This window comes from Schistocerca serialis, chromosome 6, assembly GCF_023864345.2.
Source record: "Schistocerca serialis cubense isolate TAMUIC-IGC-003099 chromosome 6, iqSchSeri2.2, whole genome shotgun sequence".
Lineage (NCBI taxonomy): Eukaryota > Metazoa > Arthropoda > Insecta > Orthoptera > Acrididae > Schistocerca > Schistocerca serialis.
The window spans coordinates 493052525-493124613 of record NC_064643.1 but is presented as its reverse complement, the minus strand read 5'-3'; positions in this window follow the sequence as shown (position 1 = coordinate 493124613).

Genomic DNA, 72089 nt, shown 5'->3' with positions numbered 1-72089 from the left:
AGTGCTTAGTGAGACATTTGGGAACTACCTTCTAAGCAGCTTGCAGAGCGATCAGAGCAGGCTGATGGGTCAGTAATTTTGTGGGAGGGAGTGGTCCCTCCGTACCTTCCTGAACATCAGGACCTTGGCCTCCTTCCACTAGTCAGGGAAATGTTGGTGCTGTAAGATGGCATTCGTGTTAGGTACTCCATAGCTTTTTCCATGAACTCCAGGCGGAAACTGTTTTGAGTGCCATGGGGACCGCTAGCCTTTCTAACTGTGGTATGCCTGATGACCCATGTGATTTCATGGGTGATAGTGCGTCTTATTAAGTCGCGCGTGGACTGGGTAACAAGTCGTGTGACCTCCAGGTCCGTTTCAAGTGTGAAAGCTGAGTCGGAATGAACCAGATTCGGTGAGAGTGACGATGCTGGTGTCCTACCCATCAGCCTTCTCTTCAAAAAAATGGTTCAAATGGCTCTGAGCAATATGCGACTTAACTTCTGAGGTCATCTGTCCCCTAGAACGTAGAACTACTTAAACCTAACTAACCTAAGGACATCACCCACATCCATGCCCGAGGCAGGATTCGAACCTCCGACCGTAGCGGTCGCGCGGTTCCAGACTGTAGCGCCTAGACCTTCTCTTCCGTGGAGTTTGTTGGTCCGTTGGTGTGTGGTGTTTCTCTTTAGTGAAGTGGCAGACTAGTGGCCACACACCGGATTACATGGCATCTAACCCTGCGAATATGTTGTCCCAGTGAGCGGTTTTAAATGTTTGTATATTTCCCTGTATGATACCCTGGATCCTGTTAATGTTTGTACAATGGGCGGCTGGTGCGCTGCCTCTATCAGCTCAGGCGGTTCCTCATTGAGATCAGCCCCTGGTTTTCCGGGGGCAGGGCCGCTGAGCGTTGTTGTGACGCGAGTACTGAATGGTGTCTGATACTGCGCTCTGAACACCGTCGAAGAGGCCTTCGACAGCTTCGTCAGTTTGTGCGGTTTGCGTAATCTCGTGAGTCTCTGGGACACGACTATCAAGAGTTTCCGTGAACAGAGCCCTCTTCGCGCGCTTGTAGTTAGGTATCCTGCGTGGTGCGTGGTTCACTGTGCTGCAGTGTCTCTTCCGTGTGAAATATTAAGGGGTGTCGTTTGAGGCCAGAGCATTTATAACCTCCAACGTGTGGCTAGAGTTTAGTTTCGTTCACGATTCCTATTCCCTTCTCCTCCATGAGCGCAGCTTGTTCAGCCCTTTTGTTTCTGATTCCGTCTGCATTCGAGAACAGGATCTGTATCAGTTTATCGTTGTTTGCGTGTCGGGGCGATCGTGGTATATTATCCATGAGGGCCGCTTGGGTGACAGCCACGCGCTGTGCCTTGTGTGATGAAGTTTAAAATCCTCAGGAGGATCTTAACTCACGTGTGAGTAGAGAATAATGTCTCCACTGCTCCACCGATTGCTGTGAGCATGTTTCTTACGTCGGCCGCTGTGTTGGCCGTAGCATTGGTGTCCGCTGGTTCTTGTGTTGACGTTCTATATGGGCTGGCTTGAGAGTTTGTGTTTTGTCTCTCATTTGTGGCCGCCTGTGTTTTTGGTGTGGTGAGCAGTGAGTAATGTGAGTTGTGGTTTGGCTGTCTCTTTCACAGTGAGCATGAGTTGGCCTGTTTCGCTGTTGATATCTTTGTTGTGCTGTGGAAGCTTCTGTTCAAAAAATGTTCAAATGTGTGTCAAATCTTATGTGAGTTAACTGCTAAGGTTATCAGTCCCTAAGCTTACACACTACCTAACCTATATTATCCTAAGGACAAACACACACACACCGATGGCCGAGGGAGGATTTGAACCTCTTCCGGGAAGCTTCGGCCTTTCAGTTTTTGGGTTATTTTCCTACCTTTTAGTTGCCATTGTAATGGTGGTGTCATTGTCTGGCGCGGTTGGAATCGACTCAGTATTGTTTGGAGCGAGTGGTGTTTGTACTGCCACAGGGGTTGCGTCAGACGTTGTGTGTGTTTCTTGTGGTTCTGTTGCGGGGTGTTTATTTTTTGGAGCTCTGGGCGTCCTCGACCCTTCCACTTAAGATTCCGCTGCTCACACCGAACTCGTGCGCTGCCTTGGGGGGTGGGGGTGGGGGGGAAGGAGGAGAGGAGGAGGAGGAGAAGGTGGCTTTGTGCTGTTCTAATGGTCCCTTGATTTTCTGTGACTTTTCCGCGCCACAGAGCTTCTTTGTATGTATGTCACCCTACGTAGTTCGACTCAGGGGCACTACCACAGGTGGCATATTTTATAGCTGTTCCTGGTTTGCAGTGTTGGGCTGTGTGGTTGCCAGCGCACTTGCGGCATCGTTGTGCCAGGAGGCATGGTCAAACCGCTGGCAACGATGGCATTGTTGGAGACACGCCATGGTGTGTATATCTCTACCACTACGACCACATGGTGCATGAGCATCTACTTCAGAAAACAACTGGAGTGAACAGTGTCAGCTAACCTCATAATGTAGTTTGGTTGTGGCCTGCGTGTGAAGAAACCATGCATTCGGCTCACGCACATGTCGAGGGCTTGTGAAGAAGGGTAGGGGATTTGTGTTGACGCTTCCCGCGCGCTCTGGACCGGTAGGGATGACTACGACATTAGGTATCCTGCTTTTATCTCTCTGTCAGCTATACTAATGATTTCAGAAATTCGTAACTCCACCTTTCAGGGCTCTTTTTGCTGGCTCAGCGCCTGAATACTTAAAGTTGTGTTGAACTTAGCCTTTCTTACGAGGCTCTGCTTTGTCAATAGTATGACGGTGTCTCTTGGCTCTCACTATGCCATTATGCTTCGCTCGCAGATATGGGCGCACTGTCGTTCCCCCGTGTTACGATAGCTCCTGTGTTTGCCGCAAGTCGCTGAGAATTTTCCCCTAACTGGAGGTCTATTGGTCAATGGCACAGGTGATTTGGCTTCCGGGAGCTGCCAAGGTAGAACTTAGACGAATTTTTAGTGTTCGCTGAGGATACTATCTTGATGGGAGAAATTCAAAATCTGGCCAAGTTACTATCATGAGGTTTGTGGTTAGATAGCAATAAGATACCGGGCACATACCATGAAATTTAAATAACAGTTAGTTGACAGATAAAGTTCAATGCAGACGTTGTGGACTTCGTAGCTTCCTTCGTATTTCGCATGTTGTTACATGTTTGTTTTACGTTGAGTTTTTCACTCTCTTGTAGCACTTTTAACAATTTGTTAGTCAATTGGTTCCCAACCTGGAAACATGAGGGGTAAAATGAAATTTTATGATGGGAAAAAACTAAACCATTCGACTCTGTTTCAGTCTAACTTTTCTCAATTGGTAGCATTAATGAGGTGGAGGCTACAGGTTCCTCACATAGTCTACCCCCCTACACATACATGTTGTGCCTTGTCCCGCTGATGTTAGAAGTGAGGCATATACATAATAAATGCTAAATATATTAAGAAAATGTCATCTCCAAGTTGTAGATAGTACCTGCAGTAGACCAGAAATTGGTTCATTACTCTCTTCGAAAAAGTTAAATGAATTAATTGACAGCATAGCACAGTAATAACTACATAAGGGTTACTATAGTGCTGTACACGGTATTATTATTATTATTATTATCTTCACTTTCTCAGACGTTAAGTCCGGTTAAAAATTGAGTGACGCGGACCTTGATCAAGCGTCACTTCCTTTTAACTGTACAGTATGTGTTATATTGCATATAGGAACTTTCGGGTAATTGAACATGTATCAATAATTACGGATTTCTGTAGCTGTATATATATGTTTGGATGTAGGTGTATTGCATTGATGTACTGGTGGTTGATAGTATAATTGGTATGATGTCAACTTTATCCTGATGCCACATGTCTTTGACTTCCTCAGCCAGTTGGATGTATTTTTCAATTTTCTCTCCTGTTTTCTTTTGTATATTTGTTGTATTGGGTATGGATATTTCGATTAGTTGTGTTAATTTCTTCTTTTTATTGGTGAGTATGATGTCAGGTTTGTTATGTGGCGTTGTTTTATCTGTTATAATGGTTCTGTTCCAGTATAATTTGTATTCATCATTCTCCAGTACATTTTGTGGTGTATACTTGTATGTAGGAACGTGTTGTTTTAAAAGTTTATGTTGTAAGGCAAGCTGTTGATGTATTATTTTTGCGACATTGTCATGTCTTCTGGGGTATTCTGTATTTGCTAGTATTGTACATCCGCTTGTGATGTGATCTACTGTTTCTATTTGTTGTTTACAAAGTCTGCATTTATCCGTTGTGGTATTGGGATCTTTAACAATATGCTTGCTGTAATACCTGGTGTTCATTGTTTGATCCTGTATCGCAATTATGAATCCTTCTGTCTCACTGTATATATTGCCTTTTCTTAGCCATGTGTTGGATGCGTCTTGATCGATGTGTGGCTGCGTTAGATGATACGGGTGCTTGCCATGTAGTGTTTTCTTTTTCCAATTTACTTTCTTCGTATCTGTTGATGTTATGTGATCTAAAGGGTTGTAGAAGTGGTTATGAAATTGCAGTGGTGTAGCCGATGTATTTATATGAGTGATTGCCTTGTGTATTTCGCTAGTTTCTGCTCGTTCTAGAAAGAATTTTCTTAAATTGTCTACCTGTCCATAATGTAGGTTTTTTATGTCGATAAATCCCCTTCCTCCTTCCTTTCTGCTTAATGTGAATCTTTCTGTTGCTGAATGTATGTGATGTGTTCTATATTTGTGGTATTGTGATCGTGTAAGTGTATTGAGTGCTTCTAGGTCTGTGTTACTCCATTTCACTACTCCAAATGAGTAGGTCAATATTGGTATGGCCTAGGTATTTATAGCTTCTGTCTTGTTTCTTGCTGTCAATTCTGTTTTCAGTATTTTTGTTAGTCTTTGTCTATATTTTTCTTTTAGCTCTTCTTTGATATTTGTATTATCTATTCCTATTTTTTGTCTGTATCCTAGATATTTATAGGCATCTGTTTTTTCCATCGCTTCTATGCAGTCGCTGTGGTTATCCAATATGTAATCTTCTTGTTCAGTATGTTTTCCCTTGACTATGCTATTTTTCTTACATTTGTCTGTTCCAAAAGCCATACTTATATCATTGCTGAATCCTTCTGTTATCTTTAGTAATTGGTTGAGTTGTTGATTTGTTGCTGCCAGTAGTTTTAGATCATCCATGTATAGCAAATGTGTGATTTTGTGTGGGTATGTTCCAGTAATATTGTATCCATAATTTGTATTATTTAGCATGTTGGATAGTGGGTTCAGAGCAAGGCAGAACCAGAAAGGACTTAATGAGTCTCCTTGGTATATTCCACGCTTAATCTGTATTGGCTGTGATGTGATATTATTTGAATTTGTTTGGATATTAAGTGTGGTTTTCCAATTTTTCATTACTATATTTAGGAACTGTATCAATTTAGGATCTACTTTGTATATTTCCAGTATCTGTAGTAACCATGAGTGGGGTACACTATCAAAAGCTTTTTGGTAATCAATGTATGCGTAGTGTAGCGACCTTTGTTTAGTTTTAGCTTGATATGTCACCTCTGCATCTATTATCAGTTGCTCTTTACATCCTCGTGCTCCTTTGCAACAGCCTTTTTGTTCTTCATTTATAATTTTGTTCTGTGTTGTATGTGTCATTAATTTCTGTTTAATGACTGAAGTTAATATTTTGTATATTGTTGGTAGGCATGTTATGGGGCGATATTTAGCTGGGTTCGCTGTGTCTGCTTGATCTTTAGGTTTCAGATATGTTGTTCCGTGTGTAAGTGTATCAGGGAATGTGTATGGGTCTGCAATGTAACTGTTAAATAATTTAGTTAGATGTGAATGTGTTGAGGTGAACTTCTTTAACCAGAAATTTGCTATTTTATCATTTCCAGGGCTTTCCAATTGTGAGTAGAGTTAATTGCTTGGGTGACTTCATGTTGCAAAATTATCACTTCAGGCATTTGTGGTATCATCTTGTATGTGTATGTTTCTGCTTGTATCCACCGTGCATGCCTGTTATGTTGTACCGGGATTGACCATATGTTGCTCCAGAAGTGTTCCACGTCTGTTATGTTTGGTGGATTGTTTATTTTAATGTGTGTGTTATCTATTGTCTGGTAAAATTTCTTTTGGTTTGTGTTGAATGTTTGGTTTTGTTTCCTTCTATTTTCACTTTTTTTGTATCTTCTGAGTCGTTTGGCTAATGCTTGTAATTTCTGCTTCTTTTCGTCTAATTATTATTATTATATTTCAATTAGTTGTGTTAATTTCTTCTTTTTATTGGTGAGTATGATGTCAGGTTTGTTATGTGGTATTCTTTTATTTGTTATAATCGTTCTGTTCCAGTATAATTTGTATTCATCATTCTCCAGTTCATTTTGTGGTGTGTACTTGTATGTGGGAACGTGTTGTTTTATTAGTTTATGTTTTCTGGCAAGTTGCTGATGTATTATTTTTGCTACTTTTTCATCTCTTCTGGGGTATTCTGTATTTGCTAGTATTGTACATCCGCTTGTGATGTGATCTACTGTTTCTATTTGTTGTTTGCAAAGTCTGCATTTATCTGTTGTGGTATTGGGATCTTTAATAATATGCTTGCTGTAATATCTGGTGTTTATTGTTTGATTCTGAATTGCAATCATGAATCCTTCCATCTCACTGTATATATTGCCTTTTCTTAGCCATGTGTTGGCTGCGTCTTGATCTGTGTGTGGCTGTGTTAGATGATACGGCTGCTTGCCATGTAGTGTTTTCTTATTCCAATTTACTTTCTTTGTATCTGTTGATGTTATGTGATCTAAAGGTTTGTAGAAGTGGTTATGAAATTGCAATGGTGTAGCTGATGTATTTATGTGTAATTGCTTTGTGTATTTTGCTAGTTTCTGCTCGTGCTAGAAAGAATTTTCTTAAATTGTCTACCTGTCCATAATGTAGGTTTTTTTATATCTATAAATCCCCTACCACCTTCCTTTCTGCTTAATGTGAATCTTTCTGTTGCTGAATGTATGTGATGTATTCTATATTTGTGGCATTGTGATCGTGTAAGTGTATTGAGTGCTTCTAGGTCTGTGTCACTCCATTTCACTACTCCAAATGAGTAGGTCAATACTGGTATAGCATAAATATTTATAGCTTTTGTCTTGTTTCTTGCTGTCAATTCTGTTTTCAGTATTTTTGTTAGTCTTTGTCTATATTTTTCTTTTAGTTCTTCTTTAATATTTGTATTATCTATTCCTATTTTTTGTCTGTATCCTAGATATTTATAGGCATCTGTTTTTTCCATCGCTTCTATACAGTCGCTGTGGTTATCCAATATATAATCTTCTTGTTTCGTGTGTTTTCCCTTGACTATGCTATTTTTCTTACATTTGTCTGTTCCAAAAGCCATATTTATATCATTGCTGAATACTTCTGTTATCTTTAGTAATTGGTTGAGTTGTTGATTTGTTGCTGCCAGTAGTTTCAGATCATCCATGTATAGCAAATGTGTGATTTTGTGTGGGTATGTTCCAGTAATATTGTATCCATAATTTGTATTATTTAGCATGTTGGATAGTGGGTTCAGAGCAAGACAGAACCAGAAAGGACTTAATGAGTCTCCTTGGTATATTCCACACTTAATCTGTATTGGCTGTGATGTGATGTTATCTGAATTTGTTTGGATATTAAGTGTGGTTTTCCAGTTTTTCATTACTATGTTTAGAAACTGTATCAATTTAGGATCTACTTTGTATATTTCCAATATCTGTAGTAACCATGAGTGGGGTACACTATCAAAAGCTTTTTGGTAATCAATGTATGCGTAGTGTAGGGATCTTTGTCTAGTTTTAGCTTGATATGTCACCTCTGTATCTATTATCAGTTGCTCTTTACATCCTCGTGCTCCTTTGCAACAGCCTTTTTGTTCTTCATTTATAATTTTGTTCTGTGTTGTATGTGTCATTAATTTCTGTTTAATGACTGAAGTTAATATTTTGTATATTGTTGGTAGGCATGTTATGGGGCGATATTTAGCTGGGTTTGCTGTGTCTGCTTGATCTTTAGGTTTCAGATAGGTTATTCCATGTGCAAGTGTATCAGGGAATGTGTATGGGTCTGCAATGTAACTGTTAAATAATTTAGTTAGATGTGAATGTGTTGAGGTGAAATTCTTTAGCCAGTAATTTGCTATTTTATCATTTCCAGGGGCTTTCCAATTGTGTGTAGAATTAATTGCTTGGGTGACTTCATGTTGCAAAATTTTCACTTCAGGCATTTGTGGTATCATCTTGTATGTGTGTGTTTCTGCTTGTATCCACCGTGCATGCCTGTTACGTTGTACCGGGTTTGACCATATGTTGCTCCAGAAGTGTTCCATGTCTGTTATGTTTGGTGGATTGTCTATTTTAATGTGTGTGTTATCTATTGTTTGGTAAAATCTCTTTTGGTTTGTGTTGAATGTTTGGTTTTGTTTCCTTCTATTTTCACTTTTTTTGTATCTTCTAAGTTGTTTGGCCAATGCTTGTAATTTCTGCTTTTTTTCATCTAATTGCTCTATTGCTTCTTGTTGTGAGATTTTACCTAACCTTTTTCGTTTTTTGTCTGATATTTTACTTCTTATACATTGTGTTAGCTGTCCGATGTCTTTTCTCAGTTTTTCTATTCTGATCTGTAGCCTGTGTTGCCATGCTGGTTTTGTGGGTTTCTTCTGTGTGTTGGTTTGTTCTGATCTCTACTTTGTGAGTATATTTAGTGTAGTTAGTGCTCCTACATAAACCAGTAGTTGTAACTCTTCCATAGTTGTATTTTCATTTATTTTGTTGTGTATAATTGTGTTGATAGTTTTTATTGTTGTTTCGACTTGTGGGTTATTTTGCGGTCTATGCAAGAATGGTCTAATGTCTGTTTTTGTGTCTTTGTATTCTATATATGTCAGCTGAAATTTCTCTTCTATATCTAACACGTGTGTCTCTTCGTGTTCTATTTGTGCTTGTTCTGGTGGCTGTCTTAAGATTTCGTTTTCCTCTGATTGTTTAATTGGTGCGTGTTGTTCTTCGTTTGTTTGCTCTGGGATGTTTGAGTCCTTTACTGTATTTTCTTCTTCTTCTGACTGCACATTATTTTGTTCTAGTATTTGTTGTTTGATGTTTTCTAATTCTGACTGGGGTATCCTGTTATTTTTTATTATTACACGGATCTGATCAGCTAGTCTTTGTTCTGTTAAAAATTTTAATTCCGGGTATCTGGTAATAAATGTTGTGTATACTTGTGGTCTGTATCCAGTTGTGTTGGTTCCTAGGTTTGTTGCTTGGTAATAACAGAACATGAGGTGTCGATTAACTTCATCTGACCATCTCATCCTCTGTCTTTGTTTTCCTTCTAGGGTGGTTGCAGGAAGCATATCCTGCAAAACAACTCTATTTGGATTTAAATCGTTTTCCAGTTGGCTAGCAGTGTCGTTACCATTGTGGGCGGGCATAGGGTTCAAGCGTCGTCCCCGACCATGACGGCGCTTGTCCAAGGCTTCTTTAGTTCTGTTCTGAACCAAGTAATCACACTAAAAGGGGGGTTAGCCCTCTTAGTGGTTTGTTCTTTTCGTCGCCTTTTACGACTGGCAGAACATACCGGAGGCCTGTTCTTTTGCCGGGCCTCCACGGGATTTATTATTATTATTATTATTATCATTATCATTATTATTACTATGAGTGGCTGTGGTCACACACAAAGCATTAACAGCCTGAAGTCTTCCTATTTCTGCCAGTTCAGAAGCAAGGAGTGCAGTAGTGATTTACACATTTTAACTTGGTTTATTTTAAATGGGATTGCACTGTGAAGATGAAACAAGTGCAGCAAAAGGGATAAGTAATGCAGGGGAAGTATGTTTCGTAACGTCTGCCTCACAGTGGATAGTTAGCTTTCTTGTCCGAGAAGGAGATGCAGGTAGCACTTGCGATGCACCACGAATTCCTTTGTCATTCATTCTAACACCTCCCTGCCCCCCACTCGTCCCACACACGATCTACATATCATTCATCTTTCATCATTTTAAAAATAAAAATATGCTATAGTTGGCGTGTGTGCGTTTGGGAGGGGGGGGGGGGGGGAAGGGGGCAACAGATTGCAGGGATGGGAAAGGGGTTGGGATACCTGCTAATTTATGATTGCACTTAGGGGAAATGGTCGAAGAAAAGTTGGGAACCACTGTGTTAGCCTGATGGGTTGTTTTGATTTTGTCTTGAGCCAAACGTGGTCATAGACTTGATTGTGAGCTTTCAGCCACTGACTGCACTTATTAAAAACACTGAAGTACTTTGGGCTCTCCTCTCCCTCCCCCCCCCCCCTCTCTCTCGTTATTTTTGCCGTTCTTCAGTTTCTTAATTTAACCAAGACCGCTGCCGAGTGATCTATATAACCTGAGTACAAAATCTAGGCCCCCCCTCCCCTGCCATTGCCCCTCTGGGAGCAGTCACTTCCCTTTTCCAGCACCTTCTGTCAAATCGATTTCATTTCTTAACCTTCAGCTGCTAAGATAAGTTCACCTCTGAACGGGTGTACGAGATACAGATCGGGTCTACAGAGAGATATCTTCGTGTCAATTATTATAGATTAATCGTGTCTATACAATGCAGTGCTGTTTATTTTTCAATGAGATTTCTAACTCACACTAACTGATTGAGGTAGTGCCTACTTTCAGTAAACTAATTTAATTTTGCTTTTAATTTACTCTGTCTGTTTCCAATAAAACAGATTGATAAGGCACGTTAATTACGGTCCACCCGCTGGTAGAGGTAATGTGTTCGCTTTGAGATAAAGCGGCTAGTTTCAGTGACAGGCCAACGTAGCTGCACTTGGTGGCACGCGGCTTCCTGGATCCGAGGAGGCGCGCTGGAACATGATCTGATACTCCCGGCAGATTAACGAAGAAATGTATGTTCTGGCCAGCCTGGATGTGGCTTTTAGGTCTTCCACATCCGAATAAGTGAGTACTAGGCTGGTACCCGCACCTCGCCTCAGTTTTACGATTCACCAATATTTAGAAAACGTTCGCACATTGTTGCATGGGTTAACATTAGACAGACATAGATGGGATACACTAATTCTGTTCTGAGACGAAGGAGAGGCGATATGAGTGGTATCCGGCCACCTTCTACCATAACACTACCACGTCCTATAACTGACAACCGACCCCACGAAAATATGGTGTAACTGCAAGTACGAAACTACAAAGAAAGAACACAAATCATTTAAAAATTCTCAGTGATACGTTTTTTCCACTCCTTGTCTTCCTCTACATAGTTTTCCGTTTGTGTTTTCTTCTCCTGCTGTCTAAATTATTCTCTGATATCTTAACGCATATCCAAGTATAACCCTTAATATACGTACTCCAGGTGCAGTGGATAGTCACTCTAGGAATCCAGTATTTTCATCTTGACAATGAAGACCACATTACAGGTGTTCATGTTTCATTCATTATACAGGATAAGTCTTTCATCATGATAGGCACAAATGTAGTTTGATGGGAATCAGTGATTCAGCCATCAGCGTGCTGACTTGCGAGAGTGGCAGGTGAAATGGGTGGAGATCGAATCCTCACACTGTAATGCGGACCACTGATCTGACGTGTCAGCTGGTCTGAGGTAGGCTTTGGGGCGATTTTCTTCATATGTCTCCGCAGACACCGTACAGGTTACCATGCCTGCTTCGGAAACATTTAAAGTACAAGATGCACAGAATAAAGTTCACTCCAATCACAGATAATTGGAGCGCACTCCTTTCTTGTAGTAGGATATTAGACGTCTGTAGCGATTGGAATGACATACGGCAAAAGAACTGATACAAGATAATTGACAGAATTTGCTGTGGTGGACTGTCCATTTCCGACATTTCCACAAGCTCAGTATGTTTCATACAGCAAAGATGGTCAGTTTACAGCTAGCGCACTTCTTTCTTGTCGTGGGATTTTAGAAGTCTGAAGAGATTCGAATATCATACGGCAACAGAATTAATACAAAGTCGTTGACAAAACTAAGTGCTGTTGACTGTCGTTTCCTACATTTTCACAAGCATCACAAACGCGAAAGAAAAATAAGACGAGAAGATGAGTATATTTATTTAATATCTTTTGTACAGCAGGGATGACCAGTCTACAGGTAATAAAACGGTGAACATTTCACTTAGATTACATCAAGGTCAGAGAAACATCCCAAAATCCGGTACCGGATTGTAAGGCGTAGCCAAGAGCAGATATAGACCCAGATCACAATTTAGTTGTGATGAAGAGTTGACTGAAGGTTAAGAAATTAAGAAAAATCAATACGCAAAGAAGTGGGATACGGAAGTACTAAGGAATGAAGAGATATGCTTGAAGTTCTCTAAGGCTATAGATGCAGCAACACGGAATAGCTGAATAGGCAGTACAGTTCAAGAGGAATGGACATCTCTAAAGAGGGCAGTCACAAAAGTTGGAAAGAGAAACATAGGTGCAAAGCAGATAACTGCGACAAAACCATAGGTAGCAGATGATATACTTCAGTTCATTGATGAAAGAAGAAAGTACAAAAGTGTTCAGGGAAACTCAAGAATACAGAAATACAGTGCAAGTCACTGAGTACTGAAATGAATAGGAAGTGCAGGGAAACTAAAACGAAATGGCTGGTCGAAAAATGTGAACAAATCAAAAAAGGAACGATTTTTGGAAGGACTGACTCACCGTATATGAAAGTCAAAATAACCTTCGGTGATATTAAAAGTAAGGTTAGTATCATGAAGAGTGCAACGGGAATTCCACTGTTAAGCTCAGAGAGCAGATAGGTGGAAAGAGTCCAGTGAAGCCCTCAAAGAGGGGTAAGAATTGTCTAATGTGATGTAAGAAAAAACATGAGTCGATACAGAAGATATAGGGATTCCACTATTAGCATCAGAATTTAGAACAGTTTTGGAAAACTTGGGATCAGATAAGGCAGGAGGGATGGATAACATTCCATCAGAATTTCTAAATCATTGGGCGAAATGCCAACAGAAACGACTATTCACGGTGGTGTGTAGATTGTATTAGTCTGGCAATATACAATCTGACGTCCGGAAAAATATTACGCACAAAATTCCGAAGGCTACAAAAGCTGACAAGCGCGAGAACTGTCGCACAATCAGCTCAACAGCTCTTGCATCCAACTTGCTCATAAGAAATATATACAGAGGAATGGAAAAGAAAATTCTTGATGCGTTAGATGACGATCAGTTTGGCTTTCGGAAAGGTAAAGGAACCAGAAAGGTTTTACTGAAATAGCCGTTGATAATGGAAGCAAGACTATAGGAGAATCAAGACACGTTCAGAGGATTTGTCGACCTGGAAAAAAAGAGTTCGACAATGTCAAATGGTGCAAGATGTTCGAAATTCTGGGGAAAACAGGGTAAGCTATAGGGAGAGGCGGGTAATATACAGTAAGTACAAAAGCAAAGAGGGAATAATAAGGGTGGGAAACCAAGAACGAAGTATTCAATCTGTACATCGAGATGGAATGATGGAAATAAAAGAAAGATTCAGGAGTGAATTAAAATTCAGGGTGGAAGGGTGTCAATGATACGATTTGCTGATGACAAAGCTATCCTCAGTTGCAGTGAAGAGGGATTAAACGATCTTCTGAATGGAATGGACAGTCTAATGAGCAGTGAATATGGATTGAGAATAAATCAAAGAAATATGAAAGTAATGAAAAGTAGCAGAAATGATAACGGCGACGAACAACATCAAGATTGAAGCTCAAAAGTATATAAAGCTAAGGAATTGTGCTATCTAGGCAGCAAAAGAACCAAAGACGGATGGAGCAAGGAGGACATCAAAAGCTTACTAAATTGCATTTCTGGTCAAGAAAAGTCCGCTAGTATCAAATGTAGGCCGTAATTTGAGGAAGAAATTTCTGAGAATGTACTTTTGGAGCACAGCATTGCACGGTAGTGAAACACGGAGTGTGGGAAAACCGGAACAGAAGAAAGTTGAAGTACTTTAGATGTGGTTTTGCAGACGTATGTTGAAAATTAAGTGGACTTAAGAGGTAAGGAATGAGGAGGTTCTCCACAGAATCGGAGAGGAATTGAACATAGAATAACTTCCATGGTACTAAACGGATCTGTAGAGGGTAAAAGCTGCAGAGGAAGACAAAGATTGGAATACGTCCAGCGAATAATTGTGGACATGAGTTGCAATTGCTGCCGGCCGGAGTAGTCGAGCGGTTCTGGGCGCTACAGTCTGGAAACACGCGACCGCTACGGTCGCAGGTTCGAATCCTGCCTCGGGCACGGATGTGTGTGATGTCCTTAGGTTAGTTAGGTTTAAGTAGTTCTGAGTTCTAGGGGACTGTTGACCATAGTGCTCAGAGCCAAGTTGCAATTGCTACTCTGAGAGGAAGAGGTTGGCACAGGAGAGAAATTAGTGGATGAAACCAGTCAGAAGACCGATGTCTCAAAATAAAATAAAATAACAACAAGCCTTTCTCCTTTAACAAAAATTTGACTGTATATCAGCCCAATACATTTCTAGAAATAAAACACAAACGACCAAAGAATCGTTATGGAGTTACAGTGTTATCCTTAATAGCGGAATGTTTCTTTAGGTAACAAGTACCCTGGTTTTGTTCTCTTTATTTACGATCCCACGCTATTTTCAACATTGGCAACGCAACCTTGAGTCCAGCCACAACACTTTCTACCTGCAGCTGCACCGTTACATTACTCGTCCATTGTTCCACCTTCTCCCATTCTCTCCCTCAGCGGGTGTAGCACTCTGGATGCAGTCATTGCTTCGCGGACGGAATTAACGCGTACCATTTGCGTTCCTGTGCGGATTCCTAGGCATTTACGTCACTTACTTGAATGCGCATCTAGTGGCCAGCCCTTTACTTGCCGTTCCAAGCATTCATCTGCACCTGTTATTTCATCACCCACCAGCTAGGCAGAGCGTGAAAGCCTCAAAGTACACGGGTTTACAAAACTTGAGGAAGAAAAAATTTTTCGCTTGAATTGTCACTACCACGTAACATACGCCGATGAAATATAGGCCATACAGCACGTATATAGCATTGCTACAGCATAGTACAGAAGGTATCTGAAAGAAATACACAATGAAACGAACAGAAGTGATTCTTTTATTCAATGAAAATAATTATATTAGGTCATGGCGGTTTGTAATGGTCCCCTGGACACTTCTAGAGGTGACGCAGGGTTCTTAAAGTGGCGTGTGGTTACCACAGACTGCAGTGCATCCTCTGAAACTTGCTCCCATGCTGGCCACGAGGTTGGTAAGGATCTGTTGTGGTAGGGCCTTCAGTTCCTGCACCATCATGGTTGTCAACTGCTACACAGTTGTCGGTGCATGCGAACATGCTGCAGTACGTGTCTCCATCGCATCTCAACGATCTTGAGGTGAATTAAGTCAGGAGAACAACCATTCGCCGAAAATCCTCTCGTTCCAAGAGTTGTTCCACCTGCGCTGCTAAATGTGGTCGCGCATTGTCATCCATAGAAACGAAGTCGGGGCCGAATGTACAAGGGGAAGGATCTCAGTGTCTCACTAACGTTGACCTGTGAGTTTGTGGCAGCCGTGACGCCGATACGCATGAATCGGCCAGAACTTTCCACAGCCGGCTCAAGTTAGATGCGTCAGGTACCCGCCGGCGCGCACACTTATCGATAGGCAAAATTCTGACAACAGTGGGGCGCGCACGGGCACGGGTCAGCAAAAAGCGACGACCAGTGCCTGCTGAGTCACCGTATAGTGCAGAAGCGCTTTTCCGTAGTCTCTTTCCGCAAGCCGCGGACCACGTGGGTCGATCCCAACGCGAACTTCCCTCCGACGCGCGCGGAAGCTTGTTCGGCTCTCTCCAGTCGTTTTCATTTTCGTTTCGTCGCGTCCGCGAAGTCCACGGCGTCCCACGATCATGAACAACGGTCGCTTTGTTCCAATCACGCTTCCGTTGTCCTCCCGCCTTGCCACTGAGGAGTGTATACCTATAGGACAGTGTTCGAGTAGAACTACTGTGTAAACATCATTACCGTGATCGCTAGTTAATAGACATTTTAAACATTTCATTTCTCAGTTGTTCATTTAGTCTTTTGTCTAGAATAAATATACCTAAAGTTAACATAGACTTCATTAATTCCTGTCAACACAGCGTCGTCATAGCGTTTGCCCTGAACGCAGTGCGTGGGTAAAGCCAGCTCACAACACGCCTGGCACGACTGACATGTTAGCGGCTATACTAACTAGTTTTTGCTTCACTGGTGAGCCCAACTTGATATCAACTCGCATGCTTCCGATCTGGAATCAAGTCTGTCACGTTCAAAGAGCTGCGATGGTGCCAAGAGCGTAAAAACTGGACCAACGGGGAATGGGGTCGCGTGCTCTTCTCGGATGAGTGATTCTGGACGTAACCTTATACACCGAGTGCTATGATGTAATGCACCCAGGAATATTGTCGAACATCATTATTTTCGTAGTCTAGGTCTTGAGGTTTTGGGGAACATAATGTTGCATGGGCGTACTGACTTCCCAAACTTTGAGACGGTACACTCTCTAGATAACGTTATTGCGACACTGCGTCCCTTACATATGTGCGTCTTCCATAGGCGTATTCGGCCCTGGCTTCATTTTTATGGTTGACAATACGAGGCCTCACCGAACATCACAACTGGAGCAGCTCTCGGAATGACAGGATATTCGGCGAATGGACTGGCCTGCTCGTTCACCGACTTCAGTCCCATCGAGCACATGTGGGATGCGTTGAGAACGTCTGCGTACACCAACGACTATCGAGAAGTTGTCCCCAGTGCTTTTGGATGAATCTAACGCACAGCCACAATAATTCCTTAGCAGCCTTGTAGCCAGCAAAAGGGCACCTTGCACAACGCTCAGTGCTGTCCTTGGTGACCAGGCGCAGTGTTCAGAACTTTTATAATGTCCAGGCGACCATCATAAATCGCTGTTGCTTTAGTTTAATAGTAGTCTTTGAATAAAAGTGTCATTTCTGTTCGTCTCATTCCATAATTGTTTCAGTTACCATCTATATCGTGCTGCATTTTACTGTACTGTACTATACCGTAGCCGTTCTTTCTATGTATGGCCCAAGTTTCATCGAGCTATGTTAGCTAAAAGCGAACGTTGCTTTCGTCCTTCAGTTTTGCACACCAGTGTGTCATACGACTAGCAGTACTGAATCCACAGCTCCGTGAAGTGCACGTCCGAATATTGGTGCTGTAGATGGACGTAATAATATTACTTCAAGTGCATTACGATATAAAAGATAGATAATGGAAGCCCTTCATAGCTCCTGGCAAGCTTTGGGTTAATCTTATGGACTCAAAGTTCGTAAGACTACGGAGCGATTGTTAACAAAAAATGAAACTTTGATTACTATTTGTAGAAATGATGAAGCTGGCGGTGGCCTTGTTCCTATGACGCGTCTGTTAATTTCTGTCGGTAATAAAAGAGAGCACATGAGATTACAGTCAGTTTCAAATAATAACAACTTTTCTTTTATTACACTGGACAAAACTGTTGTTATGGGTACACATCCTGTTCTAAATCGAGTGAGGTAGCCTAATACAAGCATGCTGGACTCCCATTTTGGAGAACAGAGGCGTCACAAAAAATGTTGAACGAACACATGAAAAAAGAATGATTCGGAAGTGTAACAGTGATATTAAGGGAATATGAATGAGGATCTCTTGTTGAAGAGATACGTTTCCTTCGCGAAACCTTGGGAGGTAAATTTACAATACCAGTATCAGAGGATGACTGCACGACAGTTCTGCTGCCTCTGTCGTGTATCTCATGTACCGATCAAGAGAAGAAAAAAAGGGGAGAGAGAGAGAGAGAGAGAGAGAGAGAGAGAGAGAGAGATTGTGGGCTGTGTCGAGGTATGCAGACAGCCACCTTTCCAACGTTCCATTAACAACTGTGAATGGATACAAAATTGTAAATAATAGTGATAATAGGTGTTTAACCGACATACGCGGTGTAATGACTCGTGGGCAACATACATTGAATAGCCAAAACATTAGCATCACTGCCTACCAAAAGAACGAATTCCACTTGGTGGCCATGTGCGCAGGGGATGCCGCAATAAACACGTATAAGCAGAGCAGTGCAGCAGAGATGAATGAAGAATCATTCCAGCGACTATAAGGGCTGCATATGGGAGAATCCGCTGACATAAGTGACTTTAATAAAGAGAAGTTCCCTATAGTCCGATGCTAGGGTACGAGCATTAAAACGGCGGCCATGGTTGGCTCATCACTTCCTACTGTCGTGAGCAACAATGGAAAGTGAAAGTACAATGAAATTCAGACCTTTAGCTGCTGACAGGCGTTGATAAACATCAACGGGGACAGTTGAAAATGTGTGCTACGACCGGGACTCGATCCCAGGATCTCCTGCTTACATGGGAGGCGCTCTAGCTGTCTGAGCCATTGAGGACATAGAGGATGTCCGAAAGAACAGATACAATCTTCATACTCATATACAATGGAAAGTGGGTGAAGGACGTTCAAACAACGAGTAGGCAGAAAGGACGTGCACGCGTAGGAGAAGGTGGAAGATGGAGGCTTGCCCGCTCGGTAAAGTAGGTTAGGAGACGACCTGTGATAGACTTGATGAAAGATTACAATGCTACTGCGGGCACAAGTGTTTCAGAGCACTCAATTCATCGCTCAGTGTTGAATATGGGGCTCCGCGGCACATGTTCCAATGTTGACCCAGCATCGTCATCACCGATTGCAGTGGAAAAAGATTACCAAGATTGGATCGTGGATGCATGGAACGTGTCACATGGTCGAATGAATCACTTTTGTTGCTACATTAGATCAAAGATAGAGTCCAGATACGCCGCCATCCAGGCGTAACGCTTCTCGGAATGTGCACATCGCTACAGATGCAAGCCAGTGCTGTGTGGGAAATCCACCTGTCTTTCCATGGAACTTTTGGTAATAACTGAAGGCATCATGAAGGCTGTGAATGATGTAAACGTTATTGTGGATCATCTCTATCTCTTGATGCTTGATGTCTTCCGACGATGGAGTCTTCCAGAAAAATAACTGTTCGTTTGTGTTGGGAGCCAATGTTGATGGCTAGACACCTAGTTTTCCTTATCTGAACCCAATATACTCATTTGGGACGCTATCTAAAGCCAGTCCACTCCCACAATCCATCTGTCCGAAGTGCAGGTGATTTACATAGCCTGTGCTAGACATGTGGTTCCACTTACCTATGAAATCGTACCACAGAATTATCAATGGTCGCGCTGCGGTAGCACATTCCAAAGGCGGGAAAACATGCTATTAAGCAGGTGGTTATAGTGTTTTAGCCCATCAGTGTACGTTGATGCACAGATAACTTCAGCTGAATGTGGCGTTAATTCCGTAGCTAAGATCACTGCCGATTTTTACTACCCTACTGTTCTCCAGTGTAGCTAGGGCATTGTATCCCAAGTCCTTAACGTTGATAAGATCCAAGACCTCTGTCTCGCTATAGTTATCTCGTGATTGTTGGACAGTAGTTAACTTTTTACCCGCCATCGGTCTTTCGACTAGTTCATGATGATCCGATCAACTCTACATAACAATAACACCCATCACCGTCTGTAATCCGTTTTAAATATCATAGTCACTTTCTGTCTATTATTTTCCCTTTGGTGCTGCGTCCAGCAGTTGCAGCTGAAGTTTTCCCATTTACCTGTCCCTTCTTCTGGAAAGCCTCCCGTAACCACTCTACTTCAGGTACTTATTTTAGTACTTCATAATTTCGTCCTTTATATGTCCACTTAATTTTTGACATTCATTAAAAGCACCATATTTCTAATTCAAAGAGTTTCTTCCTCTCCGGGTTCCTGATGGTTCATGTTTCACTTCTCTAGATGTGCACTTCCAGGAACTTCTTCCTTAATCCCATATTGCACCATTCGGTCACTTTAACATGACCACCTATCAAAAACCTGAATAACAGCCTTCTGCAAGACGTACTGCTTCGGGACGTGCAAGAAGAGAGACAGTAAGGTTCTGGAAGGTACAGACAGGGATGTGGAGCCTGACCGACCCCTGTGCCCAGGTCAGCTGCGCTATGATTTGCGGTCGAGGATCCTCGGCACGTATAGTCAGAGGGAAGTGATCCCACACACTCTCAGTTGGGTTTAAATCCGTGGAGCTTGGTGGCCATGGAAAAACAGTAAACGCATGGTGGTGCCCATCGAACCGCGCACGTACGCTGCGAGCTGTGTGCAGGTTGCATTGTATCCCTGGTAGAAATCTTCTTGTCAATGAAAAACAAACTACAGGTAGGGTTGGATATACCACTCAAGGATACATGCGTACTTCTGTTGATCCATAGTGCTTTCTAGAATCACGAGATGACCCAGGGAATGCCAAGAACACAACCCCTGTTCATTACGCTCAGAAGATTGTTGCAGGGTGTTTGCTTTCAGACTTTTCACGCCGTACACGTCAACGGTCATCTGTCCGGTGGAGCATGTAGTATGGCTCAGCTGAAAGGCACCTGTCGCCACTTACTGTGTATCCAGCGTCGGTACCGGCTGGTAAATTCCACCCTTCGTTGTTGATGAACAGCAGTCAGCTTGTGTGTATCAACTAGGCACCTGCTGTAGACGCCCATACGCAGCAACGTTCGTAGAAGAGATCATGTTGGTAGCTCATTGGTTCATCCAAGTAGTCAGATCCTTAAGAGTTTCGACTATTCGCCCTCAGTCGTCGTTCACCCCTGGCATCCATGACTAGTTGTGAGATAGAGTTTCTTCTTCGCCGGATTTGGATAGTGCCATTTTGCCACGCCCGGTTAACTTTAACCACGGCGCCTTAAAAACTTAGCCGTTTTGGAAACGCTTCCACCGTTGGTCCGAAAGCCGCTGATCATGCCGTTTAGGACACCAGATAAATTGCTCCATTTCCACATTACGACAACGACTGCACTATTTTCCGCGCCCCCCTCCTTCCCCCTTTCCAATACGGTTCGTACAAGCTGTTCGGAAATTCCCGTTACAAACTTCTAGGACTTGTAGAGGGGGTTGAGCACATGTTATTTTCACCAGTAACCCCTGTTCATTAACTTGCCGTATCCTTTCTTCGACATTTTCAATTCAGATGTGTAAGTGTCCACGTCTGCTGTGGGAAAAAGAGAAGAATCAGATTTGCTTGTCTTGGTACGCAATAAGGTAGACATGTACTACGGAAACCCATCACCTGATGTGGGGTCGTATGAAAACTTTGATTTTATATCAGTGTAACAGCTCATGCGTCCAAGTTGCTGACAAGAATAATGTACAGAAGAATGGAAAAGAAAATAGAGGATGTGATACATGACGATCAGTTTGGCTTTCGGAAAGGTAAAGGCACCAGAGAGGCAATTCTGACATTGTGGTTGATAATGGAAACAAGACTAAAAAAATCAAGACACGTTCACAAGATTTGTCGACCTGGTAAAAGCGTTCGACAACGTAAAATGGTGCAAGATGTTTGAAATTCTGGGAAAAAATAGGGGTAATCTATAGGGAGAGACGGGTAATACACAGTATGTACAAGAGCCAAGAGGAAATATTAAGCCTGGCCGACCAAGAACTCAGTGCTCGGATTAAAAAGGGTGTAGGGCAGGGACGTAGTCTTTCACGACTACTATTCAATCTGTACATGGAAGAAGCAAAGATGGAAATAAAATAAAGATTCAGGAGTGGAATTAAAATTCAAGGTGAAAGGATATCAACGATATGATTCGCCGATGACATTGCTTCGTGAAAGTGAGGAAGAATTACATGATCTGTTAAATGGGATGTACAGTCTAATGAGTGCAGAATATATATTGAGAGTAAATGGAAGAAAGACGAAAGAAATGAGAAGTAGCAGAAATGAGAACAGCGAGGAGTTTAGCATTATGAATGATGGCCACGCAGTAGGAATTTTACTACCTAGGCAGCAAAATAACCAATGACGGGCAGAGCAAGGGGGACCTCAAAAGCATACCAGCACAGACGAAAAGGGCATTCCTGACCAAGGGAAGTCTACTAGTATCGGACATAGGCCTTGATTTGAAGAAAAAATTTCGAGTACGTGGGCGGGCCACATCAAACCAGTCAGAAGACTGATGACTTAATTAATAATAGAGACAAATGAAGACCTGCTGGGACGAGTTCTGGCGCTGCACTAGAAACTGAAGAGACCCACATTGCATATTATCAAACGTTATTCATATAGTTCATTTAACAAACGAAGGGCAATTCAGCATAACGCTAAATCAAGTTAACGTGTTACACTGCCTAGTGCCATAAGCGTCGCATTGTGTACTTGTAAATTCATTTAAGAGAAACGTATAGATTGAGTCATTTTATAACGAACATTACGGTGGACGGAATGTCGTAAAACAGCCTACACGTTTCGATTTGTGGCAATTTCCTGATTTTCATAAGTAATTTACGTTAATGCTAAAGAAACAAGAGTGATTTAGACTACGGAAATGTCTAGTATGACAGAAAAAGGATTGCCGTGAAATTTTGTGGAAAATCGGGAAGATTGTCGTGCCGCCATGTTTAGCTCTCTCATACGTATGTTGACAACGCATCTGTGCTTAACACGATACTGCATTTTAAAGTCAATATAGCAGCATTCCGTACAGAATGGGATAATAATAATAATTAATCAACGAAAATCATCATTACCGATCACCTTTAATGCAAAAATAGAGGAAAACTGTAATATTGGCTCTCACCTTTAACTTTTAACAACAGAGTAATCATTAAAGACATCCGCAAACGCTTGCCAATATCGCAAACAGCGCACGATTTCATCTCCAAAATCAGTATAACTGTGGATATTCGCACAAGTTTCCATCATAAACCTCATCCGCGTTGGCATCCGTAGATAAGATACTTATGGGATCCGTGCCCATGCGGGTACCGTTTGCATTGGGTTGGTACATAAGTTGGTAGCGTGTTTCATAAACACAACGGATACACATAACAGTGGCTGTAGTCATCAATAACTAACTCTCCTTCACTACTTACTGCAGTCCGCCAATACTGTGGTAACGGTTTGATGCCGTAACTGTTGAAATCACGTGGTTTTGAAGCGAAGTACTTGTCGAGCCATATTCGGAGCGCATTTTCATCCGGGAAGGAAGTTATTTGAAGGTTGTTCGATAGAGAGAGGAAAAGGTGAAAACCTGATTGCCAAAGATCATATGAATAAGGTGGGTGTGGAATGACGTCCCAACCAAACTCCTCTACAGCGGTTTCTTGTCAGTCTAACAGAATGCGGACGGACTTTATCGTGCAGTAGCGTCACTTCACGTAGTGTACCTGGTCTTTGTTCTTGGACTGTGTCTGCAAAACGTCCCAGATGTATGTCAGCAGCGATGGTTACACCTGGGGGAAGCAACTTGTAGTTCACCACACCGTCATTGCTGCACCAGATGCATAACTTCACGTTTTGTGGATGAACGCAGGTGTTTGTGCGGTGAGTTGCTACTTTCTTTGGGTTCAGCCATTCATTTTTTTTCCTTGTGTTAGTATCAACACACTATTTCTCGTCACCAATAACGGTACAGGATAGATATGGTGGGTGTTGTTAACGGGCGAATTGACGACGAGCAATCAGAGATGCACATATCTTTGATTTTTGTGATTTTGGCTTAGACCATGCAGTCAGTACCCCCCATGAACCATGGACCTTGCCGTTGGTGGGGAGGCTTGCGTGCCTCAGCGATACAGATAGCCGTACCGTAGGTGCAACCACAACGGAGGGGTATCTGTTGAGAGGCCAGACAAACGTGTGGTTCCTGAAGAGGGGCAGCAGCCTTTTCAGTAGTTGCAAGGGCAACAGTCTGGATGATTGACTGATCTGGCCTTGTAACAATAACCAAAACGGCCTTGCTGTGCTGGTACTGCGAACGGCTGAAAGCAAGGGGAAACTACAGCCGTAATTTTTCCCGAGGGCATGCAGCTTTACTGTATGATTACATGATGATGGCGTCCTCTTGGGTAAAATATTCCGGAGGTAAAATAGTCCCCCATTCGGATCTCCGGGCGGGGACTACTCAAGAGGATGTCGTTATCAGGAGAAAGAAAACTGGCGTTCTACGGATCGGAGCGTGGAATGTCAGATCTCTTAATCGGGCAGGTAGGTTAGAAAATTTAAAAAGGGAAATGGATAGGTTGAAGTTAGATATAGTGGGAATTAGTGAAGTTCGGTGGCAGGAGGAACAAGACTTCTGGTCAGGTGACTACAGGGTTATAAACACAAAATCAAATAGGGGTAATGCAGGAGTAGGTTTAATAATGAATAGGACAATAGGAATGCGGGTAAGCTACTACAAACAGCATAGTGAACGCAATATTGTGGCCAAGATAGATACGAAGCCCACGCCTACTACAGTAGTACAAGTTTATATGCCAACTAGCTCTGCAGATGACGAAGAAATTGAAGAAATGTATGATGAAATAAAAGAAATTATTCAGATTGTGAAGGGAGACGAAAATTTAATAGTCATGGGTGACTGGAATTCGAGGGTAGGAAAAGGGAGAGAAGGAAACATAGTAGGTGAATATGGATTGGGGGACAGAAATGAAAGAGGAAGCCGCCTGGTCGAATTTTGCACAGAGCACAACATAATCATAACTAACACTTGGTTTAAGAATCATGAAAGAAGGTTGTATACATGGAAGAACCCTGGAGATACTAAAAGGTATCAGATAGATTATATAATGGTAAGACAGAGATTTAGGAACCAGGTTTTAAATTGTAAGACATTTCCAGGGGCAGATGTGGACTCTGACCGCAATCTATTGGTTATGACCTGTAGATTAAAACTGAAGAAACTGCAAAAAGGTGGGAATTTAAGGAGATGGGACCTGGATAAACTAAAAGAACCAGAGGTTGTACAGAGATTCAGGGAGAGCATAAGGGAGCAATTGACAGGAATGGGGGAAATAAATACAGTAGAAAAAGAATGGGTAGCTTTGAGGGATGAAGTAGTGAAGGCAGCAGAGGATCAAGTAGGTAAAAAGACGAGGGCTAGTAGAAATCCTTGGGTAACAGAAGAAATATTGAATTTAATTGATGAAAGGAGAAAATATAAAAATGCAGTAAGGGAAAGAGGCAAAAAGGAATACAAACGTCTCAAAAATGATTTCGACAGGAAGTGCAAAATGGCTAAGCAGGGATGGCTAGAGGACAAATGTAAGGATGTAGAGGCTTATCTCACTAGGGGTAAGATAGATACCGCCTACAGGAAAATTAAAGAGACCTTTGGAGATAAGAGAACGACTTGTATGAATATCAAGAGCTCAGATGGAAACCCAGTTCTAAGCAAAGAAGGGAAAGCAGAAAGGTGGAAGGAGTATATAGAGGGTCTATACAAGGGCGATGTACTTGAGGACAATATTATGGAAATGGAAGAGGGTGTAGATGAAGATGAAATGGGAGATATGATACTGCGTGAAGAGTTTGACAGAGCACTGAAAGACCTGAGTCGAAACAAGGCCCCCGGAGTAGACAATATTCCATTGGAACTACTGACGGCAGTGGGAGAGCCAGTCCTGACAAAACTCTACCATCTGGTGAGCAAGATGTATGAAACAGGCGAAATACCCTCAGACTTCAAGAAGAATATAATAATTCCAATCCCAAAGAAAGCAGGTGTTGACAGATGTGAAAATTACCGAACTATCAGCTTAATAAGTCACAGCTGCAAAATACTAACACGAATTCTTTACAGACGAATGGAAAAACTAGTAGAATCCAACCTCGGGGAAGATCAGTTTGGATTCCGTAGAAACACTGGAACACGTGAGGCAATACTGACCTTACGACTTATCTTAGAAGAAAGATTAAGGAAAGGCAAACCTACGTTTCTAGCATTTGTAGACTTAGAGAAAGCTTTTGACAATGTTGACTGGAATTCTCTCTTTCAAATTCTAAAGGTGGCAGGGGTAAAATACAGGGAGCGAAAGGCTATTTACAATTTGTACAGAAACCAGATGGCAGTTATAAGAGTCGAGGGACATGAAAGGGAAGCAGTGGTTGGGAAGGGAGTAAGACAGGGTTGTAGCCTCTCCCCGATGTTGTTCAATCTGTATATTGAGCAAGCAGTAAAGGAAACAAAAGAAAAATTCGGATTAGGTATTAAAATTCATGGAGAAGAAATAAAAACTTTGAGGTTCGCTGATGACATTGTAATTCTGTCAGAGACAGCAAAGGACTTGGAAGAGCAGTTGAATGGAATGGACAGTGTCTTGAAAGGAGGATATAAGATGAACATCAACAAAAGCAAAACAAGGATAATGGAATGTAGTCTAATTAAGTCGGGTGATGCTGAGGGAATTAGATTAGGAAATGAGGCACTTAAAGTAGTAAAGGAGTTTTGCTATTTGGGAGCAAAATAACTGATGATGGTTGAAGTAGAGAGGATATAAAATGTAGGCTGGCAATGGCAAGGAAAGCGTTTCTGAGGAAGAGAAATTTGTTAACATCCAGTATAGAGTTAAGTGTCAGGAAGTCATTTCTGAAAGTATTCGTATGGAGTGTAGCCATGTATGGAAGTGAAACATGGACGATAAATAGTTTGGACAAGAAGAGAATAGAAGCTTTCGAAATGTGGTGCTACAGAAGAATGCTGAAGATTAGATGGGTAGATCACATAACTAATGAGGAAGTATTGAATAGGATTGGGGAGAAGAGAAGTTTGTGGCACAACTTGTCCAGAAGAAGGGATCGGTTGGTAGGACATGTTCTGAGGCATCAAGGGATCACCAATTTAGTATTGGAGGGCAGCGTGGAGGGTAAAAATCGTAGAGGGAGACCAAGAGATGAATACACTATGCAGATTCAGAAGGATGTAGGTTGCAGTAGGTACTGGGAGATGAAAAAGCTTGCACAGGATAGAGTAGCATGGAGAGCTGCATCAAACCAGTCTCAGGACTGAAGACCACAACAACAACATGCAGTCAGTACCCAAATACCCGATTTTCGAACTTTCCCCATTGCATGCAAACGTCGCACGGTGGTGGAATGATCACAGTTCATCACATCTACCAGATCTCGAGTAAACAGACGTAGGTCTTCATCAAACTATGAGCGTCTTGCTGTACGTGGAAAGTCATTAACGTAAGAACGACCCTCCTTAAAACGAGAAAAACATCTTCTTGCTGTGCTCTGTTCAACGGCATTGCCCTCATACACGGCGCAAATGTTTCTGGAAGCTTCCGCCCAATGTAAAAATGTAAAATCAAAATGCAACAGTGAACTACAAATAAAAATGACAGTCGATAAATAAACCCATAGCAACGAGAATACTAACATTCAAAACGAAAACGCAAAGGAGGTGATCCCCCGTGATACCCAAAACAGATCAGATTGTTGTAGAAGCAACGAAAAAATCATGCCAAATTCAAACTAACACAAAATCCGCAAGATTGGCGATGTTTTACAAAGCTCGAAATCAGCCCGATTTCAGTGCGAGATGCATATAACAGTTTCTGCAACGAAACTTTGTCTCTAAACACGGCAGAGAATCGAAAAATATTCTGGTCGTATGGAAAGTATGCTAGCAGCGGGACACAATTATTTCTCTACGCGATACCATTGGAAATACTGTCGATGACAGTGCTGCTAAACCGGAATTACTAAATATAGCCTTCAGAAACTTCTTCACCGAAGAAGACGAAGTAAGTATTCCAGAATTCGAATAAAGAACAGCAGCCAAAAAGCGTAACCTGGAAGTAGATGTTCTCGGAGTAGTGAAACAACTTAAATCACTCAATAAAAGGAAGTCTTCCTGTCCAGATTCTATACCAATTCTGAGTATGGTGATACAATAGCTCCAAACTTAACAATCATATACAACCTCTCGCACGATGAAAGATCACACCAATATTCAAGAAAAGAAGTAGGAATAATCCTCTACATTACAGGCCAGCGTCATTAACGTAAATACGCAGCAGCATTTCGGAACACATATTATGTTCGATCATTATGAGGGAACAGTCCATCGACGCACAGTCAACGCTATTTAAAAACATTGTGCTTGTGAAATAGATCTAGCACTTTACTCTCACGAAATATTGAGTGCTATCGGCGAGGGATTTCAGACTGATTCCGTATTTCTGGATTTTCAGGAGGATTTTGACAGCGTACCTCACAATCGGCTTGTAGTAAAATTGCGTGCTTAGGGAATATCGTCTCAGGTTATGTGACTGGATTCGTGATTTGCTGTCTGAGATCCGACAATTTGTAGTAATTGAAGGTAAGTCGTCGAGTAAAACAGAAGTGATTCGTGGAAGTGTTATAGGTCCTCTGCTGTTCCTTATCTGTATGAACGATTTATGGGTCAATCTGAGCAGGCGTATTAGGTTGTTTCCAGATGATGCTGCATATTATCGTCCAGTAAATGCATCAGAAAATCAAAACTAGTCACAAAGCGATTTAAATGAGATATCTATAAGGGGAGAAAAGTGACAATTCTCCCTAAATAATGAGAATGTGACTTCATCTACATTAGTGCTAAAATAAATCTGTTAAACTTCGGTTACATGATAAGTGGATGGAACACACAGAAAGTGTTGTGTGGAAGGCGAATTAAATACTGCGCTTTATCGGCAGCAGGACCCTTAGAAGATGCAGCAGATCTGTTAAAGAGGCTACCTACACTGCACTTGTCCGTCCTCTTGTGCAATACAGCTGCGCGGTGTTGGATCTTTACAAATAGGATTAACGGAGTGCACCGAGAAACTTCAAAGAATGGCAGCACGTTTTCTATAATCAAGAAATATGGAGGAGAGCGTCACGGACATGATACGGTATTCGGGAGCGACATATTAAAACAAAGCCGTTTATCGTTGCGACAGGATCCACTTTCTCCTCCGAATGCGAAAATATTTTGTTGACGCCGACCTCCGTAGGAAGAAACGATCATAATAATAATAAGATAAGGCATATCAAGGTATATGCGAAAATGTATAGGTGTTCGTTTTTCTGCGCGCTACGTGAGAATGGAATAATAGAGAATTAGTGTGAAGGTGATTCGATGAATCCTCTGCCAGTTACTTAAGCATGATTTGCAGAATAGCGATCTAGATGAACTTACGAACAAACCAAATGATATCATCGCAGACCTCTACCTATGCGCTTTATTAACTCCGACGAAATATCATCGACTCTGCTGTGTCGTCCGAACAACACACAGCCAGCGAAAAAGTACCACAGGCACAAAGATGCGAGCTGGTCCAGTGCCACAGAGACTCGCCACTGGGGTGAGTTCCACCAGCGCCGTGGGCGGCGCTGAGTATGGAGATAACTACTTCGCCTCGATCAGTTGCCTGCCGAGCACAATCCGCCAATGGCCGTGCGACAAGGGACAGAAGCCTACCCGGGAGATAGAAGAGCAGCTCTCGCCCACTTGTTTATAGATCATCGTCCATGGCTGACTTTAGACGGGGAACGTCGTTTAGTGAACTCTTAGAAGTGAACAGACAGTTTTTGTAAATTGCCTTTGCTATGTACTGTGAAGTTTACCTATGATTTGCATTTTTAACTTTACGCAGCGTAATGAATAGCCCATTAAATTTCAGGCATGAAGCCGCGTAAATAAAATAATTTAATGGAATTTACCTACGATTATTTGCATTTAGCCATTGAGGGCCTCTTTTTGTGTTGCATTATCTGCAGTGTTGTGGACTTCATTAATCAACAAGTCGCATAGATACGTAAACCTTATTAACCCATTTGTGTGACATTGTTACTGATTTGTTGGAGTGTTTATAATATAATAAAAAAGGATATATAACAATAAATGTTTAGGTATATGTAAATAATGACATTAATTTTTCGGCTAATTGGGCAAGTACAATAAGCTGAGCTATGCCCGTAAATGGGTAAAAAAATATTTTATAACAGCTTCAGATTAACTAAATAGTGTTTATCTTGTTATAGATTTATGCTTACCAATTTATAATACTAGTCCGATCGCCGTATCCATTTACATAATCTTGACCGTGTCCATCATTCCTTTTGTATTCGGATCTTCGTAGTAGCTCCGAAGTACACAGGTGGGATTCTTGGATTTTTATATATTACAGCACTACTTGGACTAATTTTTCACTGATTTTTCACTGATGAAATACGACTGTATTATTTCTGCAACACACATCAAAAATAAAAAATACAAGCTTTTTACTTATTGTCACAACCAAAGTGGCTATCGCAGCTTACGCTCTAAAATAACGTGCGTCAGTCTTCGTTCATTAACAGAGAGCGAGTCTTTCCTCTGCGAGTCTTTCCTCTTACCAAGGAACAGGAGAAACACCTTATGTTTTTTAACTGTTGAAAATCAAAAACACATGACGGTAGGCGCAGGCTCTACGCTGGGCTACCGCTTCACCTTTTCTCTTTGCCTTTAAGGAAACGAAAACATACAAGCAAGAAGTGAAAACGGTACGTCACAAATGTCCCCCTACTGTATACTGTCTGAAATAAGTCCCTTTATTTAAGGAGACAGTATACAGTAGCCTTATTTACATTGGGGTTCATAGTTTGGTCACTTGGTGCACGTCAGTGGAGTTTTAATACCCTTATGCTACTACAAGTTTATCTACAGAACTTAATTTCTTTGTCCACTGCAAATTCATACACACAAATACATTCACATATATTTATTTTACATACTTGCGCCTCCATGTTGTGCTACCGTCTTAGTTTGTCATTTAGCATTACATTAGTTAATCTATATGGTCTGAACAGGTTAAAAATTTTAGATTCCTTAAACTGTCTTTCCATTCTGTTTTAAAAATTGTTTTTCTCATTTTCGGTTAATTGGCAGTTCCGAGAAAGTGTTCCTTCGGCACACGCTATCTCATTGTTCGCTGTACATATCGCCAGCAACAGCTCATGGTTTAATTCTCCCGTCGCAGTGACGCAGGCTCCACGTGAGCAGCAGCACTGCCGGTGAATCTATTATGTCGCTCCGAGCTTATGAAGTCGGTGTTGTGTATGCCCTCCAGTCCGGAGACTGGATACGACGGATTCAGCTCCATCTTTCAACCCGAAGAACACTGATATCTCATCTCGCACCTGGAAGAAGTTTTCTGCCTGTGAAATTGAAGGTAAGGTGCGCACTGCAGGATTTGGCATTGTCTTCCTTTGTCCATTGTAGTTTGGTGGTCCTCACACATCAATTAGTGGTTATACGGTTTTCCTCTCATTTCTCCGTCGCCCAAGCATCGCACTCACTGTATTCACTTCGCTAGACTGTACCGTTTACTCTTATCACGGCTCAGCCGTTATTTTCACTATTAGCGGGCCTTATTGTTTTTGTATCACTTCACACATTCGAGTATTTTTCTCGTCCGTCGCGTTGCACTTCACATACATACATAAATGGCTTTTCTTTAAAAATAAAATTCAACATAAAATTGACAATCGTACACACAAAAACATAGACATTGACAATAATAAAGTTGACAAATAATTGTGCAATTCACATTCACACTTCATATACTGACTTTGACAGAGACCATTTTACACACCAATATATAGGCCTAAATTATAAGGAATCTGGCATTTATACTGAGTATTTGCATTGCTTTTCTCGTCTTCCAGAACCGACCACCTGCGCATTTTTACCTTCAGAACTACACATAGAAAATACGTTCCAGCACTACTCACTACTTAGAAAAAAAAGGATTTGCTAGGGTCTGTTTCAGAGATCAAGCTACTTCTAGGAATGCTACTAATAGTGCGTCGTTAGTGTACTTATTCTATCCTCGGCATTTGATAAATCTTCACACTATTTAAAATATTTACAAATGCAGCGAGTATGAGGAATGTTTTATCCCTTGACAATCCTGACTTCTTCACTGCTTGTCAATTGTCGTAATATTTCACATTCGTATACACATTTCAAGCCCTATTTCTGCTCCATTCATGCGACGACTTATACATGTTTACCTTCGTAACGTGTGACTGGTAATTTTACTGAATTTTTGTATTGCGTAATTCCACACATAATTCAATCCCGCTATAGAAGAAGATGTTTATGTTAAAGTACTGCTTTAACTTCTGCGTGCGTCAAGAACTCAGTACGAATTGTATAACACATTTTCATTCGTATTCACTTAATAGTTGCTCAGGCTGTAACAGTTAGTAGCTAATGAAGTAGTTTTCATACTAAGTTGTTTTTCTTTCTGATGTATGTGAAGCAAATTAATATGCACGGGTGTACGTTAAATGTACCGTGTATCTATGTTACTATTGACTTCACTGTCTCTTCTTCACTCTTCACTGCTTCTTCAACATGTTCGTTTTCACAATTACTTACCATACACGTATCATCAAACTTCGCTTTCCACACTCATACATTCATTCATTCTAAGACTTAATACTATATAATCTGTTCCCCTTTTACGTCCCTTTCGTGGCCCATTAATAGGTATTCCTGTAACATTCATCTTCATATTCAACGCCGTATACCCATATAATTATCCATAAAAAATATTCCATATAAATCTTCATTTATACCCATATATTACCCGTAGGGTTCTCACACTGGCACCATCGTCCTATTTATTTCTTCCCACAAATATAAATAAACTCATATTACTCTAAAACACTATCATTCTCTTCCTAGTTTCACGCCATGTATGATATGTCACCACAAACGTATATTAACTAATTAATACCTCCAGTTGAATGTAAAACCATTCACATTCTCTCTGCTTCCTAGTATTATCCAGCATTGAAATTCATTTATTTCTACAAATTTCTTTTTAAACATACAGTACTTACGTCAGTTATTTTGTTTAAGTTCATACAATTACGGTGTGTGTACTGGTTGGCTTTCGTATTTACTTAGCTTCTTTCCCGCATGTTGTACGATTAATGTCCACAGTTTCATTTTGCTTCTTATACTTTCCGTATAAGATAGCATTTAATTAATAGCAACTAACATTGAGTTCTGTAAAAGCAGATTTGTAGGTATACATTCTCCCTATACATTAAACTCATTACTTATAATATTGTCTGTGAGGAATTGTAGTTCTATAAGTGCAAAACTGATCCTTTCACTAAATCTTGTGTGATATGCTATTTTATAGTTTATGTCTGTTACACGCACTTTTCTTTATGTATATTTCATTCTATCTTTCTCGTCGTCACTTACTTGCGTGGCGTGTGTAAGTAGCTTAGTTCTGTGCCTATAGCTTTCTTTTAGGTGTACATATTATTACTTCTCTTTCAAACTTGTCTTAATCCTGTTGTATATACTCAGATCGGTCATTTCCTGTGTATATTCTTTTCTACTTTTAATCCTTTTACTTATTTCTAACCATGTGCATTCAATAGCCTATGTTAAGTTCGCAAATTTAGCGCTCGTATTCTACGCTGCTTACAGTTTACTTGCGTCGATGCGCTACTTTTCTTAAAACTACATATGCTTAACCTAACGATATACTCTTAAAATTAGTGCTCTTTACAATATAGTCTCCGGCTTGGGAATAAATGTCCCTATTCATTTTGTTAGCGTAACTGATTTACGTTATAGTAATCAGCTGATAGGTACTCTATTTCGTATCGCTTCTGTTTTGTCCAGTTCGTTGCGCGCCGTGGATTCCAATTCGTTTAAATTCTAAAATCGTTTCCGTAGCTGTGCGCAGTGTGTCTTTGCACATCTCGCCTGCAGCCGTGTGATACTGAAATTATCTTTGCATTTTGCATACTCTTCCCCTACGATCAGCTGTTAGGCGCTTCACATATAGTTATTAATGTGCACTTAGCTTTAGGCACGGCTGCAATTCTAAATACATTTCACCGATAGTTGCACTCGCTTAAACGTCGCGTGCTGTGAATTCCTTCCTTTTCCATCACTCTTATCCTAGTTTTGCGCCTGATGTAGTATAACAACGTCATCTAATGGTTTTCACTCGTTCACTATTGTGTATAGTTCTATTTGTTCTTGTTATATATTCCGTGTTTCCTTAAGAAATATCAAAAGTCATCCTTTGCTTCTATAGGTATTTAAGTCTTAAGAAAGTACAATATCAAAATACAAGGAAAATTTCTATTCGCTAGGTTGCATGTAATTTATTGCATGTTAGACAGTGTAATAAAATTGAACATTCCTTATTGGCTAAACAAGATAGCAGAAGAGGCAGATGGTACCGGAAATGTAAGTATTGTAGCACCTAGCTGGAGAGCAACCGAGCGCCAGTCGGTTTATTTGTCAAAAGGCGACAAACCTACTAACTACATATGTTTTATTCGTGCAACAGATAGGGAAAGAACGAGACCTGAATTTTCACTTAATAAATTTCCGCAAATCTGTATGTGGATACGTGTCTTTTATTTTACCATTTTTTATATTTCCTGTCAAGTATCACAGAGGATGTAGCTTATCACCCGTGATACATGGACCAACACAAAAATTGCCATTTTTTATTCAGTGCTTTTAACTTCGATGATTTTGGATAAGTTCTTAGTAGTACCTACAATCATACATGCGTCTCAATGTTTCAAAATTTTCTTCCACTGTGCCTTTTAACTTCTCACTCATATTTTGAACTGCAGTATGTACTTGTTCGTTAATTTTCCTATCCACCTCTGTGGAGATTTGCGAAATCTGCTGTGTGAACTTTGTATAAAGATTATTGAGTTCTGTGCGCAATTTTTTTACTGCGCCTGATGTGTGTGTCATGTTTGCATTTACCTTTCCGATCTCGGACTTTACTGTGGTCATGTCTGCTTGTATTGTTTCTAAACTGGACACTTTTGAATATACTGTGTTCAAATTGGTATCTAATCCCGACACTCTTTTTAATTTATGTATGTTTTCATTTCGTTCATATCTGTTTGTATTGTTTCTGTTAAGGCTCGAAATAAGGCTTGCATATCTTCCTTACTCACTTGTGGCCTACGGCTGTCATCATCTGCGTCTGTACTACATGTACTATTTTCATTTAAAATATTTCTTTGGCTTGAGGTATGATTAATTTCGTCTACTGTAGTCAACGTATTGCCTGTAATGAAATGTTCGGTATCCACGTGCGTCGAATGCAACTATGACATGTTTTGCCCGGCATCCAAATAATCACCACTTGACGGTTCCAAAACACTCATTGTTACGTTTTGCAAATGCAAGTACTGCAATGGCATTTTGATTTTGAAACAACATTTTCTTATTGTTTTGTCCACCCATTATAGAAATCTTTGAGTCTCTGAGGAAGTTATCCTGGCATTGGACTCCAGAATGAAAGTTATCCTGGCATGGGACGCAAGAATGAAAGTTAAACCATTGTGCAGACTATATTAAATGATTGAGAATGTAGTAAAATTTAATAACAACTTAAAAAAAGAAGAAGCAGACACAAATTATAGTTATTGATTGAATACTGTCACCAACTAACACTTGGGTTAAGAGAATAATGGACAAGGATCCTGGGTGGCAGAAGTGAGTCACATACTCTGGCCGTAAAAAGTGAATAACGCAATCTGAATTGATCTGACGCTGGGCAGACTTTGACTAATCAAATCTACTGAAGTTTATATAGGTGCAGCTGAGAGCAAGTGGCGATTGAAATCTGTAGGCTCTGAAAAGGCTGGAGCAGCAGTAAGTTACCCTGTTTGCTTCATGCAGCGATGGAAATTGTAGCTGGCGAGAAGTGAACTGTGGTGGCGAAACGTGGAGGCGACACCTATGAATCGACTGCCGCCACGAAAGAAGTCAAAAAATTTCATGGTCCAACCATCATTCAAATGTATCGCTATTTACTCTCTACCAGAGCCCTAAAATCACCCTAGATTTCAGTGTGTGACCCACCCGTTTGCTGGTCGTACCTAGGGCCAATTTGGCTCACTTACATGACAGAACGCACAAGGGCACCAAACGTCGAGACTGGAAATCCAAAAACGAATAAGTGTGCCCTTGTCAAACGAGTAGTCCGAGACGTTTGAAGTCACACTGTTGGTACAGTAAGAACTTCACCACAGGCTCCCCAGTCTAACCACTCGCAAGTGAAGTCAGTCTTAGGACAGGTCCCAGGTACCAACCACACATGCCAGAGCTTCAACTAGAAGAAGCTTCCAGACTGAAGTCCTGAACCCGAGTACCACGTACCTCTCCAGATATAAAAAAAAAAAAATCCGTTTTTTCCGCAAAGTGCACGAACGACACCACCTTCTCCCCGTCTTCAGCCAATCAAGGGCTTTAGAGGTGCTAAATCTCCCCTCCTACACGAAAGCACAACCTCATGCCGAACCAGCCTAAGAGTTAAGAAACCTGCATCTCTGGAAAAAAGAAAGAAACGGCCAGTTACTGGCTTTTTTTAAGTTTTCGTGGCGGGAGAAGATGTTTTTCCCTGAAGTCGCGTCACTTCCCATGGCAACAAGCGAACAGATACAATCTTAAAGATCTTAATCTAAATCACCTGTGCCTTGAAGCATGTTAGTCCTAGCTGTGAGGTGTAATAAAGATTCTATCTCTAAACGTTTCTCAGACGCTGAAGTTTCTTATACAACTGAGGCAGCTGATGGAAGTGAGCCACAGGCCTATTTGCAGTATTAGCGAACATGAAAACTTGTGAATTTTTATTGTGTGTGGCTCTGCACACAATGCCTGGTAGATGCGTCCCTTCCTTCCTTTCCTTGCCATTGCCAGTCTACATTTCATATCCTCTCTACTTCGACCATCATCAGTTATTTTGCTCCCCAAATAGCAAAACTCCTTTACTACTTTGTCTCATTTCCTAATCTAATTCCCTCACCATCACCCAACTTAATTCGACTGCATTCCCTTATCCTCGTTTTGCTTTTCTTTATGTTCATTTTATATCCTCCTTTCAAGACGCTATCCATTCCGTTCAACTGCTCTTCCAAGTCCTTTGCTGTCGCTGACAGAATTACAATCTCATCGGCAAACCTCAAAGTTTTTATTTCTTCTGCATTGGTTTTAATATCTACTTCGAATTTTTCTTTTGTTTCCTTCACTGCTTGCTCAACATACAGATTGAATAACATCGGGGAAAGGCTACAACTCTGTCTCACTCCCTTCCCAACCACTGCTTCCCTTTCATGTCCCTCGACTCTTATAACTGCCATCTGGTTTCTGTACAAATTGTAAATAGCTTTTTGCTCCCTGTATTTTACCCCTCCACCTTCAGAATTTGAGAGTATTCCAGTCAACATTGTCAAAAGCTTTCTCCAAGTCTGCAGTTGCTTTCCTTAATCTATTTTCTAAGATAAGTTGTAGGGTCAGTATTGCCTCCCGTCTTCCAATATTTCTACGGAATCCAAACTGATCTTCCCCGAGGTTGGCTTCTACCAGTTTTTCCATTCGTCGGTAAAGAATTCGCGTTAGTATTTTGCAGCAGTGGCTTATTAAACTGATAGTTCGGTAATTTTTAAATCTGTCAACACATGCTTTCTTTGGCATTGGAATTATTATGTTCTTCTTGAAGTCTGAGGGTATTTCGTCTGTCTCATACATCTTATTCACCTGATGGTAGAGTTTTGTCAGGATTGGCTCTCCCAAGGCTGTCAGTACTTCTAATGGAAAATTGTCTACTCCCGGGGCCTTGTTTCGATTTAGGTCTTTCAGTGCTCTATCAACCTCTTCACGCAGTATCATATCTCCAGTTTCATCTTCATCTACATCCTGTTGCATTTCCATAATATTGCCCTCAAATACATCGCCCTTGTATGGGCCCTCTATATACTCCTTCCATCTTTCTGCTTTCCCTTCTTTGCTTAGAACTAAGCCTACCGTAAAAACAGTGGCAACTCGGCCTACACAACTGCAGGCCCTTACTAAAGCGGCGACGAGGGTATACAAAAGACTCCTATCCGTACGGCGATAACCAAAGAGAGTTGTGACACTTTTAATGGGACTCGTATACCGTCGCAGCGCAGACATGTTCAGCAGCCTACGGCAACGAATCCGCCTTGTGGTTCGGCTGCCACGCGCTACCTCCGCTGCCGCACGTTGGGAGGATTTTCTCGGATGGCTGGGCCCTGGCGCACGCACGCACGCCACTTGTTGAGTCCAGGTGTGCTCCTACGACCGCGGCGGGCGCTGCTTCCGCCTAATGAACGCCCTCCAGCTCTGAAAATAAAAAACAGGAGGAAAGCAAAAAGAAATACAAAGCCCCGCTGCTTTCCGTCCGCGCCGGGCCGGCGCCGTTAATTCGCGGATGTAGATTGCTTTCGGTTTCTTGTTCCGAAATTAGTTACGGCCGATACGGGCCGGCTTCGCTCCGTAATCGGCGAGCTGTGCTCCCGTCCTGCAGTTAGCGGCCTAATTTATTGGCAGGGTTCTGCAGCAGCTGCCGCGAGCGCGCCTCTGCTGTGCCGTGCTGGTGCCGGGTTTCCGTAAATTTCGGTACACTCCTGTGGCTCACACGTGAGGCCGTCGACTGAGGTTGGGTTCAAATCCCAGATCTCTCACCCGTGTGCTGATTATCATCAATAATCCAAAATAAAAGAAAAAACTTTCTGCAGTGTTGGGAAGTGCTCGAGCTACTGTCGAGGAATGAGGTATAACTTCTTTGGATTTACTGTTCCGACAACTATTCCACCGTGAGTTTACTGAAGCCTCTCCCTTCCACGGGTTCGAATATACGCATTTTGTTTTACTTTCTTAATTATTTGCTGCATATATTCCTGCATCTCTCTTCTTCTACAGTTTTTACCCTCTACAGCTAACTCTAGTGCGACAGAAGTTATTCCCTGATGTGTTAACGGATGTCCAACTATTCAGTCCCTTCTTCTTGCCACTGTTTTTCACATATTCCTTTCCTCTCCGATTCTGCGCAGAACTTCCTCGTTCCTTACTTTATCAGTCCACCTAATTTTCAATATTCATCTGTACCACCACAATAGCTTCAATTCTCTTCTATTTCGGTTTTCCTACAGTCCATAATTAACAACAATATAATGCTGTGCTCCACATGTACATTCCCTAAAATTTCTTCCTCAAATTAAGGCCCTTATTTGATACTAGAAGACCTTTCTTGGCCAGAAAGTACTAGTCTGCTCTCCATGTCCTCCTTTCTCCGACTGCTATGGGCAATTTTGATGCCTAATTAGCAGAGTCCCTTAACTTTATCTACTTCGTGCCCACCAAGCTTAATGTTACATTTCTCGATGTTCTGATTTCTGCTACTTTTCATTACTCGCTTCATTCTTCGATTTATTCTCAGTCCATATTCTGTACTCACTAGACAGTGCATTCCCTTCAGCATATCCTGTAAATCTTCTTCACTTTTACTGACGACAGCAATGTCATTAACGACTCTTATGATTAATATCTTTTCATATTGAGTTTTAATTTCTCTCTTGTACCTTTCTTTTATTCCCATCATTGCTTCTTCGATGTATAGACTGTATATACCTGTCTTACACCCTTTTTATCCAAGCCCTTTCTTCTTGATCTTCCACTCTCCTTATTCCCTCTCGACTCGTGTACATGTTGTGGTGGTGGTGGTTAGTGTTTAACGTCCCGTCGACAACGAGGTCATTAGAGGCGGAGCGCAAGCTCGGGTTAGGGAGGGATTGGGAAGGAAATCGGCCGTGCCCTTTCAAAGGAACCATCCCGGCATTTGCCTGAAACGATTTAGGGAAATCACGGAAAACCTAAATCAGGATGGCCGGAGACGGGATTGAACCGTCGTCCTCCCGAATGCGAGTCCGGTGTGCTAAACACTGCGCCACCTCGCTCGGTGTACATGTTGTGTATTAACCGTCTCTCCCTGTAGCTTACCCTATTTTCCTCAGAATTTCGAACATCTTGCACCTTCTGCCATTGTCGAACACTTTTTCCAATCGGTCTCATGATATTTTGATCTTGCGTCCGTTATCAACCACAACGTCTTTGGTGCCTTTACCATTTCTAAAGCCAAACTGATCATCATCTAGTACATCCTCAATTTTCTTTCTCATTCATATGGATATTACTCTTGTCAGCAACTTGGATATGTGAGTTATTAAGCTTATTCTGCAATAATTCTCGCTCTTAAGAGCAGTTGCAGTCTACAAAACTGTGTGGACGATATTTTTGTGGAAGTCGGATGGTATATCGCTAAATCTTACACTCTACATACCAACGTGAATAGTCGTTTTGGTGCCACTGCTCCCAGTTATTTTAGATATTCTTATGGAAATTTATCTATCTCTTCTGGCTCATTTGATCTTACCAAAGCACTTTTAAAATCTGATTCTGGTATGTTGGCCGCCAAGTTCGCACCTACTTCGGGACGCCCGACGACGTCATTGGCACATATCTCGCCTCCATCGTCACACATCGACCGGTTCGTTTTGGAATACAGCTACATATGCACCGAACTCCCCAGGACCAGGAAGACGACCACGGAAACACCTACCGCCTTCTCCGACCGTCCCCACCCCGAAATCACGTCGAAAGGCGTCTCAGAAAGGTTTCATTGCCTTGGAAAACGATCCATCAAACATACCACACCATTGGCACTACCCAGATGTGGTACCTATTCGTCAACGGCTAATATACGACAAGACAGAAACTATACCGCATGGCGCTGGTGGACTCACCCCTGTGCCTGAGGTGCTGAAATATGAGCTGTCCATCAAACATAACATACCACACCACTGGCACCACCCAGATGTGGTACCTTCTCGTCAACGGCTAATATACGACAAGACAGAAACTACACCGCATGGCACTGGTGGACTCACCGCTGTGCCTGAAGTGCTGAAATGTCGACGATAAGCATTTACACTGTTTAGAAAGAGAGGCAGCATCAGCTGTCTGGACCATTCTACAGAAGATCGTGGCTTTCTACTTCCGAGTACCCCTATATCCCGTCTCTCCTACTATACTGATATATCCTAATGCAACCTACTTTCCAGCTTGTAAGTGGCATGCTATCACATGGATCAGTGCCATGACTATTAACTAACTCTTCCAGGACGACGTTGTCGATCCTGAGGGCTTATGGACACGTCTTGCAAGTATAACACTATACCTGTCCCCGATATCGACACTGTGAGGCCACTTTCGCGAACGACTTGCAGATTATTTTCGCCAACCGGCACAGGAGCTGCAATCTCAATGAAACGTGCCAACCAAGAGGACCCCCTCCAACAGTAACACGGACATTGTTCTGACAGAGGGACGACGAGGAGAATGGTGCAGTGTCTTCCTAGTTTCCTTAACTTGTTTCTCTACATCTTCTAAACATTTATTCGCGGGTGGCTTTGCATCTGCAGCCTTATTTGTTTTTCTCTTGCATGTGCTCTGCTGTTGTAGCTATTTGCTGACGATTCAAAAGAAGGAAAAGAAAAGAATGGAAAAACCATACAATAACAACTTCTTTTTCAATACAGAAGGTAAAGTAGTCGTCAAGGTCCCTCTGTAAAAGCATTCCACCTTAATCTTGAGTAATCGTTAGCTTACCTCTATCTCGCTGAGTCATCCACTTGTCTGGGCTCTTTGACGACAAAGACTGATATCAATTACATCAGCTTGTTCGTTTGAATCAGTACCTTGCGTATTGTATATTAAACCGTGGACCCAGAAACGACGGAGAGGCTTTGTCCTGCCGTAGCCCGAGTGGTTCACAACCCAACAACAGGCCACAGCAGTCCACCCACCCCACATCCCACCGCCGCACCACACCGAACCCAGGGTTATTGTGCGGTTCGGCCCCCAATGGACCCTCCCCCCGCCCCCTCCCCGCCCTCCCCACCCCCACCCCCCCCCCCACACACACACATACACATACAACCGGGAACGTGTCATACCTGACGTGTGTAACCCAAATCTTTTCGTGGTAGAGTAATTATGGTGTACGCTCACGTGGAGACAGTGTTTGCAATCGCCGACATAGTGTAACTGAGTCGTAATAAGGGGAACCAGCCCGCATTCGCCGAGGTAGGTGGAAGACCGCCTTGAAAACCGTCCAAAGTCTGACCATCACACCGGACCTCGAGACTAATCCGCCGGGCCGATTCGAGACGGGAACCGGCAAGCCTTCCCGCTCGGGAAGCAGCGTGTTAGACCACGCGGCTAGCCGGGTGGCCAATCAGAACCTTATTAAATAGTATTGACCAGTTTCGAATATCTGCTCATTTTCAAGTGCACAGATGTGTGTGAACACACCACACTCGTAAGAATATAACAAATACCACACGCCATGTGTCTTCGTGCATGAAAGGCGAATTTTGATGCGTACTTTTAACGATGATGTTACCACATCGAAATATGACCTGAAAATGAGGACTCGCTAGAAACTGGCTAATTCCTGTTTAGTAAAGTACTCAATGATACTAAACAACTAGGTTCAAGTGATGTCGTTGTTTGAACTTGTTGAGGCTGTGGTGCTCTCCCAAAAGAAGTCATCCAGAATATAATGTGAAGGACTGGAAGATGGATCAGCCCGTGGTCATTGTTTTGTGTGGTTCCTGGAATATAGAGGTGACCCTTGCCCCCCACCCAGTCCTACTCTGACACGATGACATGTTACAAATCATCTCAGTCAGCTAGCTTAACTTAAATTAAGGGCATTTATGATGTTGCTGTTTGGAGATAGTGATACAAATAACACTAATTACAGGATGATATACAGCGGCTTCAGTCGAAAAAATTTTTTTGTCAATTGACCATCGTTTTGATTGCACTAGGGCAATCTTAATCAGAATAAAAAGTTACATGGAACACATCTCCAAACAGCAACATCATAAATGACCTTAATTTAAGTTAAGCTAGCTGACAGATGATTTGTAACGTCTGAGCGAAAGTGCTCTTGTCAAACAGAATTGTCATAGGAATGGAAACTAAAATGTGTAAGATGATTGTCAACTAGATAAAATACTCCATGGAATATAATGACAGTTGCAAGGTTGCTTAGGGACAAGAGCGACATAACAAAGCCAAAGAAACTGCTCGTGTACAGATCGACCGGTTCCCTTCAACGTGATGAAGTACGGCTTCTTCCAAACCGGGTGTGCGCGTATCATTGGAACAGCACTGTGACGCCTGCTGATTGTGAAGGTATCCTTTCTAGAAGCCGTCGCGAAATTGTGGCGAAAGGAGTATGCGATGGAGTGCGACATTGTGGAGAACCATCTTGATAAAGGCGAGGAGCAGGACTTCCATTTCCGTAACATTCGCCATTCAGAAGGGTCATGCTGGTGTGTTTTACAAACGTGTACTCATTCATGTTACTGTAACACCAACAGACTCGTGAATGAGGCCCGCTCTTTCCGATAGGTAGGATGGAGGTCATATGACATCAGCCGATCCGACGTCCACCATTACTATCCTGCTGCATAACTACCTAGCAAACATGTTTCCAAACGGGTGTAGCGCGGAAACGGTACGTTTACGCCTATGGGTTCCTGCTCGAAATATTATGTACTCTCTTCCCTCTACAAGTACTAGAAGTTTGTAACGGGAATTTCCGAACAACCTGCAAGTGATGAAATTGCCCATGAAATTGCCTTTCGTGACTTATTTCATGCATGGCCCTTTCTTTTGCCAGATACGAGGGCTATCCACAAAGTACATTACGTTTTCGTTTGTGTCCATTAGGGGCGGGGCTAGCGCAGCCATGTTGGTGTCATGGCAGTCCGCCGCTCAGTCGGCATCCTGCCGTGCTAGTGAGAGGTTCGTGCTGTACCCCGTTGAGTTACTGTGACAGTTTGAAATGTCAGCGTTAATTGAAAATGAAAATGCCGCGAAGTGTGAAGTGCGTGCTGTAATAAGGTTTCTGACTGCAAAAAACTGTACACCGATAGAAATCTATCGGCATTTTTGTGAAGTGTATGGGGACAACATAATCACTGAAGGTGGAGTGCGTCAATGGGTCATAAAATTTAAAAATGGCCGAACTAACGTTCACGACGAAGAGCGAAGTGGAAGACCCAGCATAGTGACTGCAGAACTTGTCGAAAAAGTCGATGCCGCGGTCCGTGAAAATCGTAATTTCAAAATAACGGAACACTCTATGAGTTTTCCACAAATTTCACGAAGTTTGTTGCACGAAATCATTACCGAAAAGCTTGGTTCCCACAAGTTTTGTGCAAGATGGATACCAAAAATCTTGACAGAGATTCACAAAAATCAGCGAATGGCTGCAGCGTTAACGTTTTTGGACGCTTACGAGAAAGATGGCGACTCATTACTCGATCGCATCGTTACTGGTGACGAAACATGGGTTAAGCATGTGAACTGCGCGACAAAATTGCAGTCAATGCAGTGGGGGCACACAAATTCCCCCCAAAAACCCAAGAAATGCATGCAGACAATGTCGGCAAGGAAGGTGATGGCGACTGTCTTTTTGAGACAGAAAAGGTGTGATTTTTGTGGATTTTCTGGAAAGATGCACTACAATAAACTCTCAAAGGTATTACCAAACTCTGCACAACCTCAGAAGAGCAATAAAAACAAGCGCAGGGGAAAGTTGGGTTCAAAGATCTTGCTGATTCACGACAACGCCCGGGCCCACACGGCAAATGCCACTCGTGAAGTTCTCGAATCTTTTAAGTAGGAGTTGTTTTCTCATCCGCCGTACGGTCCCGACCTGGCACTGAGCGACTTCCACTTATTCCCAGCAATGAAGAAGTGGTTGGCTATGCAGCGTTTCGATGACGACGCACAGCTTCAAGAAGAGGTAACCACGTGGTTGAAGGCGCAGGCGGCCGAATTTTACGACGAAGGAATTTCCAAGCTCTTTCATCGCTACGATAAGTGCCTTAATTTAAATGACAACATGTGGAAAAGTAGTATTTAAGTGTGGCTTTCAACTGTATATAATAAAAAAAATTCCAATACTTTATTTTTAATTCCAAAACGTAATGTACTTTGTGGATAGCCCTCGTATTAGTAATTATCGCAATTTTTTTCCCCCGTGCCCTCGAGAAATAGCATTCGTCGGTTTGTCGGCGCCGTTGTCAGTCAATTGACTGTGGCAGGAAATTATCTCTCGCACGCAGAACACTAGAGCAAGTCGGCCAATGTTGCTGCCGCACGCTGTCGTTAACGCAGAACGCGGCCGAATAGTATGTTCCGAGCGCAGCCCGTCCACCGCTGGAGCCGTTGCGTGACAAGGCGCTCTTCAGAGCCACATCGACGTCGTAAAACGCCGCCGGGTCTCCTCGTGGCGAAATGACCAGCACCGAAATGACGGTGGTACCGCGGTGTCATGCCTCGGTAATTTTCACATTCTGCGTTTTCACGGCAGGACATTATCTCTGAGCTGCGGACGATTCCGAGAAGGACGAACATAGCGAATGAGTCCCCACTACCGTCTTATGGAGGAAAAAATTTTCCCTTTTCCTCGTATCCTTCTCTTAATGGAAACTGTGCTTTTTTTCAGACGTTCACTTCTTATGTCGCCTTGTAGTCTTACAAGCAGTATATGTGGCCTGCTCATATAGCAGAACACAACAGCCAGATTCTGTTCGAATCTGGTTGCCGTTTTGAAGAACACAATAGATAGCCTGAGTGTGGCTTTAATTGGTATTCTATTTCGTCTAGAATAACGCATGACTTGACATCCAGGTTCTCTTTGAAACGTCAACATACAAACGGATAAAGTATGAATGTAGACAGAAAAATGGTCACAAGAGTTAAATACAAGTGGCACAGCTGACTTCTGATTTTTAACGACGTCTGCGCTGGCACAGGCGTTATTCAAGAAAGAAGCCTGTAGACCGGTCCTTGGGGATTTATTCAACACGATTCGGTCAGGATATCTTCACCCTTTTCCACAGTTCCTGAACTGCCGTGGTTAAGACACTGTATGGGTCATCTACAGATTGTTTACAGTGCGCATTAAACACCGAAAGAAAACTTGGAAAAGATGTACTGTATGCTGTAACGCGTGGGTGCTACAGAGAATAAATTTCTGTCATAGTGGCATTGGTTCAAGTCTTGAGTTTTTTCTCAAAAATTTTCATCGGTAGTTGACATTATCATTTCTTATTATCAATCATTTTATTACTTACCCAAAGGAGCGCAGATTTTCAGACAGAAATTTCCTCCCGTTAACTATGAGGGACTCTACGGAGAGTACAGGAGATTCCGAGACAAAGTTACAATTTCAGCTAGGGCGTGCTGTACATAGACGCTGTTGAATGAATCCTTCCCACTCTTTATTATTCTTTTCTTACTATGTTTTCTCTTCGGGAAGCGCTTAGGCATTATAAGTCTTCAAAAATTCGTGTATTATGTTATTTGTTTGCGTTATTGGGCCTGCCATGATGAATTTTGCTCTGTAAGTGACACAGATAGGGCTTGTTATAATGCAATTTAATATCTGTGCCAGGTGCGACAATGCGGTAAACCGTCACTGTGATGGCAAATGTAAACTGTAGGCGCCGGTAGTGACTGAACCCTGAAAGAGGGAACGAAGCTCGACGTGAGAGTCGATCTGTAGGGGAGCAGAGAGTTCGAACACAGCACAGAGATCGAGCACGGTGCAAAACACAATACTCAGCCAGCGCGAGGTACAGACTAATGAGCACTCGCAACAGAGCACTGCACTAGGCGAAGGCTTGATTCGCGAGCGCCAAAATCGGCGTTAAAACCACTCGACCAGGCCTACTACTGCGAGCAGGTCTGTGTGTCAGTGGCTCTGGCAGTGCCATGCTTCGCAAGGGCCCTCCTTGACAGAGTTCTGTACTATTCCACTGTGATAACCACGGCACTTTTCTGCATCCGTAGCCTCTGGCGGGGCTACTAAAGTAGTTTCTAAAAATACTTTTAGTGTATCCATCACCAGTTAGAAATTTTCCAGCTTATGAAACCCTTACAGATTTCTCACGAAATCTCGCGCACAACTGAAGGAAGGAAGGTAGGCAGGGTTCTGTTTAATATGTCGCCGGAGTCTCGGCCTGTAGAAAACATACTGCCTTTTGACTAACATGAAAGTCTCAGATTACTCACACGTCTGGGCAGACATTCCATACTAATATACTTTTTTTTTATTTTTTGAGATACTGAATCAGGCATTTTTCAGAAGCCTTGAGGGTGTCCAACCCCTCATCATTAAAATTCTGCTGATGGTATCTATAAGCTCCTAAACGGTTTACTTTCAGATAGTGAACTGATGGTAGGGAATAAATGTTTAATTTATTATCGACATAAACAACTTGCACCTTAAAGCAGTAGTGTAAGATCCCTTAGAAGTGACGACCGCCCGTGTCCATTCATGCATTGCAACAGCACATAAAGTACCCAGTTGACAAAACCTTGGACTTTGCATTCGAAATTATTTTGCTCTTTCTTTCAAAGCGCGTTTGTGGTAAGGATGCTCGTATACATGATGCCTGTCAAGCTGTTTTCTTCGACTCAACCATTTCATGGGCGGGTCCCCTGCAGCATGCATAGCGATGAATCTTCTCCCACACGATTGGACATCACCTCCCTTCATTGTAACATATCACTCCTATCAACACCCTCTTTTATACTGTGTACACTAGAGGCAGCTTCCTGTATACGGGACGCAGGTGCGCTGTTCAACATGGTCCTTTTGTGATCCCCAATGGCTTGTGGCTGAGGCCTACGATTCGGGCTCAAGGGCTACACTCTTTCCCGCAATGGAAGGCGTTTTCTAGATCTGTTGGGTATAAACTTCGAAATAGCCTAGGGAACAGCAAGTGGTCACCGAAATTGTCTACCTTCTGCTCCTGAGCCTCAGTGATTGAACTGCCTGAGTACTGAAGCAGAGGCTGGAAGCTCGCGATGTCGAGGAGTAGGTCTGCGTCCCTCATTGGGCGGAACAAGCAGTTGTAGGTGATACTTCGCTTATGTTGCATGTTTCAAGTCGAGAGTGAGTCTGAGATTCACTGTCGATAAAATCTGCTGGTACGGAAGCCTACAGGAATTTAACAGTGCGTTCGTGGGTATGGACTAAGAATTTGGCTTAGACGCATCACACTGCTTTAGGCGATTTACTAAGCTAGCACGAATTCGGTAGGATGACGCCTCATAGAAGAGGTTGGAGCCATCAGCTACCTATACGTGTTATGTAATAAACTAGACGGATTTGATGAGGTAAAATTCCATCCTGCCTTTCAACTGCTATTCAGTTTTGTTGGGAGATGATATCGATACGAGTTGCTAGAAACAAGCGTTAAGTAATGAACTGATTGTTTGCTATGTACATTGCCCAGAGTAGTAGTCAAATCTGAGAGTCCTTCAGAAAGTACTCGAATTTCTGCACAGCATTTATTAATGGTATAGGAGTTACGACAATTTAATCCGGTAATCTGTTAACAAAACGTTTGTGACCATAGACGTAAATTAAAGGAAACGGGCTTAACAGGTCAGATTGTGAACAGCACCCTGATTTAAATGGTTTCAATAGTGCAGCAATGCTGCGAATTAATCCTGGTCTGCCAGAAAACGTTTTCGTCATTGGACCAGTACGTCGTCATTCTATCCACAGTTGCGAGTAGGACTTCGCACGACGACAGAGAAGCTTCGCAAGTGACTGAACGTTTCAAGTTCATAAGTCGTGAACGAATCTGTCGCCTTTGCCAGTTCTCCATTGATTCCAGTTAGAATGATGCCTGTCATAAAATTTTTCTCTGTCAAATTGAACAAACTACATAATACATTGAACGTGTGCACTGTTCCTGTAACGAGTAGAGATCTATCTCTAACAACCGATTATTGACAGTAAACTCCACCGTAGCCACATCATGAGACAGTTGTGTAATCTCTTTTTCTAAATAGCATGAGCGTCAATACTTTTATCCAAAAATGCTCAGTTGCTATTAATTTTGTTATGACTCCATGATTTGGGCAGCTGTTTTTTTTGACTTATTTCCGTTCTATTGTACACTTTTCTACGGAGCCCATTTTCAAGTATCTGGACACATTTGATATTCCTTCTTCACCTTCTTTTTTGGTCCTAGGAGTTGGCCGTTTTCCATCTCCGCAAGCCAGCTCCAGTCATCCGGTCCTACATATCTGCCTTCCATTGAGTCCTGCATGTATGTATTTATGTCTCAACATAGTCACGCTTGTAACGAACACAGCTATCTCAACCAGACACCAGTTTGTTGATACCGTCACTGTATATTGTTTGACTTTGTTGGCGGAGCCACAACCTTAGCTTCATCGCTATCAAAGTCAAGTCCACGAAAGTGTCCTTTAAGTTTTGGAAACAAATGGAACTCGTGTAGGGCCACGTCGAGACTGTATGGAGGGTGTTCTCTGACAATGAAACCAAGGCGTCCTATTGTATCAGATGCCACAGAGCTCCTGCTTGGTCTCGTATTGTCATGCTGAAGGATACGGCGTGCCATGTCTGGGCGAACTCACCGAATTCGAAACTCGATTACGGCATGCTGTTTCTCATACACCAGCGTAGTTACTTTACACACCGCCATGTAACAACCTGCAGTTCAGAGTCCTCTTGCGGCAGACGGCTTTAAATACGTAGACATGAAGAATAAAGACGTAGAATGTTAATAAAGTTTGTTTTATTTAAAAAGCTTTAACAGTTTTCACAATAAAAATTTGGAGGCATTACTTTTCAGTATGCCCTCATATTTCTCCGATCTTAGCACTGGCCTTTCTCTCCTCCTACTTCCGGGTGGCTCTCAGTTCAAAATCTTCCTTGCTGACCTGCAGTTAGACACTGTCTGTGTGTGTCCACGTCACTGAAGTGCTCTATTCTCTGAAGTTGTTTTCATGGATTACGTTGTCGCCGTTCACCTCCTCCATACCTCCTTAGTTCGTATCCCGTGTTGCCTCGTCAACTGTAGTCATCTTCTAACATAGTCCATTTCCACTGCTCTATTTTTCTTCCAAACATTCCTGGTTAGAGGTTTTTTTTTTCCTTTTATTGTATTTCATACCCCCGCCCCAAATGAGCAAGGGTGGACTGGTAGTGGCACAATTCGCCACTCTTCAGCCAAGAGATTATACAAAATATCACAGGAGAACAGTATATACATAAAATACGAGGATAAAAGAAAAAGTTCACATATAAGAGGGGACAGAATTGGAGTTAAAATATACATAACAAGTGGTAGTTTGACGACGCATGTTTATATAAAATTCACGTATAATTAAAATGGCATTCTGTGAAGGCATAGCACATCAACACTTGTGGCATGAATACGAGAATTAAAAACGGAGTTCACAGTATGGGACAACGACACTGAACACACACCGCATTTATGTAACACACAACAAACACCAGAACACGATAGAGAGTAACTGGATTAAAACTGGAAGGACATGCAACGGAAGGGGAGGTCAGAGAAGAGAGAGAGAGAGAGAGAGAGAGAGAGAGAGAGAGAGAGAGACAGATAGAGAGAGAGAGACAGATAGAGAGAGAGAGAGAGAGAGAGAGAGAGAGAGAGAGAGAGAGAGAGAGAGAGAGAGACAGAGACAGAGGGGGGGGGGGAGGGAGAGAGAAGGGGGTCGGCAGATGAGGGCAGGAATTGTTGGAAGAAGGGGCAGTAGATGGCGAGTGTGGGAAGCGAGCAACCCAGGAAGGAGTGCAGGGACTGGAAAAGAAGTGAGGACAGACAGGAGGTTAGGAGGGAGGAAACAGAAGGGGGGAGGGGAAGGACAGGGAGCCCTAGGGACGAGGGGAGGGCAAGAGGATGGTCAGAGTTGGGAGGATGGTCAGAGTTGGGAGGATGGTCAGAGTTGGGAGGATGGGTAAATATTCGGGCGAGGCACATCACCTGGGATGAGGACGCGCTGGAAGTCTCTTTAGGAGAGATGGAGAGAGGGAGGGACACATCGTTAGAGGCGCGGCAGCAGCCGGGGGTAGAGAGGAAAGGAGACACCTTGGTGTAGAGGAAAAGGAGTAGATGTGAGTGTGGATGACGTCATAGAGGATCCTCGTGGGGGACTGGAGACGGATACGGAAAGCGAGGAGTAGTGCATGGCGTTAAAGGGTTTGCAGAGCCTTATGTAATTTAGGAGGGGCAGAGATCCAGATGGCACTAGATCGTGGCCATATCTCAGCTCAATATAGAATTATGTTATTGAACACACTGTGTAGCACTCTTTTCTTAATGTCCTCCCAAATACTAAATTCCGTAGTGTCACAAGTAAAGCTGTTAGCAGCTCGCTTACCCCTTGGACACTGGAAGTAATGTCTTCGTCACATGTACTGGAGCTTTTTATTATTGTCCCCAAAGGCAAAGCCCAGTCACATTAATGTCATCGTTGCCTATGTTCGACGTCAAGGTGCAACAACCACTCACAGATGGCAAGTGGCAGCTCTAACAGTGTACGGTACATTAAGCGTGGGAAACAGTGCAGGCGTTGTTTTGTGTAGAAACGGAGCGATTTATCTGACATCCAAACCGGCATGACCGTTGGCTTTCGGGCCGAGGATGTGAGCATTTCTGAATCGGATAAGTTTTCAAACTGTTCGTGTGCCACAGTGGTTAAAGTATACTGTACATGGGAAAATGGCGCTATTCGAAACCGTCGCCTAGCAACGTTCGATACAGTTCCGCACTGTCGCCTGATAAACGAAGTAAGAGCCTACGGAATATCAGACCAGCTGTGTGGCTGGATTGAAGAGTTTTTAGCAAACCGAACACAGCATGTTGTTCTCAATGGAGAGACGTCTACAGACGTTAAAGTAACCTCTGGTGTGCCACAGGGGAGTGTTATAGGACCATTGCTTTTCACAATAAATGACCTAGTATATAGTGTCGGATGTTCCATGCGGCTTCTCGCGGATGATGCTGTAGTATACAGAGAAGTTGCAGCATTAGAAAATTGTAGCGAAATGCAGGACGATCTGCAGCGGATAGGTACTTGGTGTAGCGAGTGGCAACTGACCCTTAACGTAGACAAATATAATGTATTGCGAATACGTAGAAAGAAGGATCCTTTATTGTATGATTATATGATAGCGGAAAAAACACTGGTAGCAGTTACTTCTGTAAAATATCTGGGAGTATGCGTGCAGAACGATTTGAAGTGGAATGATCATATAAAACTAATTGTTTGTAAGGCGGGTACCAGGTTGAGATTCATTGGGAGAGTCCTTAGAAGATGTAGTCCATCAACAAAGGAGGTGGCTTACAAAACACTCGTTCGACCTATACTTGAGTATTGCTCATCAGTGTGGGATCCGTACCAGATCGGGTTGACGGAGGAAATAGAGAAGATCCAGAGAAGAGTGGCGCGTTTCGTCACACGGTTATTTGGTAACCGTGATAGCGTTATAGCGTTACGGAGATGTTTAGCAAACTCAAGTGGTAGACTCTGCAAGAGAGGCGCTCTGCATCGCGGTGTAGCTTGCTCGCCAGGTTTCGAGAGGGTGCGTTTCTGGATGAGGTATCGAATATATGGCTTCCCCTACTTATATCTCCCGAGGAGATCACGAATGTAAAATTAGAGAGATTCGAGCGCCCCCGGAGGCTTTCAGACAGTCGGTCTTCCCGCGAACCATACGCGACTGGAACAGAATAGGGAGGTAATGACAGTGGCACGTAAAGTGCCCTCCGCCACACACCGTTCGGTGGCTTGCGGAGTATAAATGTAGATGTAGACGTAGATGTAGAACTGTGGTGCACTGCAGAACATAGATAATGGGGGAACGGCGGCAACACAGATGTTTATTGGGGAATAGATGTGCAAGTGTTGACTACATGTGGAATTGCTTACCGCCCAGATGAACCAAGGGGCAGTGTCTCCTCGACGACCGTTCAGCGAAGGTCATCCGCAAATAAAAGTGTTTCCATCACTCTGGACTATCTACAGATCTAAATAATAGCATCAGCAACCCGACGTATCTACTCAGAACAACATATCAGGTAGATCTGAAGATGATTCAGAGTGATCGAAACATGCAATCGAGTTGAAAACGTGTGCAACTGAGATGGAACAACAAATGAATATTATATAAAACTTTTACTCGTATACATGTGCTGGGTTCTCTCAAGACGATTATGTCGACTATAGTGAGACTGTAGAGTATCGTCACCAATCTTTATTCCTACGGCTTTGTATTTCCTGAACCAGCCATTCAGCGCATTTTCCAAATAAATGCTGAACAGCGTAGATGACATTCAGCAGCCTTGTCTTACAATTTGTCGGAGATCTTGTCTTAGATCTTCGGATAACCTTGTTTCCCATTTCAGTCGTTACTCTTGTGCCCTTATATTACTTTTTAACCTAGTTAATAAATTTTTCTTTCACACTAACCCTCTTCACTGCTTTCCATAATTTTACTCTAAGTATATGGCCATACGCTTCCTATAGGTCACAAGGGTCATGTATACAGAGGATTCTTTTGATCATAAAATATCTGCGGAAGCAGATATTGCCAGTTTTGCAGAGTGTGCCATCGCAGGTATATTACGAACAAAGACATAAAAAATGTATCCAGTTATTTGAAATTTCTTAAGGTCGAAATTGTACAATAAAGTTAACAGTTGCGGTCATCATGGAGTCATTCAAGAAACAGGATTGATGTACTGCGGCAAGCGATTGTTCATTAATTAACGTAAGCAATTTATAAAGACGTTCTTCTCACACACGGCAATTTTAGGACCTCGTATTATCTGAAGTATTCATATCCAACCATACATTCTTCATCTCAAAACACTCAGCTTAAGCTTGTGTAGTTTCGACCTGATAGTTCGATGACATCAAGGACACTATTTGTAGGTCCTCTTAGCGTTCTTTACGTCTCAATATTAGACAGCGATTACAGATCATACACTGTCCTATAAAAGATTTTCCCGCAGAAGGTGCCATAAAGACAGTCGTTCTACTTCCACATTACCGAGAACTACAGCTAATGAAACTCATCAGATTGCCAAGTACGTCTCTTGTCGTGACGACGAAGGAAAGAGGCCCTTGACTGAAGTGTGTACGCTCGCAACATACTTGTTCGTCGTGAAGAGGCCAGTTGGCCGAAGCGTTGAGGAATGCAGACGGTGCTAAGAGGCTGCGCATTTTGAGGCGGCTAAACAGGTAGCAACGCAGTGCGAACGTGCTCCACATGACGGCGCCACGAGAACGCAGCCTGTGCACCGCCTCCAAACATCAGAATCAGGAGCAGTTCCCACGGCTTTTATGTTAACCTCTACGAATCGCTCAAGCAACTATATGTGATCACTCTTGTTTCCACTTGAAATGAGTCAGACTGTTGCATGTGGGAAGACACCAGTGCTACCCCTGTACTGATCGGCCGCAACGAATGTCACTCACCTTTCCGATAATTTCGTGTCACCTGGTGTCTTCGCGTCACTGCCCCTTAACTAAGGAAGCGGCTGAACAGTAGATACGCGGTGACTGTCTAAAATGTTACGGTGCTAACAGGTGCAAACAAACCCGCGGGCTTAAATACTGATCATGCAGCTACCATCCGCACAGTCGTGTAGACAGTCTAAACGAGAATTATAATATATTCAGCTTGACAGCGCGTGCGGTCAAGATACTGACCAGGACATTATACAGGAGAATGGAATAGACATTGAAGATATGTTAGATGAATATCAGTTAGGCTTTTCTAAGGCTAAAGCCGCATAGAGGTCGTTGGAACGCTACACACTTTATAATGGAAATAAGAAATAAAAAATAAAAAAAGGAACACATTCACAGTTTCTGTCTACTTAGGGAGAAGGTTAGGGAGTCTAAACTTGTGCAAGATTGTGTGAAATCCTTAAGAGACTAAGGGGACACAATAGGAAAAGACGGGTAGGCTACTAATCAATATGCATAAATTTTGATTTTACCCACGAACAAATGTGAGGCCGTAACTGTACTCAACCACAAATATAAAATGTAGTATGAACCATTCACAGTTTGAAGGTACTTATGTTTTAAGAGTGTCGAAGGTACACAGATTTGTCGTGGGAAATATCAAAACACATGAACCTGTATTAAATGTAAAGCATTCATAAACATTCAGATATCCAAAAATCACAAAGTAAAATACATTATTACAATGATGTGACTGGTGTTAGTATTTTGCATAGATGAATGTTTTTCAATAGTTTCATGCAATAGAGATTGTTTGTTAAAATACTTTCGACGATGAAGACATTTATCTTCGAAACGTTTAAAAATTAGTGCACGGTTGAGACCAAATTACATCTTAAAGATATCTACAAATGCAACAGCAAACAGGAAGAGTACAATACAAAGAATAAGTGGAGACCTATTCAGCTCTTGGTCAAAGGGAAGATGAGGGCGTGATGTGAGCGATCGGGAAAGTAAGATTCAAATGGATCTAAGCACTATGGGACTTAAAATCTAAGGTCATCATTCTTCTAGACTTAGAACTACTTAAACCTAACTAACCTAAGGACATCACACACATCCATGCCCGAGGCAGAATTCGAAACTGCGACCGCAGCAGCAGCGTGGATCCGGACGGAAGCGCCTAGAACCGCTCGGCCACGGTGGCCGGCCGGAAAGTAAGGAAACTGGTAAATTAGAACAAAAGATGTTCTGAAAAAAATAGCTGTGATTGATAATACACGACAATTTACTTGATTATGTATCTCCGTTATCAGGGAATCTTTTTAGAGCTATAATTCTCTTGATTTATAATTATAAACCAGACAAGTAGTGCCGAAGGATATAGTCGTATGATTGCAGCGCGCTGGAGGCCACCGATAGCCAGACTAACAATAAGGAGCATTGCCCGAAAGAGAAGCAAGAAGACTTGTCAGGTTGAGTCGAAAACTGGCTGTCACGAGAGCGTCTCGAAGGTTTCGGCACGCCCTCGCTAGCCCGGCCAGCGTCTCCCGCGTGACTACTCACAGCCCACTGATTCGCTACTCTCTAAACGTGACCTTGTCAGCGACGCTTTACTACCGCAACAAGCCGGAAGCAGTACTCTTCTTGAGAATAAAATTCACGTGGACTTGGCGTGGGTAGGCAGCGACATCCAGCGACATCTGGCATAGTACTGGTCAATGCCCAGCCACAGCTCACTAGTGTAACATAGTATAACAACATCAGAAAAGAAAGATTGAAGAAATGAAAATTTTAATTGCGAATGAACTTTTCTCACTCAGTCTTACAGTGCACCATACACAGACGACTAAATAAAAAAAAGGAACATGATGACAGGACATGAGATATCAGGAAATAACTTTTATTCATCGTACTTGTGGGAGACTTAGAGGACAAATATTTTAAGGGAAGACAGAGACTGGAGCATATACAACAAATAAATGTGAACGTTGGGTGCAAATGCAACTCTGAGATGAAGAGCTTGCCACAGGAGAGGTAGTCGTGAAACATCTCTTCGCCCTCCTCAGGGGATCTGTGACGTCTTCTGAAGTCACACGCGCGGCCACAACCGGAGATCATGCACTGCTGCTACGTGAGCCGAACTACGCAATAGCCAGAAGATCAACCAGAAAGTGTTTTTCATTGCCTCCGGACTAGTTGTCGACACTGCTGCACTTCAAAAATTAGGTTCTTCAGTCTAGCTTTGCAGGGCTGAACGCATAACTCCTCCAAATCAAATGATCTATGCCCTATAGTTACATCTACATCTACATTTATACTCCGCAAGCCAGCCAACGGTGTTTGGCGGAGGGCACTTTGCGTGCCACTGTCATTACCTCCCTTTCCTGTTCCAGTCGCGTATGGTTCGCGTGAAGAACGACTGTCTGAAAGCCTCCGTGCGCGCTCTAATCTCTCTAATTTTACATTCGTGATCTCCTCGGGAGGTATAAGTAGGGGGAAGCAATATATTCGATACCTCATCCAGAAACGCACCCTCTTGAAACCTGGACAGCAAGCTACACCGCGATGCAGAGCGCCTCTCTTGCAGAGTCTGCCACTTGAGTTTGTCAAACATCTCAGTAACGCTATCACGGTTACCAAATAAACCTGTGACGAAACGCGCCGCTCTTCTTTGGATCTTCTCTATCTCCTCCGTCAACCCGATCTGGTACGGATCCCACACTGATGAGCAATACTCAAGTATAGGTCGAACGAGTGTTTTGTAAGCCACCTCCTTTGTTGATGGATTACATTTTCTAAGGACTCTCCCAATGAATCTCAACCTGGTACCCGCCTTACCAACAATTAATTTTATATGACCATTCCACTTCAAATCGTTCAGCACGCATACTCCCAGATATTTTACAGAAGTAACTGCTACCAGTGTTTTTTCCGCTATCATATAATCATACAATAAAGGATCCTTCTTTCTATGTATTCGCAATACATTACATTTGTCTATGTTAAGGGTCAGTTGCCACTCCCTGCACCAAGTGCCTATCCGCCGCAGATCTTCCTGCATTTCGCTACAATTTTCTAATGGTGTAACGTCTCTGTATACTACAGCATCATCCGCGAAAAGCCGCATGGAACTTCCGACACTATATACTAGGTCATTTATATATATTGTGAAAAGCAATGGTCCCATAACACTCCCCTGTGGCACGCTAGAGGTTACTTTAACGTCTGTAGACGTCTCTCCATTGAGAACTACATGCTGTGTTCTGTTTGCTAAAAACTCTTCAATCCAGCCACACAGCTGGTCTGATATTCCGTAGGCTCTTACTTTGTTTATCAGGCGACAGTGCGGATCTGTATCGAACGCCTTCCGGAAGTCAAGAGAAATAGCATCTACCAGGGAGCCTGTATCTAATATTTTCTGGGTCTCATGAACAAATAAAGCGAGTTGGGTCTCACAGGATCGCTGTTTCCCGAATCCATGTTGATTCCTACATAGTAGATTCTGGTTTTCCAAAAACGACATGATACTCGAGCAAAAAACATGTCCTAAAATTCTACAACAGATCGACGTCAGAGATATAGGTCTATAGTTTTGCGCATCTGCTCGACGACCCTTCTTGAAGACTGGGACTACCTGTGCTCTTTTCCAATAATCTGTAACCTTCCGTTCCTCTAGAGACTTGCGGTACACGGCTGTTAGAAGGGGGGCAAGTTCTTGCGCGTACTCTGTGTGGAATCGAATTTGTATCCCGTCAGGTCCAGTGGACTTTCCTCTGTTGAGTGATTCCAGTTGCTTTTCTATTCCTTCGACACTTATTTCGATGTCAGCCATTTTTTCGTTTGTGCGAGGATTTAGAGAAGGAACTGCAGTGCAGTCTTCCTCTGTGATACAGCTTTGGAAAAAGGTGTTTAGTATTTCAGCTTTACGCGTGTCATCCTCTGTTTCAATGCCATCATCATCCCGGAGTGTCTGGATATGCTGTTTCGAGCCACTTGCTGATTTAACGTAAGACCAGAACTTCCTAGGATTTTCTGTCAAGTCGGTACATAGCATTTGGCTGTTTCAGTGCTGTTTGGAAGGAGTGGCTATGTGGAACTATAACCTGATTATATTCATAAAGTTCCCAAGATCCGCCCATTGGACAGCAAAACGTGCACCACTGAAAGTCAGCGTGTCTCTTCCAGCTGGTTTTTACGAACTTAAGCTGATAAATTCCGCAAAGACAACACAGGATAACATTTCAAATTTCATATATACAAAACTCACATAAATAGACAACACTTCGATTTCAAACAGGAATAAATGTACTCGTAATGGACTCGCTACGACTTTCAGCTAGCCAACGTCCCCGCGAGATGATATGTTGCTTCTGATAGCTGAGAACATCACTAAACCGCAACGCATCTAGAAAACCGGAAAGCAACGAATCAGAATTGCATATCCGTACGTGGGACTGCACTTTCGAACTCTTGGACACTTTCTGTGTTGGAGAAATACTGCTGTTGATCACTAAGACTTCCGAAATGTTAAACACATTTAATCACCTCCTTCATACCCGAGGGCAGACTGTTTGCCTCCTACAAGCAACAGGGCTGCCGGCCGACACTTGGAATTCACGAGTTTCCATCTGCTCCACGAAACTGTTTTATTACCCAGGCTTTTAATCGAATATCCACATTTCTCAAAATATGCCTTTTCTCTCTCTGCAGTTAAGGAGATATGACCATCGGAAAAGATGCTAAGCCGTAAAGTTGTAGAAAGCTGGACTTTACGACGCAGCTGTAGATTGTGTACAAATTAAGTTATGAATAACACTGACGAACATTCGAACGTTTTAAAAATATAGCATATTTCCAATACTCCCAAATTACAAAGAAAGTTAACGAAGGGAGGTGGTCACTGTTGGTTTGAGAACGCTGAAGGGCGCTGGGTGGACTACCAAGTTTAGCGACCCCAACCGAAGGTGACCTATGTGTCGGATTCACTTCTTACACTGGTGGCTGTTTCAGTGTTGTTTGAGAGGAGTGGCTATGTGGAAAAAGCAGCCTTTCTAGGTGTTTCGATGGGTTATATTTCCTGTTATACGCAAATATTTACATGATAGTTCCAACACTAACAATGTTAATGTATCAAATGAATTACCTCTGTAGGCAGTTCTCTCACAGCTTAAGGAAGCAAGGAAAATTAGAGTGTAAAGCCACGTTCACAGTAAGGTCATTAGAAATGGAGCACAAGATCGGATTACGGAAGGATGGGGTAGGAAATCGGCAGCGTCATTTTCGAAGGAACCATCCGGCGCTCACAGTTGAATATTGGATTTGAGTGTGTTTAATAATACATTCTGTAAACTCTGTGAAGATGTTCTTGATTCAGTAACATGATTGTAGCCTTGCGACTCGAGCAGTAGCCGTGATGGAACCGCCGATGGGCAACATCAAGCATGAAGGATTGCAGCCTGCAATAATATTCACGTAGTATACAGCTGTCAAAGTGCCTTCAGTTACTATACGTACCATACTAGCCCCCAATAGCGTCCGTGGCGCGGTATTTGCTTCGAGCAACTGGACAGGACCATCACTTGGGGTGACAGGTAAGGATCAGATGACACGCTTCCATTTCATCGAAGGTCCTATCTCGTTAATCCCTGCTACCGTAATTGACAATGTCGTTGGGTCAACATAGGAACATGTTGTTGTCGTGGTCAGTGTGTCCTGATCGGTGTGCTGTGAGTCATTTGTGCTTGCACCTCCCGTGTGACATATATTTGCCATAAATTGACGGCTATCCCCCATTATTAACATGGCCACTAATCTCCGCACGTTGTGATGAGTCGTGGACGTCATCTTATAGCCTACTCATGGTTTCACTGTAATTCAACCACTTTCCATAGATTCACATGACAGTAACACGCCGTTTCTGTGATGCTTCTCCCCATTCGCCGCGACATACCAATCTGCACTTATTCAAAGTCGATTATGTGAAAAGATTTCTCCATTTCAGGCCCGTATGACCTTCAGGAAGTTTTCCCATTCGTCCCAAGTCTGCATAAGTTTCATATTTTCCGTACTGTGGCACGTGTCCGTAACGCATCATGCGGCATTGAATCTGGTGGTGGGCACCGGACATAACATTTCGGGTCGTCACTGTGCATCCAGGGACTGCACAAAAGTACAAAAACACATCGCGACATGCCTTCTTGAACATAACAACAGATGATAGTCAACCCTGCAGGTTGCACTGATGTATCTTACCTCGAACGGCACCTGTGCAGTGTCCTCATTAAGGTGAAAGTGTCGGTCGTGATCTGTGGTGTGATGAGATCGTTATGTCGGAGCTATGGCAGGTCGAACGTTCGAAAATTGTGTGGTGGATGCTCCGTAACCAAGGAAGCTAGTGTTTTGTGTTTTAAGAGGCACTATATCGGACTTTTGTGCCACATGCACGGTAGGTGCTGAAACATCAGCTGTAAAGTCACAACATGGCGAAATTGTGTGATGAGTGGTAGTGATAGACTGTTATTGAAGAGGGTTGTGACGAAAAATCAGAGGGCCTGACATAAAAATGAGGTCCATAAGCTTGGAATTGCAAGACGAGGTGAAATTCCAAAACCATACGCCAGCGTTGCAAATGTCCATAACGGGAAAAAGTGGTATCGTCGAAGCCGTAAAATCAGGACAATGGAGAAATGGAAGAAATTCGTTTCCTCAGCTGTACCTTGTTCCAGAAAGTTTCCAACTTCTGGCCGAGTTTACAGTGTGTCCCAAGAGCGAAACAGGGCAAAGATTTGGTGATGGTCATTGAATCAGAATTTTAGGTGCCCATTCCACAGAGCAGTCGTAAATTAGTCTACTGCGATATCGGTTTTATCGATATGTGTAAAAGTAAAACACGAAGAATAACTAGTACTGCAACAGCAACGTAGGCCAGCCGCTGTGGTCACGCGGTTCGGCGCTTCAGTCCGGAACCACGCGGCTGCTACGGTCGCAGGTTCGAATCCTGCCTCGGGCATAGAGGTGTGTGATGTCCTCAGATTAGTTAGGTTTAGGTAATTCTAAGTCTAGGGGACTGTTGGCCTCAGATGTTAAGGCTCGTAGTGCTTAGAGCCATTTGAACCATTTTGAACCAGCAGCAACAGCACGGCCATAGCCTGCGCCGACTGCTAAGGCCGTGTAGCAACATTTGTCAATTGCTGCTGGAATACTAGTTATTCTCGTGTTTTAATGTCCCCGCTAAAACATATCGATAAAACGAATATCGCACTAGACTAATTTAGGACCGCTCCGTCGAATTGGGCTTGTAAAATCCCGCTTTAAAAACCATGTTATTTGTAACCGGGAACAAACCGACATTTCCCGTAGACAATAAGCATAGCATGAAATACGCGATGAACAACACTTTTTTAGGCTGCAGCTACACACTGAAAAACTTAAATTGCAAATACATTCCGAAACAGCAGAGGAAATCCACCCGACGACTCTTAGCAGGGACACCCTGTATTACCTGGAAACACTACAAAGATAACATCAGAGACATTCGAACTAAAATGTCTCCCTACTTACTCACCAACTACGAACTGAACAGGACAAGACTGTGGTACACGAACTACCTCCACCATGCAGAGCTAGGGAGGACGCCATGGATGTATAATGATAATAGGTAGAAGTCACCGGCAGCGAGTTCAGCTTTCTCGTAGAACGATGGAACATAGATATTGTAAGCAAACTTTTATGAACCATCTGATTTCCCTGCTACACGAAAAAAAAACCGGTGATCAACAAAATGTTTCAGTGACAGCCCGTCAAAAGTCTCGATTAATAAGGAGCACATTACAGCTGTAATGCAAATACTGTCACACGTCATCGAGGTGGCTTTCAAGATGGAAGAAGTCATTATTCGGGGTGAATGCATTAGAATGTGAGAAAGTTCAGCGTTACAAATTTACAGAAAATGTTACGCAATGGAAGTACATGCATAAATGCGATAGCTTTCCTTACTTTATCCATCGATTCACCCTATAATCGTTTTTGCTGCAGCTATACTCACGAGAGTGTACCGAGGCGTTTCGGCTACAGCAGGTAGCCCCATCGAGTCAGGCGAGGTCACAGAGGCGCAGGTGGGCCAACTCAGCGGAAACGCCGGGCGATCCGCGGCAGGCCAGTGACCTTGGCTCAAGGTCGGGGATCCCCACACTCAGCACCGCACGCAGTAGCCGGCGCTCGCCAGACCTGAAAAGCCAGCAGTGCCGCGGCAGGTGTTCTCTCCCCTTGTCGCCAAACAGAAACTGCACAGTTTACTGTCTGCGAGCTTGTCTGTCACTAAAACTGTCGCCGTCTAACAGTCTACGACGTCACAACACGAGGATAAAGCACACCCTGCGCAATACACTACTAGGATGAACGTTCTGAGCCTCTGTTCATCGTTATCCCATCATTCTGAAAACATTAATCAATTGCTGTTTGTTCTATGGAATTTAGGTGAATTATTACTGGACATCGTTAATTTGCTACCACGCTATTTCAGTTTAGAGTCCACCGGCAATCTTCCCTGCTTAAAACATAGCCGGCGCATGAGTGGTTTAATCGAACGGCATTGTGCGAGTGCTGTTTGAGCTCATGCGCTTTTGTTTTAAGTTCGTTAATTGGAGCTCCCTCCTCGGCGGAAGCTCGCCTTACCAATGTCAGATGGATCACCTTCATTCGATGAAACCGCAAAACTTAGAGCACTCAGAACACGAAGATTTTCTATGATAGGACTGCGAGCAGTATCCTATTGGTAATCATCGTCCCGATTGAGAAGGTTCTCAGGTAGCTGTATTTCCACTGATTTTCTTAGTGGTGGAATTCCAAAACTTACAAATATTGGCAATAAATTTAGTTTAGTTGTAAAGCATCTGATAACCAAATGAATTATAATGTTCCGCAGTAGCGGATTTTCCGGATTGGAGATGATGACGAGTATGCCTCTGTTGCTCCATAATGCGGTTCAAGACAGTGCGTGTGTATTGCCAATTTATGTAAGATGTTGCCGCACTTGCGCTGATACCTGAAAATCACATCTTTGCGCAGGTCTGTCTTTGACTGAACCCAGGGACGTTCAGACTTTTTCTAGAGGACGAAGCACCACTTTAATCTTACGTTTTCTTCGTGCTGTGCATATTTTTGCAAAAACATTTCCGATATTTGGCTGGTAAATTGTATAACACCCCAACGACCCCCTTAAAGTCAATTAAGACAGAATATCATAATATGAAGTAGGGAAGAGTTATTTTGGCAAGTACGACATCTTTGCCAATAAGCTAACACCAAGAAGTTTTGATAACAACATTATACATCACTGAGAGTTTTTGTTATGAAAAGAGGGGGAAGAAACCTCAGATTTAATTAATGGACAAATATCCAAGTGATAATTGCAATTAATGTCTTGAAAGCTAAGTCCGAGGTGATGTTAGTCAGAAATAAGTTTTATGTGGAGGAGAGTTGTAAGCGCAACGAAGAAATTCAATGCGCCTACAATACTCTTTCACAGAAGAAGTCGTTTGCTGGCTCTCTTCCTGTAAAGACGTGCGAGAACTATTCTTGTCTTAGTTACTGAGAGTACGGAACGCGAAGAGATTGTTTTGCGTTCAGAAGTGTTTCATGCGTGACGTGATTCACGAACATCGGAACCTGATTTTCTAAGCAGAGACAGGAACTGATAGACGCGTTTGACCGTGCATAACGGGTTAATTGAACTTTATGGACGAAATTAGTGAATATTGGACTTTACTTTCAAATAATTGGAACTAAAAGAAAAGTGGATAGTATATCAAACGGCAACACTCAATTAGTCTCGAGTAGCACTCAATTACACGACTTCACGAAGATAATACAATTACGCTTAAGAGACAAGTTGTCGTAATTGTCAAGAAACTTAATTTTAATAGAACTGACTTTACCAACCAACTGCGTGTGCGTGTGGTGCGAAAGTTATAAAGTATTTAGTGGCCAAGGAACATTGAACTGTTCGTTCCAAGTGAAATATCAAGCGTGGACTACATCATTAAGTGATTTAATCAATGATAGTTAACCAACGACTGTTCAGCAGGGACAATTTAATCTGAATATCAAAATACCTACTTCATTAATTAAAAATAGAACTTTTGAACATTTTTTTTAACATTACGGCGTAGGTTCACTCAGACGTGATCAAAGAGTATCTGTGGATCTCGCTTCATACAGGTTCAACAACTCCATAGCGACGAGCAACGAGCCAACAACGTACGAGAAGATTGATAATTGCTATGCTTCCTCGCAATTGGTGGTGTGTACGATGCGGAAGAGATAAGATTTAACAACTACTGCATATCCGGGCAATGAACCATTCAATCTTAAATCAGAAGAAGCATCCATCGTACGAGTTCGCATTTCTGTATCCCGTTCACCAACGGGGACCTATGTCATCGCGCATAGTGTCTCAACTCCACTGCGAGAGCTGTGGCAGTAGCAGCTCTACGGCGTCGATAATATCAGCACGCGGCTGGAGTGCGGGGACGCCACACAACTGTCACCTTGTAAATCTCATCCTTTTCATTATTCTGCTGTTGATATGTCTGTAGCGCTTTTCATACGTGATGAGCCGAATATCAATTTGCTAGGGGGACAATTATTTGGAGGTGCTCGATCACATACTCACACGATGTACTTCCCAATTTAACATCAACTTTTATTGAACACTCTGACGATATCGCCATGGGTAGTCCTGTTGTAGCCAATCATTTTATAGAAGATTCCAAGAATCGGGCACTCTGCTCAGCAGTCTTGAAAACGAAACAGTATTACCGAATGTTACGCGAGTGTTTTCCCATATTGTCCCTTAACTGATAGGAAATATTGAGTCATTTTTACCGAGATTCATTAATTTCAAGCTTCATTCCGAAGACCAGACCGCAGCAATACACTGAGGTGTGTGACCTCCTTTCGCCCGTCGTAATGGAGTAACTCGACGTGGCATGGACTCAACAAGTCACTGGATGTCCCGTGCAGAAACATTGAGACATGCTGCCTCTATGGCCATTCATACTTGCGAAGTATTGCCGATCCAGGATATTTTTCACGAATTGACATCTCGATTGTCTACCATAAATGTTTGGTGCCATTCATATCGGCCGATCTGAGAGATCAAATCGTTCGCTCGAATTGCCCAGAACATTCTTCAAACAAATCGCGAACAACTGTGGTCCGGTGACATGACGCACTGATATCCATAAAAATTATATTGTTGTTTTGGAACATGAAGACCAAGAGTGGCTACAAATAATCTGCAAGTAGCCGAACATAACCATTCCCAGTCAATTTTCCATGTAAACACAGCCACACCATTATGGAGCCAATACCAGATTGCACAGTGCCTTTTTCACTACTTAGGTCCATAGTTCTTTGGGGGTCTGCGCCACATTCGAACCTTACCATGAGCTCTTATCAACTGAAAGAGGTGTACATCTGACCAAACCATGGTTTCCCAATCGTCTAGGTTTCAATCGATATGGTCACGAGCCCAGGAGAGGCACTACAGGCAATTTAGTGTTGTTTGAAAAGGAACCCACGTAGGTCGTCTGCTGAAATAGCCTATTAACGCCGCATTTCGCCGTACCGTCCTAATGGATACGTTTGTCGTACGAGCCACATTGATGTCTGCGGTTATTTCACGGAGTGTGGCTTGTTTGTTGGCACTGACAAATATACACAAACGCCGCGGCTCTCGGTTGTTAAGTGAAGACCATCGGCCGCTCCGTTCTCCATAGTGACATATAACGCCTGAAATTTGGTGTTTTCGGAACACTGTTGACGCTGTGGATCTCAGAATTTTGAATTCCCCAACGATTTCTGAAAGGGAATGTCCCATTCATCTTGTTACAAAGTCTGTTAATTCCCGGCATGCGACCGTAATCACGTCGGAAATCCTTGCACGTGAATCACCCGAGTACAAGTAACAGCTCCGCCAGTACACTGCCCTTTCCTATCTTAGATAGGCGAATATACCGCCATCTCTACATGTGCATATGGTTATCACCTGATTTTGTCACCTCAGAGTAGGTTCGATATGCTTGCAACTCTGGCCATAGGTACAAACGCACTCTCTTCTGTTGCGCTTTCTGTCTTTAAACACTAACGCTTCGGCGATCACAGTACGACCTCAGCGATTATGATTGCTTCTGCCGATAAGTGTTCAGTTGGATCATGTTACATGCCCCTTGTCGAGAGCTGCTAAGGCATCAAACTATCATTGTCAACGGTATCAAACCATTTATCTGGCATTTTGATGTAATAAACTGAGTTATTTCTAATTCTTGTTTATTTAGTGGACAACGAATTCCTTGATCGTCATTTTTGGGCGCAAGGATTAATAATGTCAGATAAAAAGACAATTTCTATGTATATAATTAACATAGTAGCATCCTTCCACCCATCCACTTAAATCGAGATCGGTAAATTAGAAATCTGCAAATAATATAGGCCTACTAGTGATTTGGAAGATAACAAACATTCTGTTGTCGTAGCACCGCTACTACACCATGAAATGACAGTACCTCTATAAGAAGAACATTCTGAAACTTTTTGCAGGTTGTATCTGTGGCCCAGACTAGGTTGTCAAACAGGGAGTCTAGCCTTTGAGGCTTTACCGCCAAGAACCAACAAAGCTTCGCTACTGCTCGTACCTCTCTCTTCACACAGCTTTTGTAATTGAATCTGTGATGACGAGTCATGAGTGTGCGTAGATAGCTCAGTCATGCGAGTACTGTCCGTGAAAGGCATTGTTCCGAGTTTCAGTCCCTGTTGGGCACACACAGCTTTTATCTGCAAGATTTTTCAGAACACCACAAACTCCACCACAGAGCTAAAAATTCACGCAGTAATTACGGTAAATTTAAAGACCGTTTACAGTTATTATGAAACCTTTTTGGGTAATCGCACACCTCACAGCTTTTTCTGCGGTCTGTTATTGACTTTCTGACCACACAGCTGGAATTTTTCACTGTGCTGTTTCGGATACTTGGCACAAGATGAACTGATGTTGTGGAAGCACCCAAAATCTTGAAAGTGTTTTATGGTAATTCACAATAGTTACACTGACACGTGGTGAGCAGGAAATTCCGTTGAACGGTTTTTGAACCACAGTCTATTGGAACAATCAGTACAGACGTGGAGAAGTCCCTATTCTCTTTCTAGGTAGATTTTTGAAGTGTAACGCTGATATTCATTACGTGTATCTACCAAAGCGAGCCATAAAGGGATCATTCCTTTGCAGACAGCAAGTCACTCATATATTTTATGATGTAAAAAAAGCGCCAACAACAATGAGTGGAAGTCAATTATTCTCAACTATCATCACTCTCGGGAAGTGCTGTCGTTTTTATTGAAATCCTCTCTTGCAGTGACATGTTTCTAGTAAAAAGAGAGGAATACTCCCTCAGAAAACTCTAAAGATTACTAGAAAACATATTTACAAAATGTTACACTCTGTTCCTCAAGAGGGTATTTTAAGCATCCAGCAATAACCAGCCACTGGTATTAGGTGTAGTTTCACCTACTTCATGCGTCAGAAACTCCTTTGGGGAACTTATGTCCTTTTACATGGATTATCCAGCGATGGAGATTTGTTCTCGGAAGCGCGCAGCATCTTCGGAACTAAGACTCAGCCATAGTCATTGACGTCTTTCCTTAATGATTTTAGTGCCTGTGTTGTTCAGCTACATTTTATGAATGTTAAATTGAGGTTCCTCAGACATACGAAGTGAGTAGGTTCAATCGCTTCCAGATAATATAGGTGCTCTTGAATGATTCTATTACTATCTCAGTACCGTTCCCGCAGAATTTTCTTTGTACCCTTGTAAGTGGAAGCTGTTACAGAAATGCCATGGACGCTCGTCTTAGGTTCAGCTTCGAGACAGCCTCGAAGAAAGACATTATCAGTTAAAAGAGAGGATGCTATCTACCGAACTTTAAAACTGTTCCCAAAATCTAGACAAATTCTCCACGTCTCCCGAGAAGGGCTCTAATATAACGGACGATAGTTTGACTGTCGTAGTAATTTCGTTCTCTGGAGGGACCACACAATTCATGTTTGAAGATGTACACAACGGGATGGGGAGGTGAGCTACGGAGTGGTGCAGCAGGAAAGCCAGACGGAGCAGAAATTATTAGTGAAGAAGTTAATGAAGTAAACAGAAGATTTACTTAACTTGTATTTCCCTAAGCATACGAAGGCTCATTAGAAAAAGTACAACAGGAGACAGAGTCCAGCTCTTACAATAGCATCAAGGATCAGGCTCAATGAGGTCAAAGCCGCAACTAGGCAGCATCTGCGTAGCATCACATAGCGAAGAGGCTCCAAGTGCGAGTGAGTTGTTTGGCTGCTGCCGGCCATCCTATATCATGGCAGCAGAGGGCGCTCGAAGTCCATAGCCGCTGGAGGCGTGGCACAGCAGGTACGCTCCATTGGATCCTCCAGATCCCGCACAACAGCTACCGGCGTCTGACAGGAACTTGCAATTCTGTTGCCAACTTTGACACCCTTAGGTGCTAACAATTTGTGACACCACAGAAGATGACAGGTTCAAAGAGTTTCCTGCCAATGCGGACGGACGGGACGATGAAGGCATGCTCTGCTTCATCAGTATAATCCTCAAATACAATTAAATCAGTATTTTAAATCTCCTTTGACAGAAGGTCCTGTATTTAGCCATCCAGTAGTACAACAATTGACTCTGTGTCCTCCAAACGAACCCTGTAGTATCAAAATTTGAAGATCGGTGTCTCAGCTGAGAATTCTCCGATACCGGTGGCGAATCGAGTAATACTCGATATTTGATGAGTTGACTTTCTTTTCAGAATGTGCAGTTTTCCAGTCTAGAGTACTGTCTGAACTTAATATGCTTCTCACGCGATAGTAGTTGTCGTCTAAGAACAAAAACTATGGCATCAGCATGAAGATGAATGGTGACAGCTGCTGTTGACATAAACTGTGTGGAAATCAACCAGAGATAATAACAGTCGCGAGCTACGCCAATTTTGAACACACCAAGGTCGGCAGCAAATGCCCCTCAGCAAAATTGATAGCAGTAATGGGCTTGTAATTTTCTCAAAAGGCAGATAAAGAGAATTACGTAACAGGTGTGAAACGGTACGTTTCCGCGTGCGTGAGTGTAATGTTCCTCACCATACCTTAATATGATTGCATGGACGCTCCTTTCTATTAGAAAAGGTGGCAGTATTGTTCGCAGAAATCTTTGCCCTGTAAATGTTTACTCATTTATGAAACTAACACAACATCATCAATGCCATTTTAATTAATAGCTTTTTACCATGTATTAGAGATCTCGTGGAGTTCTGTTGAAGAAAAGCGACACCAAACAACCTTTCCAACGGATGAGTCAAACTTTTTACTATTTAACACATCCTGCTCAATGAGAAATTATGGCGGCGTTGTTGACAGTCTGTTTAGTTTGCATCTTGAAAATGTTCCCACTTACCTTTAATCCGAGAATTTCTAATAGTTAACGTATGACTTAGTTGTGCGTTGGTTTACTTCATTTAGACAGATTCTGCACAGGGTGAAGGAATAGTACTGCACTTGGGGACGCGATTCTTAAAACCACTGAACAGTCCTTGATAATACAAAGCAGTTCCAGATATCTCAATAAAGGTTGGTGAAGAGTTGCATGATGATAAACTACATCCGTATATCATTACAAGTTAAACTGACACCAGCGGGCGCAAGACCGAATACGACGAGTACAGTTTCGTGAATGATTCTTGCACCAAGTGGAAGATAAGGAACATTTAACAAATAACGCGATATGGGCTGACGAATCTAGCTTCAGTCGTGAAGATATTTTCAATCTCCATAGCAGTCATTATTGGTAGGTACACAACCCGCATGTCACCCGTGAACGTGGCTTTCAGGCCTGTGGGCATCGCGAAAGGAGTGCTTTTTCCGGAAATGTTGAATGCATCCCTGTATCTCTGTGTTCGGTGACAGCTATGGTATCTGCATGATGGCGCACCGCCACACTTTGGATTGGATGTGCGTAATTACTGAAATGAATCGTTTCCGTGGAAATGGATTGGTTGTTGAGGGTCAGTGTTCTGGCCTCTACGTTCCGCGGACTTTCATCCACTGGATTTTTATTTGCGAAGAGACTTACAAGAATAAGTTTGTAGTACTCCACCCACGGATGTACACGACCATGACGTTTCGGCAATGGTGGCCGCAGGTGTGTTGCTTAGGGTCCAGCAAAGTATGATAAAGCGAGTGGCGAAGTATTTGCAGATGCAAGGAAGTCGCTTCGAACATCTTCTCTAAAGTGAGCGGTGCTCGTACGTGCATCTATACGTTCAAATGGCTCTGAGCACAATGGGACTTAACTTCAAAAGTGATCAGTCCCCTAGAACTTAGAACTACTTAAACCTAACGAACCTAAGGACATCACACACATCCATGCCCGAGGCAGGATTCGAACCTGCGACCATAGCGGTCGCGCGGTTCCAGACTGAAGCGCCTAGAACCGCTCGGCCACTTCGGACGGCTCGTATATAGGCTCAGTGAAGATAAGCACGGACATCAAACGTACGGAATGGAATTACTGTGCGTAGCCTAACGTGCAATCTAGTGTAGCCTACCTACTGTATTTTTTTTTTGTACCTCATTGGATGCAGACGATGTTCCAGTAACCACTGCTATTTTGTATTGGCTTTATTTATGTCATAGAGGAGACAAAGTGGTCTTTTACGTCAGCAAGAAGTTAACTCTTAATTTTTAAAGAAACGTAATAGTAGCAGAAAGAAATACGTACGATATTTCAATGTGAAGCTGCAAATTGGGTACAATCTGATCAATCTGATGCTATAACTAGCAAAAATATAAATAAATAAAAAGGTCGCGTGAACGAGACTCGTAAATCGGTGAGTCTGCATATCTGTTTCCTAAGGCACTTCTTCGTCTCAATGAGCTAATGAGACAGCTCCAGCACAGTGCAGATTTCATACTACCTGTTCTTGGACACGCTGAACGCAGTTTCAGTGCTGCCTGGGCCTTGTTTTTAAAATCGCACTTCCATTAAACCTACTGGTGGGACTACGTTTTGCTAGATACACTTTCGTCTTGAATTGGGATGAGGAATCGCATGTCCACCGCCAAGTTAAGCATTTTTTACTTTCCCTTTATATCAGTTCCTTTGCAGATACCATGTACCCACTTTCTACATTTCACAGAAGCTCTCCTGAAATGAATTTGTGAGATCTCCTCATGAGTCAGAGAATTTCCCTGAAACATCTAAGTTCCAGGCTCGAGTCGCAGGTGGACGCACCATTTTTAATCTACGTTGCACAGTCTGCTGCAATATGAAACTCTGTATTATCTAGCTTGCTATTTACGCACAGAATTCAGCAATTACCTGACACATTACTGGTCATTGGAAATAACAATATGCCCAGTTTATCGTAGTGAAACTACAGGAATATATGCAAAACATAAAATCGAAATGACACATAGCTATGAACTATGATGGCCAAGGTCCAATACGCTACAAGAAGTGTGAGTGGAAACTGAATAGATTATACCACTGAATATTAGCATGATGTAGTACAGAATTATTTCAAAAAGGTCACTTGATTTCTCAAAACTACGTACTCTACATGAATGAGATAGAAATTTGGGATGAATTTTAACTCAAGCAGTGGAGAACGAATATTTTATTTTCGAAAGAATCATACGATTTTACAAGGGTATTTCTTTAACATGTGTCCAACTATAGTCTTGGGGCACTTTTTACAATTATTTTTAGGTTCACATTTTTCATTTAACTTACACATACGCTCAATGCGCTCATCTCAGGACATAATCTACCTTACGCCACCTTACTGGGGGGGCCTGTATGCTCGCATTG